Source organism: Neophocaena asiaeorientalis, unplaced genomic scaffold, assembly GCF_003031525.2.
Source record: "Neophocaena asiaeorientalis asiaeorientalis breed wild unplaced genomic scaffold, Neophocaena_asiaeorientalis_V1.1 scaffold212, whole genome shotgun sequence".
NCBI lineage: Eukaryota > Metazoa > Chordata > Mammalia > Artiodactyla > Phocoenidae > Neophocaena > Neophocaena asiaeorientalis.
Window position 1 is genome coordinate 5418447 of NW_020174046.1, and position 72089 is coordinate 5490535.

General features: G+C 37.8%; 1 long non-coding RNA gene and 1 pseudogene across 1 annotated transcript; one reads left to right on the forward strand and one right to left on the reverse strand.

Moving 5' to 3' along the window:
• The first annotated feature begins 2839 nt into the window (after nucleotides 1-2839).
• Nucleotides 2840-3617, forward strand: LOC112405521 (palmitoyltransferase ZDHHC7 pseudogene; annotated as a pseudogene).
• A 7886-nt stretch (nucleotides 3618-11503) lies between these two features.
• On the reverse strand, nucleotides 11504-44966 carry LOC112405526 (uncharacterized). The gene is made up of 3 exons (XR_003004351.1): nucleotides 44802-44966; nucleotides 12356-12534; nucleotides 11504-11728 (listed from the first exon to the last, which is right to left on the reverse strand). It is a non-coding gene; the product is annotated as an uncharacterized LOC112405526 (long non-coding RNA).
• Between the last annotated feature and the right edge of the window lie 27123 nt (nucleotides 44967-72089).

Genomic DNA, 72089 nt, shown 5'->3' on the forward strand with positions numbered 1-72089 from the left:
AAAAATAAATGTTGCTGTGAGCCATTACGTTTAGGGTAAATCCCTACACAACGATAAATATATAACACAATATTGTTATCCATAGAGCTATTGAAATATAGCTCTGAGTCTTAGGAGAATGTACTGAAATTAGAAAGTATATCAAGAAATACAGTCTGCCTTAAACTGAGTAGAAAATATACAGCAGAAACGAACACAACAATGTAAAGAAATTAAACTCCAATAAAGATGTTAAAAAAAATTAACAACAACCAAAAATTGAGTAGAAAAGAGGGTAAGCCAAATCCTTAGAAATAACCAATCTTTAAGAAAAAGAAGATCCATCAGTGGAAGAGAAACCCATAGTGAAGGTCAAAAGGGGCAGTTATAACACTGAGATGACGGACGCCAAGTGAGGAGAGAATTTCAAGAAGGAAGTTAATACCAAAGTTTAATTAATATTGAGGCAGAAGGAAGAGGAGTAATATTTGCTAAAAACTCATTATGAGACAGGCACTTACAGGTGTTTTGCAAGTACTAACTTATTTTGGTGCTTATAATATTAAAGCATATTTTTTTCCCATTTCACAGATACGAAAGATGCTCAGATGAGGGAGATGCCTTGCCCAAAGTCACACAGTGTGTGAAAGTGTCAAGATTCAAATATAGATCTCTCCAATTCCAATCTCTGGCTTTTTCCACGAATACACAATGACTCACTGACTTGTATAGAATAGCTTATGAAGCTGTAACATCACTGACTTGTATAGAATAGCTTATAAAGCTGTCACATATAACAAACCTACTTAGACTGATATAAAATCCCTCTGAGGTGGTTAGGAAGTTCCTCTCCAACCACTGGATGGTGCTCAGGCTTTACCATTTAACATTCCTGAAGGAACTATGTTCTCTCAGAACCCTGCCCGTGTTGGAAGGGCTACTCTTCCCCCCTACCTTTGTGACTCCTTCCAGATACCATTTAAACATTACCTCCTCCAGCAAGGTCAATGTCCTATCTCAGGTGGAGTTGGTGACTCGAAGTTCAGATGCATACCTCCATAGTAGCACTTACTATGCTCTGTTTTAGTTGTTGCTTTATGTCTCTATCTCTTCCATCACAGGCTGTGTCTATACTTCCTGTCATGATGTCTATACGCCTGACTTATAATAGACAATAGATATTTGTCAGATGTAGATTGAATGAATCAATGAATGAAAAAATTCCTGAAGACTGAATAAGATGAGAAAGGTAGAGGAATGACAAGCAGAAACAAGAGCATATATGAAACTCTGAAAGCATAAAAGAGCATGGGGTATACAGAAGAGAAAACATTGCCATATGGAAATTTAAGCTCACTTCATCACACATATACGAAATTCAGAACCATATGGTTATGGAATTCGCTAGGAGGAGCAGAAAAAGAGGTGGGAAAGCTAAGGGTTGTAACAGACAACTGCTGGCTGCTGTCTAGTAGCCAAACTGTAACAGAGAAGAACAAACCTGACTCCATATTAGATCTATTTCTTTAGCTCTAACCCTTGTGGTCTGTTGCCTATGCTTAGTCATGCTGGCTCTGCACCTTTTGTAAAAGATGTTGCCTCTAGCCTGAAATATACAGGATAGCCCATTCTCAAGGCTCTGACCTTCAAAGGTATAACTTTTTTTTTTTTTTTTTTTGCTGTACTGGGGCCTCTCACCGTTGTGGCCTCTCCCATTACGGAGAACAGGCTCCGGATGCGCAGGCTCAGCGGCCATGGCTCACGGGCCCAGCCACTGCGCGGCATGTGGGATCTTCCCAGACCAGGGCATGAACCCGCGTCCCCTGCATCGGCAGGCAGACTCTCAACCACTGTGCCACCAGGGAAGCCCAAAGGTATAACATTTTTCCATTTATATGGAGATAAAAATTTGCAGAACAGAAAATAACAATTGTCTTGTTGGAAGTTTATAGGAACATTGTGAACAGACCCACATGGACAACTAACTGTAGGAACAAAGGATTCCGACACCAAGACGTTTGCACAACGAGCCACACCCTCTCCTCTTTTAGTATAAAAGCAGCCTGAATTCTAACACAGGTAAGATGGTTCTTTGGGACACCGTCTTATCAGTATGCTGCCTTTCCAAATAAAGGCACTATACCTTGTCCCAATACCTCCTCTCTGGATTTATTGGCTTGTCACGTAGCAAGCCAGCACGAGCTTGATCTCCGTAACAATATCTCCTCTCCACCTTCCTAACAGAACTCTGAGTTCAGAAGTTCACCTGCATGTAACCATGTGCTTCAGGGACTGCTTATTCCCAGGCTTGGGAAGGAAGAGCGGGGGTTCATCTTGTCTAAGGCAGCCCTGACGGGTACATACCTCTTGCCCAGGTTGGTGTAGATATGCGTATGTGATGCAACATATCCAACCATGCGCTTATGCCCGGTAGAAACTTCCTTTGTATTGATTAGTCACCACCTACTAATCGGGGTGATCTCATTACCACATAATAATAATTGTCATTTATTGCGCATGTGCTGTGCTAAGCACGGTAACAAGCGCTTTAGACACCTCGTGTATAAACAAGCCCTAGGAGCAATCTCTTTGTTGGGGGAAGGGTTCAGGACTGACTTAATTTCTAGACAATGTATTTCAATTTGCATTAGCTAATCCATTTTGTTCACAAGAACAAATCACTCTTTGACCCCAGTGGGAAGAAAAAGATAAGGCCTATTTATTACACGTCAATGTCACAAGAGAGAAGATTCCTTAGACCAGATATTCTTCCCTGGGTAGATGCAGTATTGATTTTCACGAACCTACCTTGGAGAAAGTCCAGCTGCTGCAGGATGGTCATTTGAGTCACGCAGGAATGCTCAGGGTGGCTGGGCTCTGGCTCTCGAGTCTGCTAGGAGGCCGCCTTCTTCTGACTGGCTGGGCAGAACGGAGCCCCGCCCAGCCGAGCTGCGGGGTCCCACGCAGCGCTGGCCAGCAGCGCGGCCGCGTGATGCGTCCCTGCCTTGTCTGCTGCAGTCGCCGCCAGCGGCAGGCTGGGAGTTGAAACGCCAGGCGATTCCCCCCGCCCCACCACCAGGCCTCGTATCCTATCCCACAGGACAGTATGCACCTTAAGGTCCTAAAGAAAAGGCACAAAATGTTCAAGGAATGTTTAGAAATAATTTGAGAGGGTGCGTAGGGAAACCATGCCGTCATCAGGACACCAGCTCTGGGATGCTGAACATCATGCTCCCCTGAGTGACAATGACTGTTATGACTCTTCAGCCTCCTCTGCCTTCGAGGCTGACGTGGCAGACAGAGTCCAGTTCATCCACTTGGGCCGCGGCAGGATCTGCGCCTGTGTCACGTGGCTTCTGGTCACCTATGCGATCTTTCTGGTGACATTGGTCTTGCTGCTGCCTTCCAAAGACTTCTGGTACTACGTGGTCCACGGGATCATTTTTAACTGCCTGGCGGTGCTTGCCCTGTGGTGTCTCACCTGAGGACCGTGCTCACCCAGCCGGGGGCAGTACCCAAAGGAAATGCTACTAAAGAAGGCATGGAGGTTTGCAGCTGAAGCCTGGAGAAGGGATCTGTACAAGTGTCCCAAGTGCTGATGTATCAAGCCCGAGCACGCCCACCGCCGCAGTATTTAAACCCAGATCCACTCCATATACAATGACAAACCGGAAATAGAGAGGCTGAAGAGCGAGAAGCGCACGTGGGATCAGTGGCTGCGATAGAAAGGGATGAAGTCCGTCTTTGGGGGGCCCTGTCGAAGCTCTGGATGAACCCCTTCCGCTTTAGGCAACTGCAGACAAGACCCAGGAAAGGGGGCCCCCCGTTCTCAGTGTGAGGCCCTCTCATCATGCTGGAACTTGTTAACGGACTTTATTTGGGGTCGGAAAGGGTATCAACAGCTCATCTGTGACCAACAGGGCAAATGGAACCTACACAGACCAACTGCTCAGAGCAAGCAGAGTTTTATATATTTATGGTCACGGATGGCAGATTTTCCACACTAGTAACTGGGTGGCATTCTGATCAGTGTCACTGTCCAGTAATGAAGGTCTGTGGCCACACGAAGAAGCCAAATGTCATTATCTTCCAGCACAGTTAGGAGTTTTGTTAACGTGCTTCACATTTCCTAAGAAGGTGTGCGGGATATTACACTGTTTATTAAAAATCCTGTGTGCCGAGCTGCTTTTCTCAATCATGAAGAAAACAAACCAATCCAGTGAACAAGAATCCTGCAGCTGGTGGTTTCAGGGAGCTCCCACTGACCCTCTTGTTCACCAGTGACCCCCTCCGTCAAGCAGGAGCCTGTGGAGGCTTCCACAGCTCCCACACTTTTCACTGAGCAGCAGGGGGGCTGCAGCCACGCTCCCCTGCCAGGAAATGGTGGTCCCTGACCCTGTGGGCAGGTCTGCGCGTGTGTGTGTGTGCACGTGTGTTTTGAAGTGGGCAGTGTTGTTCAGGTGATGTAACAAGTAATGGGCGTGTGCAGCAAACAAGCTATGTTTCAGAAACCGACGTTTCAGGGAAGAGGGGAGAGTTGTGTGGAGTCCTCCTGCCCCGGGATTTACTATGAATGTATTGCATATTGGAGAATATCTCGATCCAAAAAACAATTATTCCTGTGCAGTAAAAAAAAAACCAAAAAAAACCCGATCTAAACACACACGCAAGGTATGGGTTATAAAAGACCCTCTTCTTGACCAGGGCCCAGCAGGCTCTTCTTCCAGATCTTGCCCACAGAAAGGTTAGCATCTCAAATGTCCTTCTCCCTGAAAGTTGTTTCATTTGAAAAAATGAGGGTTCATTGCTCATTGGCTTCACTACAGTCTAACCACCAGGACCTCCTTGCACTTTTCAACCTGCCAAGATTGTCCCCGCTTCAGTCCTCTGCATTCCATGTTCCCTCTGGCCAGATGGATCTTCCCCAAGATATCCCATGGCTCATTTCTTCATATCTTTCAATTTACTTAAATTTTATACTCTCAAAGTAACCTGATGTCTCTAAATAAATTAGCAGCCCTGTCACTCTATCACCTTAGCTGAATTACTTTTCATAATAGAACTTGTTGCTATGTGGCCTTGTACTATTATATTTTTACCCTGGGTCACCCCAACTGGAATGTAAATTCCCTGAGGCTGAGGGCCGGACTTTGTCATTTTGTTCCTGATTTGCCCAGAGCCCAGAAGAAGTGTGCCTGGCACAAAGTCAGCACTCAATAAATAGTGCTGAATAAGCAAATGAATCATATTTATTATAGAGGTAAAATGTATTAAACTAAAAAAATTAGACAGATTCTTAACTGATCAGTACATGTTTTAAACCACTGGATCGTGAATATTAGTATGTTCTGCGTTTTCTTTCTCAAGTGTGTCTATAGTGGGGGAGGAGAGAATGTTCTTAAATTTTTTAGGCTTATTGTAGAGATCAGGACCTTGAGAGTCACATTCTTCTTTAAGGCCCGTCTAGCACTCCTCCCACTCCCCCACTTGTTAGGCTGCCTCTGGCATTTCAAGGTTTACATGGCAGATAAGAAGAGGTTTGTAGTGCAAGAAATATCTTACTTAACTCTGGCATTGACCTGGCCTTGGTACTTTCTGGGCTTGGAGGGTGTTAAGACTACTTCTGTTTCTTAGGGAGTGGTTGTAGTTTCTTCAGACATCACTCCTTCGCTGCTGGGATCTCTCGCTGATGATACTTAGTGCAGGTAAAGTCTTCCCCTGATGCTACTCGCGAATCTCTGCCTTTCCAGCCTCTAGTTCCCTTGGTCCGCTCCTCACAGGATATCATCTAAATTAGGATCCCATCATCCCTCTAGGCAGCCCTTTTGAACCTTCTTTTTAATCACTCTCGCTCAGCCTTCAGAATAACTAGACAGCTATAGCTTCTCACTTTTAAGCTTTGTCAGACTTTGAACCAGCCTTCTCTGCTGGACAGACTCCGGGTAACACAAGTGAAGCAGTCTGAGTGTTCTCCTTGAAGCACTGTCCAAAGCTATACATGGGGAAAATGCAAAATATCTTCTAAATTTCTGAAAATTCCTGGAGTCTTACTTTCTATAGCTTCTTCAAGCCGCATTGTCTGTGCATCTGCCCTTGAACTGCACTCTAATTGACTCTGAGTTCTGCCAAGAAATCCACTTATACCAAAGCTTTCATGAACCATGTAAACCTTTTTCAGGAATTTGTAGGGGTAGCAGAGGCAATATTGAAATCATACCACTGACAGTAACCAAGTCAAACCACATCGTGCACACAACCTTTCTCTATCGTACAAAGCAATTCAGGCTTCTCAGACTCCTGCTCCCTAATTTGCCTACCCAAGATCAAGATTTTTCAACCTAACAAATACCATTTCTATAAGAAAGGATCTGTCCTCAAAAAAAAGCAGTCATGTTTATAAATATCAAAGTTTCTTTCTTGCATAAATGTATATGTATGTGAATGTACATGTCTATTTACATGAACAGAAAGCACGACATGATGGATTTCTTTACACTTTAATTTGAATAATATTAAAAATGCAAAATGTTGAAAGTTACAAGATCATCCCTGCTTTAAATATTATGTGCGTGCACACACATAGGAAATAGGAAGCAAATGTCAACCTCAGCTCCCACACTGTCTCAGATGGGACCACTTTAGCAGTTTGACGTATTGTCAAGTGTTCTAAGGCTAATGCAGACATTTGCATGCGTACGTGTAAAGATGTGTGCAGTTTTTATAGAAATATAATTGTGTGAAACACATTGACCTGTAGGCCGTTGTTTCTGTTAACAATATATCCCCAACATCTTTCTGAGCAGTACATACACCAGTCTATTTTTTTGGCTGCAGTACATTCCATTTCATGAATGCAGCGTAGTTGATGCAGACCATGCTCGCCACACCTCCTCACCCCCACAACCACATCTCCAGTCTTTTATAGCACCTAATCGGGGATAAGCACATCTTTTCCCAAATGTTTTGACTATGTTGTCTTTTATTCTCCACCTAAACTTTAGAATAATGTTTGAAAGGTCAAAGAAAAACAAACATCCCCCTGAAATTAACATTACGGGAAATGGAGATATCAATTTGAGGGTGAATTAGCATCTTAAAATGTTGTCTTTCCATCCAGAAACATGACATCCTTTTACATTCATTCATGTTCAAGTTGTTTGTTTGACTGACTTTATGGCCCTTGATAAAGCTTTGTGGTTTTTATCTTAAATGTCAGACACGAGCAACGATAAATGGGTGCTTAATATGCGTCCCAGGAAGTTTTGCAATTAAACTTATAAACGAATTTCTAGATAAAAAAAATTTAAAAGCTGCCTTTGTGTTCTTACTTCTTAAATAATTTCAGTTTTTAAAATTTTAATGGCTTCTGTGGGATGTCAACTTTTTTCATTGCCAATATTTCATTCAATAATGAAAATAATCTGAATCGTAGGAATGTATCTTTTTTTTCCCCTGGAAGGTTCAACAAAGCTATTAAAATTTTGAATGAAATGTGTCAGCTAACGTATATGTAGTTTATTCTCCTGAATCGATATCATGCAACAAACTTTGCTTGCCTGTGTTAGAAGTCCTAAACATTTCTTTTAAATTGAGTCTTCCTAACGAAGTATCCGTGAGGGGTCAATCAGGGCAATGATAAAAATTGGTCCTGTTATTTTAAAACACTTATCTGTGTTTTCTATTGTAGCAAACCATAAATGCTTGCTTGGAGGAAGAAGCTGGTCATTCACCTCCTTACTCTGGACTTACACTTGAAACTTTAAGTGTGTACACCATACACAAATGCTGAGAATTCTATTGTGTAATCTTAACATTTAAATGGTCTATCCGTCCATTTTGGTGGGAAAACAAAAACTACTCTACTTGTTTTAATAGAAAGGGATTTAATAGAGGGAATTGGATATTTAAAGTGCTGTTCATAAGGGCAAATAAAGGTCAGGGTGTGGCACTGCTGGTTTTAGGAAATCAGGAAGAGTGGAGATTCAGAAAAGTGTTGCCGAATCTCTCAGTTGCCTACAGCACTGAAGCAGTGATTAAAAGAAGCTCATCCAGAAGATGCTGCAAACCTTATGTCTACAGTCAGCTGAACATGTCACCTGTTACTGCCAGAAACAAAAAATGACTTCAGTCTGTCCTTCATATCTCTTGTGACTAATCCTCTTGTTGGAATTAAATTTAAACCATGTGGCTTGTGGCAAAGGAGTTTGGGAAATGCAGATATAGCGAGGATCTTAGAAGGGCAAGGATGGTACTCAATATTAAGAGACAATATCTCACCCCAATGTTCTAGCATCATTCCTAAGATTGTAGTGTCCCATTAGACACCTATAATACACATACTCATTTCAGGTTTGATCACTCTATAATTTTCGACTTGATCTGAACTCATCTGGATACCCTGATTCCCTACTTGCAAAATCCTAAGTTAATACTCCCTCAGCCAGCAACCCCTGTTGGCTGTACCCTCTCAGACTTAGAAAATGGTGTAAAAATCCCTTTCCAGAACTGGCCCAGCCGAGCTGATTTATATCCTCTCTACTTTCATTTCCTTCTACTACAACAGTGAGAGAATGAGTTATAAAACTTGGCTAGCACTTCCCCTAGCAACAAACCAAATTAATACCGCCTCATTTCTCTTGGGTCACATTTCTACTCAAGAAGATTAACGTGTTTTCAAGACTGGCTAGGTGGTTTTGAACAACCGAAACTGTCAGTTTTATGGAATCATTCTTGGAATTGATTTGAGTCTTGTTGAGAGTGCTATCTTTAAAGCCTTAATTTGATTATTCACAGAAGGACTTCATGCAGTTTTTGAAATATATTATCCGTCTCCATGTCAAAGAGCCTGGAAGTTTGTATAATCCTGGATAGGTTCCAGCAACATCGTTCTGAGTGACTATGAGAATCGAGATCCAAAATCTTTAGACAGCAAATTTCCATTTATATCCCCTAATTTTCAGCTCCAGAGTCCTATAAAATGATTTCATGTGAATTCTAAATATTTATTAATATCAAAATCTCCACTATGATAAAAAGAACTTTGTACCAAAATTATTTTTCTCTTCTCTCAAAAAGAAAGAGTCATGAACAATTCAGTCAAATTGTTAGCATGGAAAAATCCAGAAATGCAGACAGAAACTAACAGAAAAAAGTCACAAGTTAATGTCACTCTACGTTGAATAATTTAAAGAAAACTTTCAAATTAATCATCAATTATCTAGCTTTTAATTTTTTTAGACTAATAATTTTCTGAATTTGGTTGGTACACAGGAATATATTCTGCCTCTATAGGAATTTTGTGGTCATCACTATGGTTTCATTAAAATCTATACATGTTATACCAAACGTAAGGTAGATAGCTAGAGGGAAGCAGCCGCATAGCACAGGGAGATCAGCTCGGTGCTTTGTGACCACCTAGAGGGGTGGGATAGGGAGGGTGGGGGGGGGATGCAAGAGGGAAGAGATATGGGAACATATGTATATGTATAACTGATTCACTTTGTTATAAAGCAGAAACTAACACACCATTGTAAAGCAATTATACCCCAATAAAGATGTTAAAAAAAAGTTTTAAAAAATCTATACATGTTATAGGAGATGTTAATAATATCAAAATTATTCGCCATACAGTGATATGTAAAGCAGATTTCAAAATAATGTACTCTGACCCCATTTTTACTAAAAAGATGAATTGTATTCTTAGAAAACCATTAATTATCTATGGCCAGTGATACTATGATTGATTCTAATATTCCTGTGTGTTTTCAGCATTTTCCTATATAACTTTTGTTATTAAACATAGTTATTTTCAAATAAAAGAACCAGTCTTCATCTGGAAGTTTCCCCCAGAGGATCAACCAATCCTCTCCTCTTAAATTTACATATTACAAGTAATTTTTGACAAAAATACAGTCATATTTCTGTGGAAAAGGGTCTTCTTTCCAACAAATTATGCTGTAACAATTGTATATACATAGGCAAAAAAGTGAACTTTGATAAATTCACTCTATACAAAAATTAGCTCAAAGCGAATTTTAGATGTTAAATCTAAAATTATAAAACTTCTAGAAGACCACATTGGGAAAAAAATCTTTGTGACCTTGAGTTAGGTAAAGATTTCTTCGATATGATTGAAAAAACATAATCTGTTTTTTAAAATGAATTGATAAATTGGATTTCATCAAAATTTAAAGCTTCTGCTAGTTTATGACACTACTAAAGGAATGAAAAGCCAAGTTACAGATTGGAAGGGAATATTTGCAAATCATATATGATAGAGAACATATAAAGAACTCTCAAAATTCTAACAACAACTCAATAAAAAATTGGGCAAAATACTGAGTCGAATCTTCACAAAAAATCTTATGGATGGCAATTAAGCCCACAAAAAGATGTTCAGAATGATTAGTCATTAGAAAAATGCAAACTAAAATTATAATAGTATGCAATTACATATCTATTAGAATAACAAAGTTAAGAAATCTTATCATACCAAGTGTTGGCAAGTATGTGAAACAACTGGAACTCTCTAGCAATGTAAAATGAAGCAGCACTTTGGAAGAGAGTTTGGCAGCTTCTTAAAATGTTAAACGTATACTTATCATGTAACCCAGCCATTCCCTTGCTAGGTATTTCTTGAAGAGAAATGAAAACATATATCCATTAAATATATGTACATAAATATTCATAGAAGCTTTATTTGGAAAAGGCTCAAACTCTAAACAACCCACCTCTCCATCAATAGGTGAATGAATGAACAAACTGGTATATCCAATGCTGAATATAAAATGGATTACTATTTAGCAATAAAGTGGAATGAACTATTGATAGATGCAACAACGGGAATGATTCTCAAAATAATTCTGCTAAGTTAATGAAGCCAAACAAAAAGAGTCCATACTGTGTAATTCTATTTACACATGATCCTAGAAAATGCAAAGTCATTTATAGCAACAGAAAGCAGACAGGATTGCTTTGGGGTAGGCAAGCTGGGAGTGTGAAGAAGGAGGAATAAGCAAAGGTCCTCAGCAACTTTTGGGGGGAATGGTTGGTATGTTTATTATCTTGATTTTAGTGATACTTTACAGATACAGTTCCATATCATACCTATATAATTATATCATATACAGTTAACCCTTGAACAATACTGGTTCAAACTGGGTGGGTCCACTTATACATGGATTATTTTCAATAAACACAGTACTACATGGTCTGCAGTTGGTTGAATCCAAGGATGTGGAACCCCAGATATGCAGGAACCATTATACTGAGAGCTGACTAAAATTTATAGGTAGGATTTTTTCAACTGGGTGAAGGATTGATGCCCCAAACACTTGCATTGTTCAAAGGTCAACTGTATATATAAAAACTTATCAGATTGTATTCTTTACATATGTACATTTAATTTATTATATGTTAATTATATATATTATTATATATAATATAGCTATCAAAAAAAAAAAGGAATACATGCTGTTTTGGGTATCTATTACTATGTAAATAATTCCTCCAAATCTTAATGTCTTAAAATAACAAGCATCTCCGGGAATCACAGATCTGGAAATGGCCTACCTGGATGATTCTCTCTCATATCATGATGTTGCAATCAGGATGACAGGCAGGGCTGCAGTCATCTGAAGGTTGGGCTGCATCTGGGGGATGCTCTTTCAAGATGGTTCACTCACATGGCTGTTGGCAGGTGGCCTCAGTTCCTCTTCATATGGACCCCACCATAAAGCTGCCTTGTATCCTTTAAAATAAATCATTCAGATGAGTGCAAAAAGGAAGCCATGTTGCCTTTTAAGGCAGATCATCATTTTTGAGATATTCTACTGGTCACACAAACTAACCGTGATACAATGTGGGAGACAAATATACAAGGGCATGAATCCCAGGAAGTAGGGATCCCTGGGGGCCATCTTGGAGCCCGACCCTTACATATGTTCATTGTAGACTATGGCAGTATTTAAATTTGGAAGTGAAAACTCTTTGTATTCCCACAGCCAAAGTTAACATTTTCTGTTGATAAGTATTCCATAAAAAATATCATGCCTACTGTTTCACATTTTTTTCTTCACTTAATACACTATAGACATCCTTCCTTGTGAGTGTGAATTTGCTGAAAGTGACGTCTCATCTTTTTTGTCTTTTTTTAAACAACTTCATTAAGTTATAATTAACATAAAATGAAACACACATAAAGTAAAAACAAAACACAACCAGTTAACATGCCTATTTGAAAAATAATAAATTGACCTATCTCAATAATTAAATGTATGCACTTTGTTTATTAGCACCCCCTGCCTAATAAATTGGTATATGATAACAAGCATTTGAATCTAAGAGTTAAAAAAGTTTAGGTATATTTTAGACTTACCTTTTTCCCTCTAGTCACTTTAGACCTTCTTGGGCTTCTTTGTCTTGACGGAAAGTTCTGGAGATTATAGTTTGTGGCATTTGAGCTAGGCGAGAGATGAGGGATCATTGCAACTTCAAGGCAGGATGAAAGAACAGGAAGAATTCTGGGTCTCAAATTCCTTCCCACAATGCAGGTAGCTGGCAATTAGATATATTCATAGTAATCATTCCATTAATAGTACTTATTTAAGCTTTAGGATATTTATGGTAATAGAAAAGTTATAAGTTTTTAACAAATGAAGTCACGCAATACTATTATATAAGAAAAGAAAAAAAAACTTAACCTCAGTATTTTTTCTTGTACACAGTCTTCATAATGAATTAAGCAACAAACAACCTCTTTTTAAAAATAGACTGAATGGAGTATGAATTTGGCAAAGTGGCTTAATTTTCTTAGTACTTATTTTAGCTACAAAATGGGGTTTATAAAAAAGGCTTCAAGATTTAGATGAAATATTTAATATTTCTAAATTTAATATTTATAGTTCTATGGAAAATCTTTCACTCTCTTCTTTGCAGTTCAATTTATTATAACAAAGTTGCTTTTAGAAATTTTCTCTTGGAGACTTTAAAAATACATAGCTTCACCAAAATGGAGAATTAAAGAGAAATCAACTATAAGCTTGGTGAAGGGAGGCTTATCATTCTACCACCAAGATCTGACACACTGCAGGTGCCCAGGAAATAAGAGTCAAAGAACAAAGCTTAAGAGAGCTGGACATCAAGCATAGCTGCACAGCAAACCAGCTGTGTGCTAACTTAGGCAAATCATGCCTCATTTTCCTTGCTTAAAATGGAGTGTTTCTGATCAGTCCTATTAATTGGGACTTTTAATTGTAATAGAAATTCATATAAAAATAGTCCAGCTAAAAAAAAAAATTTAAGTGGCTGGGGGCAGAATTTAGTGACACAGAGTTCTTGCTTCTCTACATTCAGAAGATTTCTTGTACACCATCTTCCTTATCTGGGACTGGCTGAAAAATCTCAGAAATACCACTTCTTCTATCACATGTCTGTCCACAAATAGTCACTGCCTCTAAGGGCATGTAGTCTTCAGCTAGGCAAGGCCCTTAATGCTGGTGGGCCATGGAGTGAGGGAGAGTGATCACTCCATCCAAATCTCATGGAATGGATTTCCTTAGAAAAAGAGATTTTCTTACCAAAAAGGAGAAAGGGGAGCTTGACATATACAGCCTATCCATTACAAGTATCATGGAATAAATAGCCTTCCATATTTTAAAGATGATTAAATACCTGGTTCTGTTTTCAGGATTTAATGCCTCCTAAATTATCTTTATTAAGTAATCCTTCGCTGTTAGGACTGCATATCTTAAATGTGAAGGTCAATCTTGTCAAAATACCATGGGCAGCTATTAATCGTTTAGTGGCATGTTCTTTTCTAACTGAAAACAAAAACTTTGTGATATCTATATGCTTTTAGAGAAGCTTAAGGAAACTTGCTTTGCAGAATAATCTCTCTTGTCACAGACACAATCCCCCCAGACTGTGTTCCCAACTGGACTTCATTAAACTTTTACTGTTTCTTTGTTTAGCTCAAACTAACCACACTTGCACACTTAGGGCTGCTTCCAAGCGGTGTCTCTGGCAATAACACTCCTGTCTACACAGCCTGTTCTTAAATTGTGACCATATGAAAGAGGAAATTTAGCCCAGGAGACCAATGTTTATGTTTTCATAACACCAAAGTCAGCCTGTAATCACTTTTGAATTACCATGATATCTGCTTTGGTTAATTTGAATAAAGTTGCAATTTTTAAAGGCCTATAAGTTTTGAGTATGTAAGTACTGAACATTGTAAATGAGGTTTATAAAGTGTGATTGAAGTACATGCCTAGTTAAAAAAAAAAAAGTATAGCCAGAAAAGCAGAAGAAAAGCTTCAGTCAGGTCTTATTTTACCGAGAGAAATGTAATCCCTGGAACCCAATCTAAAAATCATTTCAGAAAGATTTTTGTCAGGGCTGTTTAGGCTAGAGAAGAAAACTTGGAGTGGCTTAATCACTGTCTTGAAGTGTATGAAGGGATTTTATGAAATTGAAATTTATTACTTTTTCCCTTTCCATGGTGAATTGAATGAAATAAAATAGCATTAAATTAAGTCAGAGGCAATTTAGGTTGGACATAATGAAGAACTTCTTGGCTACCAGAACTGTAACACAGCAGAATTCCTCCAAGGGAAACTGGGAACTATTTGTTCTTCATGGTCATCAAAAAAAAAAAAAAAAAAGCAAAGAAAGGAAGGAAACAAAATGATAAAAGACAGAAAAGGAAAAAAGAGATAGAGCTTTTCCCAGTTCTCTCAGCTGAAATTGTTGTATCTGCTCCACAAGTAATTGGTGTCACTTCTATTGTGTTGATTGTCACTCTCACCCTTTGTGTTATTCATTTGTCTTGGACAAGAGAGACTCTGCTTTAACTTTGACCACGAGATTTCTAAACTATTGCCAAGGAGAGGCTGAAAAGAGATTAAATGGAGCTTGGAGCTGTATATCCAGAGCTGCTGATCTCCTGCATGTGGTGGAACTTAATACCTCAGAATCCGGGACATGTGGTGAAGCCAGACAATTGTATAATTTGGGGACCACATGGCTGGATCGTGTCCTTCTGTGTGGAGTGAAAGTAATATCAGGACAGAAAATGAGGACATGGGGGAAGGATACACGTTCCTCCTTTTTCTGGGACTGGTGTCAGTATGGTGTGGATAACAAGGAATAAGCTTGATAGAACACTCCTGGTATTAGAGAGAGGATGGAAGGAACCAGGTTCATCAAGAGAGGAAGCGGCCCAGGAGACCCTGTCCGGATCTGGATATAATCTTTCCTTGCTGTTTTAAGACACTCCACTAGAAGCTGAATACTCCAGGTATATGCACAAGCATGACGGAAGCCTCAATGAAAACGAATATCTTAAGATGTGCATACTGACAAGAATCAAGATGATTCACTCCTGGGAACCCAGGAGGTTTAAGGGTTGAGGGCAGAAGGTGTGCTGGAAAGTGGGTTAAGACATGAGAGACTGAAAACAGGATTGGCTGACCCTTCATATGTGGGACAATCAGAGGGACTGTCCGCATTCAACTAAAGCAACAGCCCCCCTCATACTCCTGCCAGAGATGAGAGATTTATTCCCTGCAGAAATTGTACTAGGAACGTCCTGGCTTAGGGACACCAGGCAGTGAGATACAGTACACATGCCAAAGAGTGAGTCCTCTTCACTCATCCAGAACTAGCTGATAGGCTGCCCATCAAGGCAGAAGATTGAGAACTTTCTCTAGAATGAAAAGAAAACTACAGATTTGGGGATCCCTCAGTACTATAGCTGACCTGACAGACACACAACTTTACTGTGTCTCTTTTAAGTCAGTCAGAAACCAACAGACATTTGAGGAAAACTTCTAACTCTAACAAGAAGACTAAAATACACCACCATCCATATACAGTGTAAATAAAGACACAATGTCTCAAAATAAAAGAGACAATGCAGGAAGAAAAAAAAAAACTTTAAAAAACAAAAATTTTTATCCTTAGAAAAAAATAGAAAATATTAAATTCATGAAGTAAACATGATGCCATTTTTTAAAGAATAGTTAAACAATATGGAAAAATACATATATAGATGAAAGTTTAAAAAATTTTTAAAGAGTGACAAGATAAATTTAAAGAACCCACACAATAGGGCTAAAAGACAGAGATAAATAATAGGAGGAAACAAAGATAAATTATTCTGAATGTGGATTGAAGTTGCTAATCCAGAGTCATTTTCATTTCCAGTATCCTACCTTTTTTTAGTTGCCTTGGACTTTGGGAGTCCTAGGATAACGTGAAAGAAAAACAAATATAAATCAGACTGGCTGCATCTTGATTTTGTTTTTTGTTTTGTTTTTTGCGGTACGCGGGCCTCTCACTGTTGTGGCCTCTCCCGTTGCGGAGCACAGGCTCCAGACGCGCAGGCCCAGCGGCCATGGCTCACGGGCCCAGCCGCTCCGCGGCATGTGTGATCTTCCCGGACCGGGGCACGAACCCGTGTCCCCTGCATCGGCAGGCGGACTCTCAACCACTGCGCCACCAGGGAAGCCCTAGCTGCATCTTGAGATCACTCAGTCATAGGTGAGGTGGGCTGCTCAAAAGCTACCTTTGGCTTAAGATGTCTATGGGTCACAAGTAGCCCTTCCAGGGGGATGGGTTTCTCACATACACAGCCCCTTAAACAAAATGCAGGATACAGTAACTTGCCAGTGAAATCATTCATTCTCTGCCTTCCATCCAGTGCTTCTGAAGGCTTAGAGCCCTATGATACTCTCCCCTCTTAAGAAGCCAAACTGCATAGTCATCCTGACACTGAGGTGTTTTCCCTGACTATATTAGAAGCAGAGTTATATACATCCTAGGAAAAAAGATGAAAAGTGTTCTAAGACAAGGAGAGTAGGAGTTACACACTAGATGGCTCTGTTTAATAGATAAGGAAATTGTGGGTGGAAAGCTGTAACGTTTCTTATTTATGCAGTAGTTATACTTTTCTTATTTCTAAATGACAGAAGAATAACACCTCCCAGCAAAGAGTTCAGAACACCTGTCTGAGGAGCAAGCATAATCCTAGACTCCAAATCCGGCATCTTTCCGAAGAGCTAGACATACATGTTTTCAAAGGTCAAACATTTGAACTTTTCACTGTACTGATCATTGTCCCTCTGTTGATACATTCTTCTTTTAAATGCATTATTTGTTATTACAAATTAAATAGAGTCAAGCAAGTCTAAATTAAGACAATATAACTCATAAAGAGTACCTCTGTTTTCCTCATTTCTAACAGTTGGAGAAGACATCCACATATATAAGTGTAAGCTCTATTCTGCATATATAATCTGTATGCTAAATTGTTCTTTGGTTAGAAATACTAATTATGATTTCTCTAAAGAGGTTTTATTAAATGTATCTTTTCATCACTTAAGTTTCCAAAAAAAATAACATGATTTGACACAATAATTTTTGAATAAAGGCATTTAAAAAGTTTTAATTCTAAAAATGTTTTAATTTTTGTTGTGGAGGGAGGAAAGCCATTCAGAAATGTACATCAGAAGGGTAGTGGAGTCTTTCATTTTTCTTTTCATAAACTGTAATAGTGAGTCTGTACTGATTTATGGTATGAGACTTGCATAAACATAAGACTTTATTTTAATCAACTGAACATGGCCGCCAGAGTTAAATAAAATATTTTAAATATTGAGACACATACTATAAACATGATTTATAGAGTTTTATAATCTCAACATGCAGATCTTAAAAATCCAAGCCTAATCTTTATGCTATTAAACTCTGCAGTACACTCTCTTTGACTTGAGAGAAACTTGAGAAAATTTCTTAACTTGTTTTTTTTCCTCAGTTCATTTCTGTGCCTTATTTAACAACTCTTTTCAAAATCAGAAACTTGGCATTGTTCTTTGTATTTCTGAAAAGAATTCTCCCTCCCACCATTGTTCTCTGGTTAGAAATGCTGATTATGATTTCTGTAAAGAGGTTTTATTAAATGAATCTTTTCATAGCATTTAAAAGTTTCCAAAATAAAAATAACATGATTTGATACAGTCATTTTAAAATAAGGACATTTAAAAAGTTTTACTTATGGGACAGAGGAGGGCCATTTATTTTTTTTTAAAGATTATTAAACTCTTGTTGGGCCTGTTATTGTTTTCCACTTGGAGGCCATCAATCACGGTAAAGCCAGGTTCCCCTGAACCTGTCTTCTGACCATTAATCTTCCTGGTTTCTTATTTGCTTAGTCCACTTTGCAGACTGGAATAATTCCCCCTGCTTAGAGATCAGTACACAATTTATCATCAGCTAAAAACCTAGAACTATCTTCCCTAAGACTGCCCAGTTTTGTACGATCTTAACCACTGAGGTGCCAAAACCTCAAGTTCCTTGGCCAAATTACAGCCTATAGCTCTGTTTCAAAAGGATCATTTTGATCTTCTGACTGGAAATTTTAATGCTTTGAAGTATATTTGGTTGCACTCAACTATATGGTGGTACTCACACGAAACTAGAAATTACCTAAATGTCCAAAAATAGAGAAATGTTTACATAAAGTGTGTTACATTCAAATGTAATAAGCAGTTATTAGCCATTAAAATAATACTAAGGGTGAATATTAAACAACAGGGAGAATGTTTAGAATATGGAGTTACATTTTTAAATAATGAAAGTATTAAAACTGTATACAAAAGAATTCTATTTTTGTGGAAAGTAATAAGAATGTGTATGCATAGTACATATGACAGAAAAAAATGACAAGGGACTAAATACTAAAAACTGTTAAAGTGATGAAGGAAAATTCCCTATTCTTCTTCCTGTATGATATGTTTTCTAATGTTTTGCAAGGTATATATATTACTTTGTAATAACATTGAAAAACCATTTATAAACAAGAGGTCCTCTATATCTTCATCAGAGATTCGCTATTTGTTTGTTTTGTCTTAGGATAAAAATGGAGAGGTTCTTGTCTAAAGAGTGTGGTGAAGACCTGCCTAAAAACAGTAGGAATGAGAGGCAGACTCTTGCAGGGATGGCTTCAACCCACACAGATCCCTCTTTACTCTGAATTTCCAAGCTGGAAAGAGTTCAACCACACCAACTGGCAAGCATTCACTCTGGTGTTCTTTCTGTCGTCTGTTACAATTACCATCTCATTTTCAGCTGGGGAACCACTAACTTGTATTCCATCCAAATAGGGAAAAAAGAAAAAAAAGTATGATGGAACTAAGAAGAATAGCTCCAGTGCTATAGATTGGCTCAGCTATGCTCCAATATCTAGCTAGGTAGCACGGTTCCATCCCTGACGAGACACAAAGTATTTCCTCCCTGGTGTCAGTTATTCTGTCCCCTGTGTGCCTAATATGGCTTTACAATGCCACATGACAGTTTAGGGATTCAAGTGTGACCTCTCAAAATGTCACCAGTGTCCAGGTGTCCCAAGTTCAAAACTTCAGGGTCTCCTAGTGCCACACTCAGCTCATGTTAGAATCATCTCCATGCCTAATCTAGTGCCCCTTTATATCTGTTCATATCACTGCACTCAGGTGTTTGTAACCTCCTTTGAGGATGTGTCTGATGTACCCTCGTATTTCCAATGATGCTTTGCTTAGTATTTTGCTCATCATAGATGTTTAGTAGTTCTCTGTTAGAGGGAGGATAGATAGACAGACATGGATGATAGATACTGATTCGGTATAAGCTGGTATAAGCCATCTACTCCTGGGCTAAAAGAAGAGAATATTGTTTATTTGTATTTGAGGGTTTGAAGTCGCCCGATAAATGCTACTCCTTTCTCCAACACATGTTGGGACCCACTGAAGGAAGTTAGGAAAACAGAGATAAAGACATGTTAGAGAATGTGGATGGCCATAAAGGATATCTTAATAACGTGCTCCAGGGCTGGACAGCTAGGCAGCCGCCCCTAAGAGAAATCCAAAGGGGTCAATAAACCAGTTGTATTTGGAGAGGACTTTATGCTGAAGTCCTCTAAATCACTGATTCTCAAGCTTCACTTTGCTTAAGAACCACCTGGAGAGCTTCTTTAAAAATCAAACTGGCAGCTTCCTTCTGTCCAGTCATTCTGATAGAATGGTCTGGATAGAGCCTGTTACCTGTACATTTTGAGATAGGGCTCTATATTCTATCAGAACAGAATTGTCATTATAAGGTTCCAAACACCACAGCTGAACAAATAGTATTCTCTTTCTTCATAGGGTAAAGTTGCCTCTTCTAAGAGCGAGCGCATACATAAAATTCAATAAGCAATTTGTAAAAATAAAATAATCATTACTAGCTGGCAGAGATGAATATGTAGCCAGCCACTCAAGTTCATACTGCCTCTCAAAGGGCTTTATTTTTCCAAGTGGCAGAGCATACTACTTGGCTGGAAGAACAGCATCTACATCAGGACATCCTGGGAGCAGAGATGTGTGCTTTGGCTTGAGAAACAATGAACCACATCAGAAGATTTTCTATAATGTGGCCACAGTAAGAATACTGTAAGCCATATGAATCTGACTGGGCTTTTGTTTCTTTAGAGAATTGACTTTTCAACCTGAAAAATTAGCCATTTTATTTAAAAAACATTAGTTGTATAAAAGTAAAATCTTAATTTCTTCAAGCTTTCCAAGTGAAAAGGTGGATTTTTAAAACCACTTCTCCCCTTCTCCCTACATACATGGAAATACCATGAAAAAGAGCTGAGTGATGACAGGGACTAAGTGAGGGTGACTGATAAATTGTAGTGAAGAATTCTCGTCTCAGTTCCCAGGGGTCACATTTGGTGCTGGAGATGATGTAATCCTAAAGTTATTGCCACTTCCACTTGCCTGTTCCACTTGCCTGTTCATGAGGAAGAGTTACTGGGATGTGAAAACTGCTAATCAAAGCAAAAATTGTTCTTTGTTAAAAGCAAAATATTTTAAACAAAAGACAAAATATTTTAAACAAAAGATAAAGTCTTGCTATTATTAGAAACATATTTGAGCTGGCAAAAGCAGGAAGCTAACATTTATTGTGTCAAATTTCTACTTTGTGCAGACTTCAGTGGTTACGATCCATTGAAGAAAATGAGGAATTAAATATCCCAGGTATTCACAGGAGCATCAATTATACTGATTGCTGCAATGTAACAATTTACTGATTCTTTTTCTCATAGATGTTAGTCATGCCATAGTGGCTAACCTTTAAATTAGCTAGCAAATGTTTCTCTTCATAATTGTTCCCATTAAAGATAAAACGCTAGTTAATCTCAATAGCAGAGAAGAGCAATTAGAAAATTAAAGAATCTTTCTCTTCATGTTTCCATTTCAAAATCTGTTAGTTTAAGTAGTGTTTTATGCTTTGATCAAAGCTATTAGCAGATGGCTCTATTTTATGAAAGACAAGAGTACATCTAAAATGCCAACACATTTGTAAAATCCAATTCCAGGTTGCATTATTTAATGTCTATTAATAAGGTATACATTTGCAGTTAAGTACTTATTTCACCTGAACAAAAATGATTATTCATTTAGTCCTTTTCAAGGCTCTTTTGATTATAGTAGCAGAAACCCATCCCAACTAGCAGAAGCAAAAAAGAGGAGTTTTGGGGAGACAACTAGGTTGCGATTCCATAGGGTTCCTTTCTCTGCTACTATGTCTGCTTGGGTCATACAATGTTTCTCCTACCCCCCAAACTCCCTCTCAGTTCTACCAACCTCAAGATGTACCATTTCTGAGTTATTAATTCATGTTAATAGGAAAGAGAAGCTCACGAGTCCACCAAGAGTCAAGTATCTGCTCCACTGTCCAATCAGGACTTGTTTAAACAAGGCTATGCTTTCTCGGGAAAGAGAACTGGACACAGTGGCAGAGACTCGAGCTGTCATCAGAGCTGTTCCTAAATGGTACCTGCGACCATCGGCTACCAATTTAGCCTCATTGCTTCACCAAAATCTCATTTGCAGAATCAACAGGTTAGAATCGATTAGTTCTTTGTACTAGTCAAAGTGTAGCTGATTTACAAAATTATATCAGCTTCAGGTGTACAGCACAGTGATCCAGTATTTTTCAGATTATACTCCATTATAGGTTCTTACACAATAATGCCTACAATTCCCTGTGCTATACAGTATATTCTTGTTGCTAACCTACTTTATATATGGTAGTTTGCACCTGTTAGTCCCATACCCTTAATTTGTCCCTCCCCCCTTCCCTCTGCCCTTTGGTAACCACAAGTTTGTTCCTCTCACAGATATAGAAAATAGTTCATTTCTAAAAATCCCTTTAAATCTATATTTTAAGCACCAACAACAATCATTTTTCTTAAAATAATATCTTCCAGGTCAATGATAAAGAACATTACATCTGCATGTTACATGAAAGCAAACTCAATGGTTAGCTAAGAATTTAAAAATCTGAGAAGAAAACTGAAGGATAATCACAATCATAATGAATTTCTTTTTTGCTTTTTATTTTATTAAAACAAAATAATTATTTTTCTATCAAAGGAAAAATAATATTAGCTAGCATCTATTGCACCCTAACGATAACCAAGCAGTATACTGAACATTTAAATGCATTAATGAATTTAATTCTCAGATTTATATAAGTTTGGCATCATTACCTTCATTTGGAGATAAGTATTTTAAAATTGGATTAAATAACTGACTCAAAGTCAAACAGCCCTGAGGTAGCACATTTGAGAATCAGCTGTGATTCTGAAATGTTTGCCCCATGGTGCCCATCTACTGGACTTTCATTTGACATGAGTTTGCTTCTGCTAGTGTGGGATTCTGAGTGAGAGAGATGCAGATTTCATTCAAAACGAATTCTCTTATTCTGCTTTCATTATTTTGACCATCTACCACCCACTCATGGCTCTATGACCGTCACTACCATCCCAGGTCATACACAGAAGGAGAAGAAAATGAAAAGGAATGTGAAGGAATAGGATCCTTTCTGTTTGTGAGACACCAAGGGACAGGACCTTTAAAAAAGTCATCCAATGCATTTTATGTCTCACCTCCCCATCATCGTATTCCACACCCCTTTATAAAATTATAGACACCAGAATATTTTATTCCTACATGCTAATGAGCCATGTTAATTCAGCCATGATCCCAGAAGAGTCTCTGTAGTCAAAGGAAAAACAGCACAAAATCTTGATAATCCTCCGAATAGATAACCAGTCCTTGAATCAATGAGAGTTGACATAATGTTCATTGGATTTATCTTTAAATCATTATTAATGGAGGCAGGGAACATTTTTCAATTCAATATCCCAAGTGTATATCGAACACAAACTACTGATATATAATGCACGTTAAATGCATTTGTCTAGTCCCATCTTAGATTGTGTCATGGACTAAAATAGTGCTATCTCGTTTAACATATCTTAGAAGGCTGAGAACACAAATAAGCATGAGTCCCCAGAGAAGCAGACATTACGGCTGAAACAGAACAGGAAATAGACTTAAGGAGTGCAAGACTACAAGACTGGTCACCATCTTCATATACTTCATTTTCTTTACTATCAGTAAAATCTTTGTCATTGTCATTCATTCATTCCTTCATTCAAGAAATATATATTAACATATAACAGAAAATATGCTAGGTCCCTTAGAAGCCAGTAATAGAAACAAACAGAAGGAGTTGCTACCTTCGTGGAACTTAGATGCCATAATCTTCATTTCCTACCAAATCTGTGGAGATGCTTGAGTGATCTAAAACACAGGTAACATACAGCTCATCTTCAGGTATGTGTCTTTTTTGCCCTTGGTCTCCGTTGTACCTTCTGTGCCTGATTTTTTTTTTTATCCTGAGATCATTCAAGCTGCTCCAAGCCTCCTTTCCAAGAGAACATATTGAAAAGGGGAGAAGAGGGTCCAAAAAAGAAAAAGAGGGAAAGCAGAGCATTCCCATGCACTCTCTGCAACCCCCACCTCTGGGTTTAGAATGTTTCTTTTGCACTTTCTGTGATGGGAAGGAGATTAGTCTGAGTTACCCCAGGAGTTACGTCTGCATGTGGGAAGAGGGTGCTATCAGCTTGTCACCACATATAAGTGTCCAATTTTGGTGCTTCCTTTAGCTCTCAAGCAGTACACGTTTTGTTTGGTTTTTTCCTTCATATCTAGTCTTCAGAGTAAGCCTTCATTCCTGCGAGAGAATTTCAAGTTACTCTTCTTGAATGCAGCAATAACTGATGGATACAAACCACAAGTAAGGAAAATACTGTTTGTTCATCACTGCATCCTTAGTGCCTAGAAGAGTGCATGATACGCAGGAAGTAATAATCTTTCCTAAAGGAATAAATGAGTGGATCCAGGAATCATCTATAAACACCTACTGAAGCATCACTTCCTAACCTCCCACTTATGTGGGTAGCTCTGTCAAGTCCCTCAATTCCAATTGACTTTCTATCCCATCTCCATCCTTCTGTCTGGTTCCCAAGTCTATTTTAATTTTTTGTTCCAAGACCTGTAATGTACAAGTTAAACTACTAGCTGGATTCTTCTTCTGTATTGTATCTGTCTGGTTCCCAGTCTCTACTGACTGTCACCTTTGGTTTTTGTTGTTGTTTGTTGTCTTGTTCTGGTTTTTCTCTGTGAAATCTCTGTGCTTCCCTTTGATTTGTTGCTCTCTTATTTGGTTTCTCCTAGTGATACCCCCTTTTAAGCCATCAGTAATTAATTCTTTAAAGTTAAACCTACATACATATGTTATATGCATAGTACATTATCCCATAGATAAAATATAGAAAATCAAGTGAAAGAGATTGAGGTACAGAGAATGGTATTTGTTCACCATTGGAGTTTTGCAGATTGATTTGAATTTCTTCTCCAATCAAGAATCGTGGCAGGAGGCATCACTACAGACACTCATCTGGCAGCATGGATCCAAAAAACCCTAACTATGACCTACAGCTTGCTGTCTTCCAGACATACAGCCAGTTGTCATCCCTACCCAGTGGCCGTGCAGTTAGAAAAGGACATTATTGGGCATCTTCCAGAGGAGAGAAAATGTCTAATGCACCCTGATGGTGATGGGAAGTAGGCTTAAATGGAAAAGTGGGCTATCTTGCCTTGAATCAAAGTAGGAATATCTAAAATGGATTTGCTTCTACAAACTGCATGTGTGTTTCTTTCATTCACTCTCTTAGTGGTAAGGATTATGTCCCTCTGAACATAACCATCTGTAAATATCAAAATACTGAAAAAATAATTGATTCTAATAGGAGTTTTTAAAAAAGACTCTAAATGAGGTAGAGTCCAAGAAATCAAGTACTCTGCTGTTTTAAAAGTTTTCCACTGGCTTTCTTCCCAAAACCAAAAAATCTGAGTCAAACACATTAACCTATTTTATTGGTAAAGATCTCAGCATGTGACTCCACATGAATAGAATTTTTTGTTTTAAATATCATCACACCTGAGTAACATTAACAATAATTCTTTAATATTATCAAATATCCTGTCAATGTTTGCATTTTCTAAATTTTCCTTGCAAATGCTGTGCAACTTTGTCTATTCACAATTTGATTTATTTGAATCAAATTCCAGATAAGGTCCACATATTAAAATTATACTTTTACTTACCTTAAATCTCTTTTAGTTTATAGGTTCTCCCCCAACTTCATTCTAATGTCTTTTATAGAGAAAAGTGAATTAACTTGTTTTGTAAGATTTTTTTCAACCTTCTGTATTTTGCTAATTGCATTCCACTGGGGCCACATTAAATTTTAAGTTTCAGTTTTTTTTAGAGAAGAATTTCCCGAGTTAGATGTCTACATATACAGTTTTTAAATTATAATCCCCAAATCCATGTCCTCTAGAACCATCTTAGTGAAACATTTTCTTTAGAAATTATTTAATAAACCATTTCATTGATGAATTAAATACTTTCACGTAGCTTTAACATTTCCACTAGATCCTTTTTTTTCTCTTTAGAACATGCATAGGAGACGGCACTGTTTGTGTGAAATGGCTTTATTCCATACCCCAAATTTTCTTACTACTCTGCCTTTGCATTTCAACATAGCATTTGAAAGACATACCGTGGGTCGTGAATTAAAGTGCTTGAAATGTGATAAGTTCTTCCATTTATTGACAATATATTGCCTTGTCCCAAATGATCTCCTTTACCCCTCCTGTCCTAAACATAAAAGACTGAGCTTTGCCATTTTTCTTTGAGTACACCCTGACCGAATCCTCGTGGCTCCCCATCTGAAAGTACTCATGACTTTAATTAGACTTGAGCCTGTGTATTTAAAAGCAAAATTTAATCATATATTTAGAGAGTATTTTTATCCAAACCTCAAAATTATTGCTCCGGCTCATGAAATGTTCCTAAGGAAAAGGCAAATAAAGAGTCTGCCAAGACTTGGCTTTTGGATCTGCATGAGTTAGCTGTGGTAGGCCCGGAGACACCAAAATTCTTTATTCAGCAAGAGACCAATCTGGGTGGATGAAACACATGCTGGGCATGAAAATCTGATTTCAATTGTTGGTTGAAGCCACTTACTTATCTTAGCAGCACTTTAACTGGTGCTTTTGGACTCTAGATATTATAAAAATTTGACAACCTGAAAGTGAGTTAAGCCACACTAGGCGTGTTATTTAAATTTAAAGACGGTGTGTGATTCTCGTGTTAACTTTAATATCTTCTGAGTAAGGTCAGTAAACTCCTCCTGCAGGATCGTCTTCATCACCGTCTGTCTCTGCTTCACCCAATGCATCCCCTTCATGCTCCAGGCCAGGGCAGACGCCACACTGTTCTTCCCCATCTTATAATAGAATGACTCTTTCTTTGTATCAGGACTGGCACACTAATTGCAGAAAAGTGTCAGGTTCACTGCAGTTTCTTGGTCCTGAGAGAGTAATCCTTAAGGGTTTTCTGTTGTTTACAGTTTACAGCTCTTACTTTACAGATTGGTGTTGCACACACTATCAAATGTTCCTTTTGTGGGTGCCTGGGACTGTCCTAGGGGAGGAGATTTGAGGGGGGAAGTGGTAGGAGCAGAAGGAAATGCCAATCACTTTTGATTTCTGTAGGCAGAGGATAACTTCTTGGCTAAGCTCCAATTTAAGACTTAAGCTAAACTCTATTTCAAGATGCACTTGCATTGGTAAGGTAAATGAAATAAAACCCTAACGATAATTTAGGAGTATGGTATAGATATTATCTTAGCCTATCCAGAAACCATGTGCATTAATGACTTACGGTCACTATGGAGTCAGCCCCACATGCCAAATCTTTATAGACTTTGTATCAGCAACTAAATGGTCAGTATGAAGCCAGCCTCTAAAATAATAAGAAAAACTGGCAACTACCAATTCGGGTGAATTAGACTGATGTGAGAATGGTAACTTTTAGTAGGAGCTGGATCAAAGGGGCAGGAGCAGATGAGCAATTTAAATGTTATACAGGCTTCATTCGAGTTGATACCAAGACATCCACATGGAAATGCCAGTCTTGTTTGATCATAGGACAGGCGACTTGAGAATCTCAACTCTGTTCTTCAAAATTCTGGACGCTCTCAAATTTGGTCAAATGGAGAAGAATAAAACCAGCAGTCTATTAGTTGGTTTGTTTTCAATTCACAAGGTAAGGGGTAACATTTATCCAACATCCTGCTCTTTAAATACCTTGAATGCACCTGGCAGTTCTTCTTCTGAGCTGTCACAGCGCCTGAATGTTAAACCTCTTGTTGGATTTTATGACCAAGGAAGCATTGTAACAAGAGGGAGACAGCAGAATGGTCTGATTATTCTGGGCTCATGAAGGAAACCACCCATTGGCCACTTCTTGTTGCCCACTAAGCCAATGTACCTTGCTCACTTTGACTTTATTAGTCCACGCCAAGCTAGGAGAAACTCCTCTTGCTGGCCTATTGTCTATATAATATTCTTGATCTGTATGGACATTGAATTAGATTATTGGATTATGCAGAAATCAGAACTCTGAAGACATTACTGTTAGCCCCGTGTAATAAGAAATAAATGATGTTCAGCAAAAAAGATGGATGAAAGAAGATGATTACAATAGCAAGGAAAAGCAAAATGTGGATTCAGTGAACCCAAAAAGAAATATGAATATATCCAGTGGGGTTGAAACAACAGCCTGTAGTCATTATTTTCCTCTTTGCCTTGAAAGCTCAAATATGTGTTTTTCTCTGAGATTGCTCATATACCGTGCAATGGCTGAGGCGCTTTCATTTAAATCAAGAACTGGCAACCCGCTGATGGTATCAAGAACTGACATTCTTTTCTTTTCTTATTTATTTATTTTTTTTTTTGCCGTATGCGGGCCTCTCATTGTTGTGGCCTCTCCCGTTGCGGAGCACAGGCTCCGGACGCGCAGGCTCAGCGGCCATGGCTCACGGGCCTAGCCGCTCCACGGCATGTGGGATCTTCCCGGACCGGGGCACGAACCCGTGTCCCCTGCATCGGCAGGCGGACTCTCAACCACTGCGCCACCAGGGAAGCCCAAGAATTGACATTATTTTCATACAGACTTCAAAGATAAGAGTCACAGATAATGACAGCTGGAAGGCATTTGGGGTTCATGGAGTCAAGCTTCCTATATTACAATCACTTCTCCAGGGAGGATAGGTGACTTGCCCAGCTAATCGGTAAGGGAGTCAGGTCTCACAAACGGAAATCCAGACGTCCAGGCTAGTGCTTTCGTGGGGATATTTTCCAACACTCTTTTTTTTAAAATCCCTTATACATATGGGCGTGGGGGTGGGGGGAAGGAAAAAAGAAGTCAAAGCCTCATTGGAAAGAACAGAACACTGAAGGAAAACTGAAAAATATGTCGTGATGACCAGAAGCTCCAACAAAGTACATCTATGCCTTCCCCTTGATGTCTAGGTAGAATGATCCCAGGACGGGACGTGCAATAATGCATCTAATTTAAACAACTCCTGGGCACACCAGTGCCTCTAGCAAGCACTCCACAGCCTGCTTTATCCTGCCCGGTGTGCCACTTCCTATCTCTGCGTTATAGTGTGAGGTCACACAGGTTTGTTTGTTTTGCTTCATAATATGTCATTGCTTCAGTGAATTTGTTTGGGTACATTAATCCCTTTAAAATGTAGGAGAGAGAGGACAAACTCGGTTAGCCTTACTCTACCCAATTTCTTTAGCAAGACAGGGGCACAAGCAGCATCTCAGAGACCCATGCAAGGGCACTGAAAGGAAATAAGGTAGATTTTCCAACCATTCCTTTCTAAAATCCCTTCCCCACCCCCACCATATAAAAATCGCCTCAGTTCTTCTAGGGTCTCCAAAGTCTGTTCCAAATATTTTTACTTTCTCCATCTCCATCACTACTCTCATGGTCCAGACAATATCATCTCTCTCTGAGATCACCATTTAGTTTCCTAATTGATCTTGCATTTCGCCTCATCTTCTCACCATCTGTTTATCACAGAAAAGTCCAATTCCTCTCTTCTAAACACAAATTGAACCTCCTTCTTGGTTAAAAACTTCCAAAGGTTTCTCATTACAGTCAGAATAAAATTCAAACCTCTTAATCTAACTGGGAGAGGAGGTTGCAATACTTTAAAGTTGGAAGAAGAACTAATTAATAACAAGAAGAGAATATATTACTCATCTCCTTTGTTCTTGGTGTCTATCTTGGATAAAATGAAATTTATGAGTCTGGAAAATAGACCCTATCTTGTACGAAATATTATCTAGAATCATAAAAATGCCCATGTTTATTTCCCCTATTGTTATTCCACATTCTTTACTCAATTCTTGTTTAAGCACTGTCGATTCAGCTCTAAGATATAAATGGAAAGACCATATTTTACACTTGATTTTGGAAGACTAAAAGAAAAAGTTACCACCCCTGAGTTCGGCATAGTAAGAGCAGAAGTAACCTGCAAGATACTCAACCTCAAAAAAACCTTTATATCTAAGAGAATCAGAACATATGTTCTAACCACCATTAATGATTTTAGTGTAAATACTAGGAGCTTAGAAAACAGTTAACTGAAGAAGGAAGTATTTTGTTATTTGAGTGAATACTAAAAGCACTGACAGTTTAAAAGCATGGCAACAACTTCAGAGAGCCAGAGGAAACGAGAATAATCAGAGGTTTTGTGGGCCAATTTATATCTGAGTCAAGCCTAATAAACTTCACCTCAGTGGATATTCTCTACCAGTTAAAATGTGAGTCCTTAGGGGACCTGGCAAAAACAGTTCAGGCTGCTTCACCCTTCCTCCTATCAAGTGACTAGAGAACACAAGACTGAATATCCCCAGATAAGTTACTGAAAACCCAGTAGCTGTGGTCCATGTTTCCAGTTCCCTAAGGTCAACCCAATGGGAAAGTAGGCAGTCATCTTGAGATCCTTCTTATCTTTCTCACTCCTCACCTGTTCTTATGTATGAGAATAACCAGTAGCTTTTGGAAACCACACTTCCGCAGAGATTATGATTCAAAACTCTCTGGAACATTCTGATGTGCACTCCCAGCTAAGAGCCGCAACTCGGCAAAAATGGAGGAAGAGTGCGAGATTATACCTGTTTTAGCCAGTAGAGCTACTTCCAGGTCTTGAGATCCTACAGCCTCTGCTGCCCCCTGGTGGTAACTGCTAAACTTACTCCTCTCTAGAGTCATAGTTCTCCAATAAAACCAATACTGAGAACTAACTGTGTCAAAAGTATTATGTAAGGGGTTTGGCACAATGCCATATATTTCTTCATTCATATTTTAACATTCAAGAAAAATAGTTATTCTCCTTGAAAGACGACTCCAAATACCTAAGCAAAAACCTATCAACTACCATGAAAAATTTGATTACAAACGCAGAGTAAGAAAAACGAACCTGTTTCAACCTGTTATATTTATCAATATAACCATAGTTAAAGTAAAATGATTCACTTCATTTTTTAATAATTAATAGTATTTCTCTCTTTTTAAATCACATACTACTTAATTCCTTAAATCATTTAAGTAAAAATCTGTTTTGGTGCTTCTAACCAATCAAAAGTAAATGTACTAGGGTCTGAAACTGAACTAAGAAGGATGAAATCTAAGCCCTCTTTCAGTTGTCTAATCTTTTCATCAACTATTTCTTGTTGTTCATCAAAATGTTCACAAAAAAATGCATTATAAATGAATTGCAAAGTTTTATTTGCATCCCAGGAAAAATACCTCTAAATTGCTAGTCTCTACTTGTGAAATTTGAAGTCCATGGCGGAGATTCCAACCTATCTAATATTTCTTTCCCTTTGACTGGGAGTCTGCTAAAGAATCATTTTTGTCATTGTGTGTTTCATTTAAAGAAACATTTACTAATAAGATCATTTTCACTGTGTGGTCAGACATCTGTTCCCAATTGAATTTCTGGAAGCCAGGCAGAATTCCAAGCAACTCACAATTATTTGACAGTTTTCCATCTTTGTTTCCACTGGTAGAAACAGCCTTCTTAAATGTTCAACTCTTTCAAATAAATTAATAATGTCTCGAATTTATGTTCATGTCTAATCTAATGTTCTCAAACTAGGATAATTTTTAGTCAGAGAAAATTATCCAAAGCTGTTTTGTAGGACAAGGTGTTCTGTACATTATTTTTTATGTGGCTGCATATCATTATAAACATAGAAACCACATTTTAATGTATCTAAATCTGTTTTCCTTTGATGCTCATAAATTGAATATGCGTTCAAGACCATGTGGGTGTTTTTTCACTGTAATAAACTATAGCAAAATCTGAGGAGTTGTGATGTATAACCTTGGGCTATAAGGGGATACTTTTGACACATGAATGTCTCTAGAATGCTGGAAAATTCAATCTATTTTATTGCCTCTCTCAAAAGTTCTAAAAGTTTTGGAGAATTTTAAAACTGTTTGACATACTTCTTAGAAATCTAAAACCTGGGACTGCTAAGAATTAAAATGTCCAGAGCTTGTACAACATATAAAGACACTAAGAATAAATTAATTAGAGTTGGAAGCAAATAAATAAGACTGGCACTGACACAGAGTTTTTAAAAAGCAGCTCAGTTTCTGACCATTTTTGAGGTCAGTACAAGTTAGGATCAAGTTCCCCCCGGCACCAAATGGATTAACTGTTATTTTTTATTTTCTGAGTCCACACGTCAATGTATTTTCAAGACTGAATTTTCTTTGTTTAATGAATGACCTTATAGCTCCTCTGCCTGGAATGTTCCACCCTCTTACAGTCCCCCTCATCCCCCTTCTGCCACCACTTGATAAATCCCTAGTCATTTCTAAGAGTCAACTTGGGCACACTTCATCCGTGTATTGCTCCCTAATCTAAACCCAGTTGTTAGTGATTGAATTTTGTGTAACTTGATCACACTTGACTAGATGATGATAACTGTTCACTTTTCCATCATTCCAATTGGACTAACGAACAATTAGTTCATTAGTCCAATTGGTGACACATACTTTGTTTAATTTTTAAATCTCCACCTCCAGGAATTGTGCCTGACCTACCACCAGAGGTAAAGAAATGTTGGTTGAATGGATACAGAGAGTATACCATAGAGAAAGAGTCAATTTCCTCTACACATAGAATTAAGGATTATTTCTGTGAAGTTTGGGCATTGTTGCAATAGGAAAATATGCTTCTTGTCTGTTTTTACAAGTTTAATTCTGGGAACAATTTTGTTTATGTAAATATTTGCCTCTATTGTCAAATTCTAGCTGAAACAATTTTCCTTATCTATGGTCGATACACAAAATATAACTTTTGGTTATAAAGCAAAATTAAATTAAAATTAAAGCAAAGCAAATTAAATAGAGCTGAAGTTTTCTTTTCTTTTAATTTGTAACATGTTTAACCACAATTAATAGTTTCTGACCTATTGCTTTTACTGCACTTAATCCTCAGATCTTATCTCCTTAAACGTGTTTATTTACAGTAAGTGTGCAGACATTTACTAATTACTTAAGATTAATAGAAAAGACCAGCTTGGATAAATTAGTTCATTGCTGTCTCATCTGCAGCAAGTTTTGCCTTGCTCTACTGATTCTTTATTAGATTAAAAAGTCCTCAGTACCAAATCTTATAAAATTTGACTGATGGCTATTCTGTAATAATATCCATCCTCCAAAATTCCCACAAGACAGAGCACTGGAATCTAACATTCAGCTCTTGCTTGTCTGCCTAGAGGCTCACATTTATGAAAGAGAGTAAGGACATAAAGTAGAGTAAAATAAATTCCACTACAGCACAGGTTTTAAAATCTGACTATTCTACACACACCCTGATTCTCATCTTCCTTCTCACTTCTGGACATTCAAGAGACCTAAACCAAGATCAGGTGAAGAAAATGCAACCGGGGGAGACACGGGCTCATAGAATTTTTGTCAGAGGGCCATTCCTCTTCTATGAGTAGAAAAATATGTACTTTCTTTCTTTTTTTTTTTTTAACAGCACTGAGTTATCTTAAAGGCTACACCTCAGAGAGAAAATCCATTTTCCTGTGTAGGTGGATATTTGGATAGTTTTAATTTTTTGCCTTTATGAAGGGGGTGAGCGTATCAGTTTGCTGGGGCTGCCATAACAAAATACCTCAGACCGGGTGGCTTAAATCACAGAAGTTTATTTTCTCATAGTTCTGGAGGCTGTCCAAGATGGAGGTGTCGTCAGGTTTGGTTTCTCCTGAGGCCTCTCCCCTTGGCTTGCAGGTGGCCCCCTTCTCCCTGTGTCTACATCTGACCCTTCTCTGTGTGCACGCATCCCTGGGTGTCTCTCCTGTGTCCTAATCTCTTCTTACAACGACAAGATATTGGATTAGGACCCACCCTAATAGCTTAATTTTAGCTTAATTACCATTTTAAGGATGTATCTCCAAATACAGTCACATTCTGAGGTACTGGAATTGCGGAGAGGGGACACAGTTTAGTCCATAGTAGGAAGTATATACGTTTGTGTTCATGCCCAGAATATTCTGGGGTACTTTGAATGTTCTCGTACTTGCCTCCTTTTGCATGTGAGAAATATTCCTTTAGCTAGAGATCTAGAGTCAATTGCTGAACTGTCAGATACTCCCTTGTTCCTCCTCATTAATGTCTGAAATTGTCAGAATTTTCAGCATTTCCCAAGCAATGCAAATTCTTTATATGTTCTGTAAACTGATATAAATAATCAGCTACATCTGCTGCTAATATCTTCTTCCAACTTGGTTGCTTATGTTTCACTTCCACTATGTCTTAACAAGTAGGTGTTATTTTTGCATAAAAATTTATCAGGATTTTCCTTTATTTTATTTCTTCCCCTGGTGTTATTGGAGTCTTAATTTAAAAATTCTTCCCTGCTTCAAAATCTTAAAATATTCACCCTAAGTCTTCTCTTCTAATGCTTTAAAGTTTTGTCTTGCACAGTTGAGTCTTTAATACACCTGGAATTTATTTTAGTACATGACACGAGGTAGGAATCCAATTTTGTCTTTTTCCTAGAGGGATAAACAAAAGTTCGGGCCCCATTATTGTTTAGTCTATTCTTTTGCCAGTAGTTTACAGTAGCACGTGTCATATGTAATTTCTGTATATTCTTGGACTGTTTCTGGCCTCTCTTTTAGGGTCAGTTGGCAGCACGTCTCTTTCTGGGGCAACACAGTAGCTTTGTAATGAGTCTTGCAATGTTCCAGGGGATGTTCCCACAGTATTCTTCTTCGGGAAACTCCTGTCTTTCAGCTTTTCCTATTCCAAAGAAATGTTAGAATCTGCCTGTCGACATTTAAAAATAAAATCTGTTGGGATTTTGACTGCCATTTCCCTGAACCAGTAAAATGATTCTGTGGAGAAGAAACATGATATTGGATTTTCCTTTATGAGGACATGGAATACTTATCTGTTAAATCATCTTTATGAGTAAATAGTTATGGGGGGTTTTTGCACCAAAAATATATATATATAAATAAACAAGTTGTATTTATTTTAGATTTTTTAAAGATTTATTCTTGGTTACTCTACATTGTGATATTAATATAACTACACATTGAAAAATTTGTTCATTTTATATTTTCCTGATATTTACATATATATTTTTCCAATTGTTTTCAACTTTTTACGTCCTTATGCTTTATATGTGTTTTATATGGTTAAATTTGATTTATTTTAGCCAAAGTGGCAATGTCTGTCTTTTAATGAACAAATTTATTCTTCTTGCATTTAATGTGATTACTGATATAACAGAACTGATTTCTAGCGTATTTCACTGTGCTTTCTGGTTGATCCATTTTTGGATGCTTCTTGCATCTTATTTCTATTCTCTATGACTTATTTTTGCTTCTTTTGGTCTTTTATTTTTCTATACAATTCATAATTTACATAGCCTATTCCAATTTTTTAACTGATTACCATTACAATTTTGCCATGGGCACAAAACTATAAATCAGTTTCTTTACTCTCTTCTTGAAAAATTAAAAGAATTTAACTCTGACAGTGTCTCTCCTGGTGATAATGTCATCCTCTAATTTTGCTTTTCTTCTCAAAATTGACATATCATTATTATCATGTTATGAAGACAACGTTTGTTTGCCTGTAACTCTATGTGTGCGTGTTTGTGTAATCCTTTCTCATTCTGAATCATAACTGACCAGTGTGACTAATAAGATATAGCATAAGCAATGGAATGTGACCACCAAGGCTAGGTCCTAATGACATCTTAACTTTCACCTTGATGTCTTGAATCATTTGTTCTGAGAGAATCTGGCCACCGTGCTGTCAGGACAGCCAAGAACTATGACAGAGGTTTGGTACCAGTACCAACTTTAAAGCCATGTGAGTGAGTCACCTTGGAAGTGTATCCTCTAGCTACAGTTATTTTTTCATATGACTGCAACCCCAACTGGCACATGATGGCAACCTCATGACAGACCCCAGACTAGAACCACCTATCCAAGTCATTTCCAAATTCCTGATTCACAGAAGCTGTAAGAGATAAATAAGGATTATTGTTTTAAGCCACGAAGTTTGGGGCTTGTTACACAGCATTAGATATCTAATGTATTATCCTTATCAATTTCTTTTCTCACAATTATTTTTTGCATCTTCCTTGTAAGATTATTTTCTTTCTTCTTGAAGAAAATCTTTACATGTTTCTTTAGTGAAGCTGATTAGTGGTAAGTGAACTCAGACTTTCAGTATCTGAAAATGTATTTGTTTCAACCTATCCTCTTTTTTTGTGTGTGTGGTACACAGGCCTCTCACTGCTGTGGCCTCTCCCATTGCGGAGCACAGGCTTCGGACACGCAGGCTCAGCGGCCATGGCTCACAGGCCCAGCCACTCCGCAGCATGTGGGATCCTCCCGGACCGGGGCACGAACCTGTGTCCCCTGCATCGGCAGGCAGACTCTCAACCACTGCGCCACCAGGGAAACCCCCTCTTTTTTTTTTAAGACAAGTTTGCTGAATATTCAATTCTAGTTAACTGTTATTTTCTTCAAAAATTTTATTCTGCTATCATCTGGTTTTCAATTTTTTAAGAAGCCTTTGTAAGTAATTTGTTCTTTCTCTCTGGCTACCTTTTCCCTCAGGCTTTCTACAGATTTACTGAGTCTATATTTCTTTTTAAATTATCCTGCCTTGAGCAAGAGGTGCTCTCTGTGTCTTTGAGTCTGTACCTTTCATCAGCTCTGGCAAAATATCAGCCCCCTTCTTCATTCTATTTTTCCTTCTGGGACAGTGATGTATTATATTGTTAGACCGTCCCCTTTAATTATTATACTTCCATCTTCTTGTTCTTCTATGTTGTGACTTGGGTAATTTCCCTACCTCTATACTCCAGTTTTACTAATCCTTTCTTCACTTATGTCTGTGTGTTGTTGAATTCATCCATTAAGTTTTTTATTTCAACTATTATTTCCTTTAAAAAATTCTATTCGGTTTATTTCACATATGCTCGTTATTTTGGTTTCAAAGATTAACTTGAGGTGTTTACCCCTATGTTCTGTTTTCAGGAAGAGCAAAACTGACATTTCCTACTTTCATGTTTGGTATGAGTCACTAATGGAGGCATCTGGACTAACCAACAGTTTTCTTTTGGGAAAACTTTAAATCACATTGAACAAGTATAGAATCACAAAGATTTTCTACCTTTATTTACATTTTGGTAAGTTATATGATTCTAGAAATGTCTATTTTATTGGATACATTGGATTATTTCTTTAACCAACTTCTTCGTACACTTTTCTAACCTATTAAATGTTTTCTTTTAAATATCTGATATTGATTATTTTTGTCTTCTCTTTTTTCATTCTTAGTCAGTCTCACCAAAGATGTATCCATTTTATTAATCTTTTATATTTCTTTATTTATGGACTTATAATAGTTCTTGTATTCTACATTCTTTGGATTTAGTTTGCTGTTTTCTTTCTAAATTATTAAGATGGGGACTTAGATGATTGATTTTCAGTTTTTCACCTTCTTTAGTCTATGCATTTTTAAGGATGCACATTTCCCTCTAAGCACACTTTAACAGAAAACTGCAAGTTTTGAAAATGGTATTTTATTTTACATTTAATTAAAAATATTTTCTCTTTGCCACTGTGATTCCCTCCATGACCATGAGTAACTTAGAAGTATATTTCTCAGCTTTCAACATATGGGGATTTTCCAAACTGATTTTCTTCCAGATTTCTAGGTTAATTATACTGTGATTAGAGAATACGGCATGTATCATTTCAGTTCTTTGAAATTTGTTGAGATGTGCTTCGTGAGGCAGCATCTGATAAATGTTTTAACTGCCCCATGTGTCCTGGAGGACTGTATTGTACCGTTGTTGGGTGGAGTTGTGTGTGTCTATTAATGAGTATTTCAAATGTTTATTTTTTACTTAATTTTTCTCCATGTTCTGTTAATTATTGAATGGTTTGTGTTAAAAAATCATCCATCAGGGTTCCCTGGTGGCGCAGTGGTTGAGGGTCCGCCTGCCGATGCAGGGGACGTGGGTTCGTGCCCCAGTCTGGGAGGATCCCACATGCAGTGGAGCGGCTGGGCCCGTGAGCCATGGCTGCTGAGCCTGCGCGTCCGGAGCCTGTGTTCTGCAATGGGAGAGGCCACAGCAGTGAGAGGCCCGCATACAGCAAAAAAAAAAAAAAATCATCCATCATTTTGAATTTGTCTATTTCTCATTTTAGTTCTGTCAATGTTTGAGGTTCATTCAAATTATTGTTACATCTTCCTGAATTTTAGCATTATGAGTGTCTTCCTTTACTGCTAGTAATGCTTTCTGACAGCTATTTTCACCTTTCTTTTGGTTACTATTTGCATGACATATCTTTTTCTATTTTTCTTGGCTTCCCCCTTCACGTGGGTCTTGGACCAGGAATTCTTAGCTGCCTTTTTGGTTCTCTCATTCCTATAAGCTGGTACACATGCATACTTACACACACACACACACACACACACACACACACACACACATGCACACAGCCCTGCAGCTTTGCTTCTTATCCTCTCCAGGATAGTGGACCCAAATCACCTGGGAATTACCAGAAACAAAGCTATGGATTATTTTTCATGGTTCTATTTCCTTTTTCCTCAATCATTTTTGCACATATTTTACTTCTTAAACATTTTACACATAGTTACTTTATATCTTTTATCTAATAATTCCAATATATGAAGTATGTAGATCTAAATATTTTTGCTGCTTTTGTTGACTCACATATGGTAAATTGTTTTCTTGAATTTTACATAATTTTTAAATCTACATTTATATTTAATTAAGCTTATTTCACGGATTCCTAAAAAACTGTAATCAGAATGCTTTCTTCCAAAAAGAATACACATATTTCTCTCTAAAGCTACTTGAGACGCCTTTGTGGATACCACTTTATATTACAAATGTCAGAAAAACCTTCACTCCCGACTCCTAATATCTGATTCCTGATTCCATTGTTTGTTTGGGCATTTGACTCAAAAGCGAGTCCCACTTTCATGTGTATTTTTTCCCCACTGCTTACTCTTCTAGATTCTAAATTCCTCAAGCCGAGAAATATGTATATTAAACATACAAACACTTTATTATAATTTATGCACGATTTGCTTGCATCAAGTAGGTGGGTCCTTGAGAATCAGTCATGGGCAATATCACTTGGACCCTAACCCCTCCCCTCTCAGTCCTCAATCCTCAATTCCTCTGTCTCTCCGTATTATATCAAATAGGTCCATATTTCTAGGGAAATTCTCATTAAAAGAATTAATTCCAAAAAATTCTTAGGAATTTCCCAAAAAGTGCCCAGGAATTTTCACTTTGAAAACATTCAAGAGCCCACTTGTACTATCTCATGCAAAGACTTCAGGTTCTTCCTACTCCCATCAAATATACTTGATTGATTGTCCAACTTACAGTGGGAGGATTCATCATTAAAGTGTAGCTACGATTCCGGATTGGAAGGGTACAAGAAAAAGGGCAGTCCGGGAAGCTCAAGTATAAGTTCAATGCAGAAGCTATTTCATATTGCTAGGCTGCCTCTAGCAGGAGGATGGACTGTTTTAAAAGTCTGAGTGAATTGGTAAGATTTTAGGCTTGTCTTGAAAGGCAAGTTACTATGACCATCTGCTTTGAAATCTGTGTTAACACTAAAGGAAAGATTTGAGCTAAGATATTCTAGGAACCAAATTGTCCCAGTGAAGCAGCCTTGGTTTTTGGTAAGACACCCTGGGCAGTTTTCAGGAAAAAAAAAAGCTGGTTAAGATGACTTAACTAAAGAGGTCTCCTCCGTTAGTAACCTGCCTCACTGCAATGCCTATTTATGTCTTTCTTTGGAGTGGTTTGAACAGAATTCCAACCTAATAACATTTCTGTTTTCAAAGGACATTATCTATTCTAGACCTCATTTAGCATGAGGATAGAGAAACACAGATAAATGTCTTATCAGGCAAAAAAGTAATTTCATGTTCTTGCAGTTCTTTTCTCTGTCTATTCAAATGCTAGATGCCCTTTCATCTTCTACAAATGATTTTCTCTTAATCCGCAAAAAGTAGTTCATTCTTTCTAACATCATTATATTTTGAGTGAATTATCCCAGAACAATTAAGAGCTGTTCTCATGTGACACACTTATCTTTGGCTGTTTGTTTCAAAATTTGATTCAGCTGTGCCCTCCACTGTTTTCTCATTTTGTGAAATGTCTTTGTCAGTGTGGAGGAAAGAAAATAACACAGTAGGGGGCAGGGCAGAAGTCACTGTATTGTAAGACATTATTGCCTTTGGAAACAATGTTCTCTATTCTAGTTCAATGAGCTAATAACAATGCATTATTTTGTCAAAAGGCAGTTGTTACTATCACTGCAACAAAACATCCTGTAATACTAAGCTATTACTATGACACTTTCGGATAAATGAAGAAAAAGATTTTTTTCATCAAATCTTATTTTGTCATGTGTAACATTTTCATGCTTTCTTTTAGATATTGTATTTTATAAGAGCCAACCTATAAACAAAAGCGTGGACAGTCCTCAGTGTGCACACTTAACTCTATTGTTTGAACAAACTGTATGACTTTAGATAATATAATTTCTCTAATTCACAACTGCGGCATCTACAGAATGGAGATTTGTGGAGTTGACTAGGAATATAAGTAATGTGGCTAGCTCAGAGCTTCACACCAGGAGACACTGAAAATGAGGGAGGCATTATTACTACTATTAAACAATCTTAACCTACATTAAGGTTTTTGCCCCAGGATTCCATTAAACCAGGGCAATAAACAAACAAACAAAACCTTCAACCATGCTGGGTGCTATGTTTCACAGGTTTACCTATAATTAGAAGAGTAAAACTCTTCTTTTTATCTTGTCTTAATGGAAGCCTTGAGCAGCAAAGGTATATAGAGACTATTTTCTAAAGTCCATTGAGAAAACTATTTGCCCACTCAGACATTCTCTGATGCTTGTGACATGATGTATTACTGATATCCTTTTCTGACATCTTTTAGTTGCCTGCAATGGAGATAACACTAAAAGATAAATGTGAAGTCAGCTATCCAAGCGCAGAGAAAAAAGTCACATCTTTACATTATTAAGCAGAGCCCTAATCTGGGTTTGTTGTCACTGCTGAGTAACATAGCACAGAAAAATCTCCTGTTCACCCTAGTAAAATAAAGGCAGAGCAAATTCTGCATGTTAATTCATTAACACTTCCTTAATAAGTGCCTGCCATGCGTCAGAAACTGAATTAAACGCTGAAGACACAACTTTAAGATGTGGTGTCTTTCCCTAGCCCTCAGAGTTTAGCTGGGGAGACGTGCACATTAAGAGAAAATTAAAGATTTCCAGTCTGGACAAGAAAGAGGCTGTAGATTCATTTCTCCCAGCTTCTTTTTGCCAAGAGGCAAAAAGCTATAGCTATAAACCCTGGAAATAATGCAAGAGGCAACGGAAGGAGAACTCTGGATGGTGGAAAGAGGAAGACGAATTTGTTTGTGATCCTACAACTAAGGGAAAAACATAGTGGCAGGGGTCTTACAACCCTCCACCCAACAGAGAAAGGCTACTCAGCCCCTCGTGCCAGATCTCCCATCAGAGAAGAGAAGGGAGCCCAAATGAGCTCATTCCTCCCCTGGATTAAATAGTTCTAGGAACACCACCAGGCAAGCAGGGCAATGTATACAAGGGTGAGAGATCAAGACCCACTCTGGAAATCATCAGGCAAGGGACAGGATCTGCTTCCACATAGACAACCTGGGCAGCCAGGCGACACTGCCGGGGAAGCCACAGCAGGCAGCCTGGTCGGGAAGTCTCTTTGTCCCTGTAGACCTGAGACTCCCCTCCCCCACCAAGAGACTGGGTGAGTGGGCACCAGTGGCAAAAGGGATCCAGCTACATTAAGAGTCTGTCCCAGAAGAACGTTCTGTCCCTTGGGGAGAGGGGGAGATTCTCACCATCTAGAGGCACCAGGCAGCCCAGCTTTGGGGGACTCCTTTCTCCTCCTCAAGCACTGGAAGGGTCCAGTGGGAGCCCCAGTGACACCAGATGAACCAAGCAGACAAATTGGCACTCTAAAGGCTCTAAAAATTAAATTGTCCAAAAGAAAAAAGAACATAAGTGTGAGTGAGGATGTAGAGAAATTAGAGCCCTATACATTGCTGGTGGGAATGCAAAATGGTGCAGACACTGTGCAAACCAGTCTGGTGGCTCCTCAAAGGGTTAAATACGGAATTACAGCATTAAATATAGGAGTACCCAGCAATTCCACTCCTATATATACACCCAAAAGAATTGAAGTCAGGCGTTCAAACAAAAACTCATACACAAATATTCATAGCAGCACTGTTCACAACAGCCAATGGGTGGAAACAATCCAAATGTTCATCAACTGGCTATCCATCAACAGATAAACAAAATGTGGTGTATCCATAGATGGAAAATTATTTGGTCGTGAAAAAGAATAAAGACTCATACATGCCACAACATGGCTGAATGTTGAAAACATTATGCTAAGTGAAAGTACAAATCACGTGTTTGAATTCCATTTATGTAAAATCTCTAGAACAGGCAAGTCTATAGACACAAAAGTAGATTAATGCTTGCTAAGGACTGGGAGATGGGGAGACAGGGAGAGGATTTCTAAGGATACAGGTTTCTCATTGTGATGAAAATATTCTAAAATTGACTGTGGTGATGGTTGCATATCAGTAATTATATTAAAACCACTGAAGTGCACACTTAAAGAAACTGAATTGTCCTTGGGACCACAGTCTGCAAAGATAAGCCAGGAGCTGTGTGCTAATCCCAAGCAGGTGACTGTCTGCTAAAATAAAAGATTTAAATAGGACCTGGAGTCTCCTAACATAATTGTTGAAAGGTTGATACAATTAAAAGTACCTATCATACTGAGAAAAGATGATCAACCAATGCCAACACCAAGATGAATCAGATACTGGAATTATGGGACAAGCAGCCTTCAGGAAAACGTTTCAGTAAGAAATTACATATTCTCTTGAAACCAGTGAAAATCTTAGCTGATCTGTCACAAAGATATTTAAGAATATAGCAAATGCCCTTAACTCGCGGAAGTAAGGCAAGGAGGAGTGACTTTTCACCCTATGACTTTCTGTATGCTTTGAATTATTTTCAATGAGCATGATTTTTAATAATAAAATTAAAACTAAAATATCATAAAATTAACTAAATTCCATTTTGAAAAGTCAGAGAAACAGCTACCCCATGCCCCAGTACTGAAATGCCTTCCTTTTCTGGTAAGTAGCTAGTGTACTTTTTAATGGTTTTATACTGAAGTCATGAAACATTGAGTTGGTGGTTTTCCTTATAGAAAGATTTATGAGCCACAATTTCAAAAAAAGAAAAAAAAAAGTACATCACTTTCTAGGAGCAAGTAAGCTCTATGAAACTGGCTGAGTTGAATTCTGATGGTGCCTATGTACTGCACTGAATTACCGTGTTCAATGTTTGAGGGAATAGAGGGCTAAATACTTTTCTATTTTTATTTTTAAATAGTGTCTTTTTGCTCTTTACTATTTTTGTATGTCTAATTTATTAGAAATGCTGAATATTATGATTAGAGGAATATTTGTCCTCTGCATTCTATTGTGATTTAGGTAACAAACAAGTGTGGCAGCAACTTTTTTTTTTTTTTTTTGAGTTATCACCACATACAAGGCTATAGGTACACTACATTCAGCTTTAAGAAATTATCATGTTTTTTTAAAAACTACCACCACTTGGGAACAATTTTTATCTAGTTAATGATGTTGAACTCAGAATAGAAAACATGGCTAGAAGTGATCAGTATTTACCCTACTCTTTTTCCTGAAGAAGCTTCAAGCTGAGTTCCACACTTTTGACTTAATAAGTGGCATCAGCAGAAATCCTGGATATCAGCGCTCCTACAGAATAAAAGGACAATAGGAAGGGAACCCTCCATGTTTTTTATTTTGTTTTCTCATCTGTATTTGTTACCTTCGAACTTTCCAAAGATCTGACCAACCATGGTGTGATATTGTGATTTATAATAAGAAATACAAATTTGGTCTTCACCCCATTCCCGACACACAGCTCTTAAAACCCTCGAAATTTCCTGAGTGATGAGAGAGATAAAGTGTCATGTGTATGTTCATTAGGTGACTTTTGGAAAGTATCTAGGTCACCTAAGGCTGGGGGCTGGTTGTCAATGGAGCTAACAATGTGATTAGAGGGTTGAAACTTTCAGTCTCACCCACTGATTGAATTCAATCACCAATGGCCAATGTTTTAATCAATCATGCCTATGTAATGAAGCCTCCATAAAAACCCAGGACGGGATTTGAAGAGTTTTGGGGTTGGTGAACGCGCAGAGATGTGGGGAGAGCAGCGTGCAGAGAGCATGGAAGCCCTGCATTCCTCCCCACACCTTGCGCTACACATCTCCTTCCTCTGGCTGATCCTGAGTTATATCCTTTTATAACAAACTGGTGATCTAGTAGGTAAACCGTCTCCCTGAGTTCTGTGAGCCATGCTAGCAATTAATCAAATATTCATCAGAGGGGGGTTGTGGGAACCTCTGATCTATAGCTGGTCGGTCAGAAGCACAGTTGACAACCTGTACTTGTCACTGGTGTCTGAAAAAGGGGTTGTCCTGTGGATCTGATGCTATCCCCGGGTAGATGGCGTCATAATTAAGTTCAATTGTAGGACACCAAGCTGGTGTCAGAGAATTGCTAGGTGGTGCCGGGAAAAAAAAACCACACATTGGAACTGGGTACAAAACCACACGTAGTCATCAGAAGAGTCACTCACCTAAGCAGTTGTACCTGTAGTTACATGATTGAGAGCCAAGCTCCCATGTTTGGCAATTAGAGCACGTAGAAAGGCAATATCTATCCCTCTTATTTTATCAGGAAGCAACAGAGAAAATAATAATGCAAAATCTATTTTTCTACTAACCTGGAAGGCTGTGCAGAAAGCAGAGGACTAAGAAAATGTATGATGTACGCAATGCCAAAATAAGTGAGGTTGTTCATCGCCAGCGAGCTGCCACTCCTTGTCATAGGCATCCGTTCTTTCTTCACGGCGGCAGCAAGAGCCTCTGCTTGTGCCAAAAACATCCTAGCTATGACACGCACATGCAGATTTCAGCGTTCCTGTTAGAGCAAAGTATAAATGTAAAAATTAACCCCAAAAGGGACTTGTCACCATCAGGGAGCATGAATATTTCAATTTCTGGATCCATCAGTTACTGGGAAGACACATGGTGTCTTAGAATAAAAAAGTTATTCCGGAATAACTCTCTCAGTCTTAAGTGACAGAGGTAAGAAGAGTTGTCATTTTTGGAAAAACTTAGAAACCTATGGAAAACAATTTTTGTTAGGTTTATAAAATGATTCCAATAATACAGAAGTGTTGAAGGTTATACTGTCCCCTTGCCATCTCCCCTCCGGTTCAGTTGTTATTCCCCAGATTTAACTGTGTTAGGTTTCATGACTTCATGTCCGGAAAGATATATGTACTATTGCATGTAAATGATTCTTTCATTTACACAAACATCTGTGTTTTACAATTTTTTTAATTAACTGATATGTTGGTCAACTTTCCATTTAAATAGTTAAATCTACCATTTCTAATCACAATTGCAAAAATAGCACAATGTATGAATATTACTAATACTTCTCTTTTTGATGAACATTTTGTTGTTTCTGGATCTGAAAATCAGTGAACATCTTTGCATTTAAGTAAAACTGTTAGATAAATTCCTGTGAGTAGGATTCTGGATCACAAGAAATCTTGGTATTTTTAAATTGCCTTTCAACATGATTTGAGAGTACTTACTTATTCTAGCCAACACTGGCTATTATAAAACATTCTAGTGTTTCCAATAAGATAGGGGAAAATGGTGTCTTCTTGTTATTTAAATTTGCATGTATAGTTATGTGTTAATTTTAGCATTTTACCATATGGCTAACTATTCACTATTTGTTATTTTTTTCTGTGAAATGTTTCATTTTTATTCATTTTTCTATTGTGAGAACGCTTTGTGTAGTAAGAAAATATGGCATTTGTCTGGCATAGATTTTATACTTTGCATACATTTTCCATAGTTGTCATTTTTCTTGCAACATGAAATTTTTTTGTAATACCAAATTTATACTTTTTTATGTGGTCCAACTTATGACATTCCCTTCTCAATTTCTAAGTTAGAAAGAGTTTTTTCCATTCTAAAGTTTTTAAAAAGTAAGGTTATTTCTTCTGGTCTTTTTAGAATATCTCTTTTTAGTTTAAATGCTTGTATATCTGGTATTTATTTTAGACTAAAACTTCCAGTGGGGATTTAGCTTTAGTTTTTTGAGAAGAGCTATCCAAATGGCCCAATAGAACCTTCCGAATAATCTATCAGATGCTCAACAATTTTAAATATCCTCTTCACCAATATCTTGATTATGTTTATGTGTCTGTTTCTGAATTTCTTTCAATTTTCTTCATCTATTTATGAACTTATACCAAATTACTTTAGTGTAGCTTCATAGTACTTTTAAACCAATAAAAATGACTTTCTGCTAATTACTTTTCTTTATCAGACTATCCCAAGATGTTCTCACATGCTGATTATTTTACATGAATTTTTGCTAAGTTAAAAAAATCTGTTGTTAGTTTAATTGAGATATAACTGAGTTTATTGTTTAATTTTGGGGAAAATTGCCAATAGGAATTCTGTTTTTCTGTCTAAATACAGGGTATGACTTTCCTTTTATTTAAGGCTTACTTCATATCCTTTAGTGAAATATTAAAATTCTCTTCATATAATGTCTGGATATCTTTAATTTGTGTTTATTCTTAGATATCTTATCTCTGTTGTTTTGATGATGACAGTCTCTTCCCAAAATGCTGATAAAAGAAAAATGGAGAAGATATGATTTATGAACTTGAGAAGCTCAGAGTTGAACTAGGAGTTTACAAACAAGTAAAATTGGGAAAATAAACACATGCACCAAGTGATGCGAGGATTCAGAGGAGACAGTGTCCATCTTTGCAAAATAAGTTTCCTAATAAAATGCAACATTTGATCTAGATGCTTAAGAATGAGTGGAGTCTCTAAGTCAATCAAAGGTTAAAGGACTTTGCAAGTAGAAGGCAGGGGAAATGCAAAAACAGGGCAATGAGAGAAGAAGCCACTCCTAGTGAGATGCTCCTGCTGGAATGGCAGGATGGCTGGAGCTAGAGATGTGTGGAAGGGGATTAGAACTGAGCTCCCAGGGCCATGGTCTGGGCTATACATGCATAGTCAAGGGTCTTTCGTTTCAAGTTAAGGAATTGGAATAGATTAAATGTGTCCTATATTGCAAGAGGATTTAGGTAGCTGTGAAGAGGTTTATCCAAAACAAGGAGAGACAGGTGGCAGGGAACGCCAGCAAGGGGAAGAAAGGTCAGGTTTGGACAGAGAATTTGAGGTCTTGGAAGCACATTCCAGTGGTAGCAAAGCTCCTAACATAAAGATGATTCTCATCAAATATTGAATGAATTAAAGAAAAAATAAATGGAAAAGCATGAATGCTTTGAAGTCAGGTATTTCCAGAAGTGCATAATGTATAATAATTTAATCTCAAGGTTTAAACCACTCATTCTATAAAACCAACAGACTTCCAAGAAGCGTAGTATTTTGCCTAATAAGCATGACAATATTAAAGAACTAGAATCTGGAACAGAGCTCTGTTTGAAATACAGCAGTAATTAAGTAAATTCATTAATGTTTCAAAGCACTTGGGACAGTGTTTACACAAACTAAGTGCTGTATAACTGATATAACTGTTAAGTAAATACTGAATGCCCAGATGCACAGGCCCTGGATTAAAAACAGTAAAGTAGTCAATGTTTAAATCAGACCTCAGTTCCCTCTTTCTGAACTACTTACCTCTCTCTGGCTGTCCCCTGAGTTTGACTCATGCCATCTTTCTAAGTTCCAAACATCTCCATTAATCTGCCTTTTTTCCAAAATATCTCACAGAAAAGGATGTATTTACTGCAGGAGTGTGTTCAGGAACAGAGGAAGGAGGGAGCTTGTGTCACCTGACACATGAAGGAAAGCTCTGTGCAGCTGGACCATTGGGAACTACAGCAGGATGATGGGCAGAGACGGGCAGGGCTCAACTCAGGCCACTTTTAAGGAGTTCAGACTTTCTTAAGAGCAATGAGAAGTCAGTAAAGGGAATTAACAAGAGAATTATGTGCTTAGACTTTCATGTAAAAATGATCCTTTCAGTTCACAGCGGAGAAAGAGATCTGAAGGAATCGAGAGCAAATGAGGAGTAGCTATTCCTGTAGTCAAAGTAAGAGATGATGATGGTTTATACTATAGGAGGCTCTGTGGAAAGGGAGAAAATCATGAAGAGGAACTGGGGACCCATTCAGATGGAGAATTGAAGAGGGGGCAACCTCAAGAATGATGACTAAGTTTTGTGCCATGAGCAACTAGGTACCATTTCCCAAGATGGGAAACTTTGGAGGAATTTCATGGAAAACAACATGAGTTCAGTTGGTTATATGAATCCAGAGGTCAGTAAAGTCTGTCATAAAGAAATATGCTTGGGAGTTGTATCAGGCCCATCTCACACATCCTATTACATCCTTTCAACCCCACCTCTTACTCTAACCGAAGCTGCTACAACCACCACTGCTATCCCCTCTCATCCAAGTTCCAACCAGATACTTCCAGGTCTAATTCGATAATGCCTCTCCTCAGCCTTAGCCTTGTACCTCTTGAGGGCTGCCTGAGGCTCGTATATGAACCCCCTAGAATGTGAGGGAGCTAACTCCTGTGACGCCATCCTTGATCAATGGGAAATAGAAGCTGATGCATAAATACTTCTTTTTCTTCTCCCCTGGATGGGCAATTCTGAGCTGCATTTTATAAGGCTGCTCAGAAGACCTCAGAAGGATCCAGCACCAGTTGCCGCTGCAGAAGTGGTTAGTTTGATAATGCATCTTTCTGCTGGTTTTCCTCCTTCCCTGTCTTGCGCGCCCCATGCGTTTCTGCCACAGCCTGGAATAACTTTCAAATAAACTACAAACGTTTGCCTCCTTCTGCTTTTGGACGAACCTAGGTAAGATAGGAGTTATCAGCAGGTAAGTGGTAATTCAAGTGCCAAGAGTGGATGAGATCACAGAAAGAGAGAGAAAAGAGTGAGCAGTCTTCAAAATCTGATATTTACTGATTGGATAGAGCTAATAAAGAAAACTGAGCAGAGACTCCAAAGAGGAGGGAGAAACAGTGAAAGAAAAAGGGAGAGAGGGAGAGAGAGGAGAGGGATGTATCACGGAAGGCACAAGAAAGGAATATCAAAGTAGGGAGTGGTCAGTTTTGTCAAATATTTCTGAGATCAGGAAAAATAAAGACCAAATGTGTACCGTAGATTTGGCATTGTGGAGGCTAATAATGCTCATGATTGGGACCAGCCTTTTTTATTTTTTTAACAGAACACACGTTTAAAAGAACACATGGAACTGAAAAATGTCATGAAGAGCCTAGAGGTAAGACAGGAGGAAAGACACAGACCTACTAGAGAATGGACTTGAGGACACAGGGAGGGGGGAAGGGTAAGCTGAGACAAAGCGAGAGAGAGGCATGGACATATATACACTACCAAACGTAAGGTAGATAGCTAGTGGGAAGCAGCCGCATAGCACAGGGAGATCAGCTCTGTGCTTTGTGACCACCTAGAGGGGTGGGATAGGGAGGGTGGGAGGGGGGGAAACGCAAGAGGGAGGGGATATGGGAACATATGTATATGTATAACTGATTCACTTTGTTATAAAGCAGAAACTAACACACCATTGTAAAGCAATTATCCTCCAAAAAAGATGTTAAAAAAAAAAAAAAAAAGATTTTCTCAGACTGGAACTCTCGGTATTGATAAGCTGAATAAGCAAATAAGCAAGGGGGCTTTAAACACCCCTGGAGTCACATCGTGCTGGGGGCTCTCTCCTTGTGAGATGGGTTTTTTTCTGACGGCGTTTGGCACCACAGTGCTTAGTTCCGGTTGAGGGACACCTGAGAGGCTGGACTGATGAGTCTGCGGCTGATTTTGACATTTCCCAGCATACATTTGCTAACACCTGTTCCAAATTTAGGACAATGTTTAGATCAGTTGTCATCTTCAATCTTGTAAACATACGGCGGGCTTCTCATCTGCAAGAGATTAACCCGAAATTGAACCTGCAGTGCTGTCTTAAGGTAATGACTGTATACCAAAAGGAAACCCTCTTGTACTGTTGGTGAGAATGTAAATTGATACAGCCACTATGCAGAACAGTATGGAGCTTCCTTAAAAAACTAAAAGTAGAACTACCATACTACTCAGCAATCCCACTACTGGGCATATACCCTGAGAAAACCATAATTCAAAAAGAGTCATGTACCACAATGTTCATTACAGCTCTATTTACAATAGCCAAGACATGGAAGCAACCTAAGTGTCCATCAACAGATGAATGGATAAAGAAGATGTGGCACATATATACAATGGAATATTGCTCAGCCATAAAAAGAAACGAAACTGAGTTATTAAAGCATTTTGTGGGAATTTACCTGGTATTTTAACCACTCCCCAGCTGATGTGGGTTACTGATACCAAACACTTTCTGTTAGAGCAAAGGCAGCAGATTTGCTAGAATTCCTCCACGTGTGTTTTACAGCTAAGGTGACTTCAAATTCTAGCTTGACACCACCACAAAAATACCACCTTTTGTTTCCCAACAAAATCCTGCCTGATTATCATTTCTAACAGTTCATGGTAATTTTTCCCTGATTTCTACACAAAGCTGGCAGAGTACTTGGAGGAAACGCTCATAGAAGTGTAGACATATTTTGAAATATAAGATTTCTCAGTGTCTAAGGTAAAAGAAAGAGCTCAGTATTGTATTCTAAGACTATGGTTATAACTTTTGATGGAATATAATGCTAATAAAGAAAAATTTTGGACTAAGAGAAATCGTTTTGATATTTCACACGAACACATCAATGATGAACACGTCAACGCTTGAACTGAAATGCTTCAGTCCCACACAGACATGTTATTAGGATGATCAGGCATCCTTAATAAGAACAGCTAATACTGTGTGCCCAGCATGGTTTTAATGCTTTACTTATCCTGACTCTAAATTTTTAAAATAATTGTATGAAGTAGGTATCATTCTCTCTATTTCGTAAGTAGGGAGACTGAGATATAGGAAGTTTAAATAACTTGCCCAGGTGAGCAGAGCTAAAATGTAGCAGAGGTAGGATCCAAGTTCTAATGACCTTGCCTCAAATCCATATTCTAAACCCTGAGAGTAAGAGTGAAACATAAGGAAGCAAACAGACCACTTAATTCCTCCTTTATGTATGGGAGCTTTTCATATTCTTACATGTCCAAAGCTAACAGTCAAAAGTAAGAGAAGTTCAGAAACCAGTCTAAGGTAGCCCATCACTGAACACACAGAACGGAGGACCCAGTGAGACGACTGAATGATGGTTAATTTCAGCGGTTATCAAATCTACATGGCACTACATTCAACAGACTAGAAAAATCAAACTTTGTAACCTGAAATGCACCCTGCTCATGCCATTCTTCATCGGATTTCAAAGTCTCTAGCGAAAGGGAGAGTCTACGCAGACAAAAATTCAAAGAAGAGGAGGAATTACTAGTCGGAAAGAGTAATGTTTGCTTCTGCCCTTTCTGCACTGCTGCTGTAACAGTCCGGTCTGGACTCTGTCTGCTCTGAGCCACCACCCTTGGGGTGATGGGCAAAACCTCTTCATTGCATTTGGCTTTACTTCTTGCAATAATGTTAATGTGAGAAGGCTGTTTAAAGGTTGTCCTAAATTTAAAAGCAGTTTCTAACCATTAAAATTTGTCTATGCTGAAGTTTAAAAAACTTTTTATGCTCAAAAATTAACATATAATACCAGGAAGATTTAACTGAGCATAAAACTAGTTGCATCTCATTTCAGAAAAAAAAATTCATACTGAACATCTCTACTTATTTTCCTGTACTTTACAAGGCCAGAGATTTCTGATATAAAATATCATATTCTTCTGTGTCTTCAAAATCTGTTTCTTAGACATATTTTCCTTCGATGATGCTATGATCCTCAAAGTGATTTATACAAGAAATGTTCTTTTTTTTTTTTATGGTAGGCGGGCCTCTCACTGTTGTGGCCTCTCCCACTGCGGAGCACAGGCTCCAGATGCGCAGGCTCAGAGGCCATGGCTCACAGGCCCAGCCACTCAGTGGCATGTGGGATCTTCCCGGACCGGGGCACGAACCCATGTCCCCTGCATCGGCAGGTGGACTCTCAACCACTGCGCCACCAGGGAAGCCCAGAAACGTTCATTATGAAATATAACCATGGCTCCAAATCCCAACTAAACATGTATGCCAACATCTTATTTTATTTTATTCATGTATTTTATAAATTTTATTTATTTATTTATTTATTTATTTATTTATTTATTTATTTATTTATTTATTTATTTATGGCTGTGTTGGGTCTTTGTTGCTGCGCGGGGCTTTCTCTAGTTGCTGCGAGCGGGGGTTACTCTTCGTTGCGGTGCGTGGGCTTCTCATTGCGGTGGCTTCTCTTGTTGCCGAGCATGGGCTGTAGGCACGTGGGCTTCAGTAGTTGTGGCACGTGGGCTCAGTAGTTGTGGCGCACAGGCCTAGCTGCTCTGCGGCATGTGGGATCTTCCCGGACCAGGGCTCGAACCCGCCTCCCCTGCATTGGCAGGCGGATTCTCAACCACTGCGCCACCAGCGAAGTCCCAACATTTTACTTTAGACAACATTTTAAGCTTCAGCATTCTCACATGCAAAATAAAAATAACAGTACTCACTTTATAAAGGTAGTTAAGACCACGTCTGTGAAAGTCCCCATAGGATGACTGTCACATAATAAAGGCCTTAAAAACAGTGATTACATCTCAAATTCAGTTCTTCACACACCAATTCACTGGTTTCAATCAACTGTTTTGTCATTCAAAAGACGCTCATTCAGTGACCCCCATGGGTCATCAAGAGACTACAGGATTCTTAGAAATAATTGAAAGGGATGGTTCTTGGAATATTTAAGCACCACACCTCCACCAGGCAACAATGAAGAGGATTATCTGCTTCAGATGCTCTCCTTGGCATGAAATGCTGGTTTAATGTCACAGAGGGAGACGAGAAGTCCATTGGCAGGTTGGGAAATATATCCTTCCTCTTTTGAAAGTTTTGGACATTGGGATTGTTGATTCTTGCCTCTAAATACGCTGTGTGCTGGTTGGCCTCTTACAGAGCAGAACCCATCCCATGAGGGAACCTGGATAAATACACTCAGCCTCCTCAGGTCAAGGTGGCAGCTCTCCTAGGGCACCTGACTTATACGGTTCAGGGCTGGGCTGAAAGCTACCATCTCTGAGCATTCAGGATGCATTCCTTTCAGAATGTGCGGGACTTAAAAATGTTAAGATGGTTCTTTATTCTTTGGGATACATGGAAAAATAGTCCTGAGGATGTGGGCCATTCTGAATCTGTTGCATTACTTCCATTAGGTTGAACCTTTGGCATAGGGATGAGTTAGTTTATAAAAACAAAACCATGTATGAAACAAACTTTTCCATTTTCAACTGGTTTCTGGAGTAGTATAATCTAGAAATTGCATTTTATATTTCAGCTGAAAAGAAGCAAATAAAAAGCTTGTGTATGACTGTCTCCTATCAGAAAATCTCCTGTGTGGCTCAGAAATCTGCTGACATGAAAGGAAGGTCAAGTCAATTAAAGTATCATCTAGAAAGGAGAAGATTTTGTCAGATGCAGAGACCATTTCCTGGGACTTAGTTGTATCTTGGGAACGTCTATTTAACATTCCACATGTGTGTATGTGTGCATCAAAACGTAAGTATCAACAGCTTGCATGTGTCACCTTGATGGTCTTGAAATAAAGTTAAGAACAGAGCAAGATTAGAGCAAGGAAGAGCTGTACTACAATTTCTGAGCTTTGTGAAGTGGCTGGTTCTATCCCTTAACCATCTCAGAGGAGATGTGGTGAACACAGCAAGGTGGAGATTTTTAGGCAAGGGTTTCTAAGAATAAGGAGGAGAAAAGAGTAGTTTTAGGGGGGAAAATGTAGCTATGGAAAAGTTGACAGTCTAATGTTCATGTAGATGTCTTTTTGGAGGAATGAAGAGATTTTCCTAAAAAAATATATTCAGCTATTTGCAACTTTTATCTTTTTGAGTAAAAGTTTCCTGGAATGGTAAAGTTGTACTAGTGAAAATAGCTCAACAGAATGAAGAGATTTTCCTAAAAAAATATATACAGCTATTTGCAACTTTTATCTTTTTGAGTAAAAGTTTCCTGGAATGGTAAAGTTGTACTAGTGAAAATAGCTCAACAGTACAATTTTCTAAAGGTATATAGTAAGCTGTATGTGTGTAAATGGTTTTGGTTCTCAAATGGATCTAAATTTTAAGAATCCGAATTCAATTAGGATTAAGGATTCCAAAATTGGATTAATGATTGAGGCTTAAAGAAATTAAATAAGTTGTATAAATCCAATTAGTTTCAGAGCCAGTATTTTCACCCAATCTATCATGTTCTTTCTACTTCCACGTTGCCCCTTGTGTAGAAATTCTTGTTATAGTCATGTCACCACAAGGTAGAGTGAAATGTCTAGCTCATAATTGAATTAATCATGATAATTTGTATATATTCCAGTACAACTGCCTTTGTAAAATATCACACTTGGATAGTAGAGTACCCTGGTTAGTGTAATCATGATGTACTTATTTATAATAAATATCCCACCCAATTCCAGAAACTAATTCAAGGTGTCTCAGTTACTGCCTAACACCTTACGGAAAGGGCCTTGTGGTTAATTTAATTTGGATCACGGAGTCTAGTACAGCAACTTGTACATGCTAGGATAGATAAGATAAGGATATGATCAAATATTTTTGGCACGTAAACTACATTGAAGATAACTTCAATAATTTACTTCCTTAATAAATGAGTTTTAAGGATCTCTTTTTTGATTGAAGTATAATTGCTTTACAATGTTGTGCTAGTTTCTGCTGTACAGTGAAGTGAATCAGCTCTACGTATACATACATCCCCTCCCTCTTGGACCTCCCCACCCCCCCATCTAGGTCACCACAGAGCACTGAGCTGAACTCCCTCTGCTATAAAGCAGGTTTTTATGATGCTTTATTTCAGAATTCTGTCCTCCAGAATGCATCTACCCTCATTTAAATTAATTAACAAAAGAGAACATGAAATGCTGGAGGAATGAGTTTTACAAATACTCTTTCAATAGTCGTAGGAAATTACTGAGATTGAATTTCAAGACAGCATAAAGTTGGGAAGAAGGGGAAAACTTTATTTTGGAGAATATGATTTCTCATATCTGTGGCTTATTTTTTATTACTTCTTTTATGCAAGTTTTACCCTTTTCTACAGCTCTTCTTTGAAACTCATATTGTCCTCGCAGGAATGAGATTTCCTTCTTCTCAGGGTTCTCAAAATAGAAGCCTCTAAATCCATTTATATAAATACCCTAAACCTTAATTTCTAACTATTATTACATCTCTTTCCTATTACTTCTCTAATATAACCATTTATTCTAGATAAATCTGGTTTTCCCTCTATCTATTCTCTCACCTCTAACTTGCTTCTTTGAAAAAAAAGAATAAGAGATACTTTCTTGTTGATCTTATTTCTTCTCGAATCTATTAAAGAAAATTCTTAAGTTAAACTTTCAGCCTCTTTATTCAAGTACCTCCAGAAATGGTCCTAGAAATCACCTGAAGGAAGAGTAAGCAGAGTTCCCTCAGGATTTGCTTCCTTCCACAAATCCATCACCACTACCATCCTGCATGCCAGGGTCATGTTTACATTTTAAAAATGAATTCCACTTCTGCTTCAAAAGAGGAAGTAGACATAGTTTTCCCTATTCCTCCTGCTAAGTACAACTAAAAACCTTGGAAATATATGTAAAACAAGCATAAAGAGGCTCTCAAGGTTGGAGAAATGAAAACTTTGAGCCCAAGGAATAACATGGTGGTGAATTTCCAGAGTTTTCTTTTTGTCTCACATACCCCAGACTGGGTTCCAAAGAAGCCAGAATCCTGGAAACCCTCAGGCAGAGACAAAAACAAAACAAAACAAAGACACCAAAAGAGGCTGCTCTCTCTAGCTGAAGAACCAAGAGTAGGCAGCCTAGAAAGACAGAATACTTTTACATGATAATTGTTCTTCTTCAGGCAAATGCCACAGACAAATAAAAAGAAAGAAAAAGAAAAACAACTGTAAGCCAGGGGGAAATTAGGTTTCCACCCTCAACAAGCTGCAACAAGGCACCCTAACACCCTGCAGGGTGGTGGCAAAAAAGCCAAGTTGGGAGCTGTGACATTCTCACCAGGTAGTAACAAGGTAGCCCTACCCTGAGATGGTTCAGGGGCTGCACAATGGAGAGTCAGGACTTTCATCATCACTGCTCAGTGATAATGTGATAATGAGGGATTGTTATCAGTGATAATGAGGCAACACCCTCCTATGGTTTCAGAGAAGGCCACATGGGGAGCAGCTCTCCTCCAGTTCCCAGAGAGAATGGTACCAGCTGAGGACTGGTGAGGATGAGGATGAAAGCCTGGACCCCCAGCCCCACCTAGCAGTAATGAGAAGGCTCTTTCCTGCCCCTGCACTTGAGTCACAGCAGATGAGCAGTCAACTTGTACCTCCTCCACTTCTTGGCAGTAGTGAGGCAGCACTCTACAACTCCTGCTGGAGCAGTTTCAGATAAACTCTGCTAAAACACAGAACTGAAACAAGATGCGGAACCTCATAATTTAATGCCTTAAGTGTCCCAGTGTCAGTGGAAAATCATTCATCATACCAAGAACCATGAAAATCTCACTGTGAGTGAAAAAAGATAACAGACACCAACACCAAGATGGTATAGATATTAGAATTATCTGACAAGAATTTTAAAGCAGGCATCATAAAAATGTTTTAATGAGGAATTATAAACACACTTGAAACAGATGGAAAAATAGAAAGTATCAGGATGGGAAACAGAAAATATAAAGAAGAACCAAGTAGGAATTTTAGAACTGAAAAATACAATAACCTGAATTTTAAAATGAGTACATGAGCTCAACAGTAGAATAGAGGGGACAGAGGAAAAATAAATCACTGAACTTTAAGATAGAATATGAATTACCTAATCTGCAAAGCAGAGAGAAAATAAACTGAAAAAATAAAAAACACAAAAACTGAACAGAGCCTCAGGGAAGAGTGAGACTATAACAAAAGATCTAACCTTTGTTATTAGAATCCCAGAAGAAGCAGAGAAAGAAGACAGAGGTAAAAGTGCTCAAACTTTCTAAATGTGGCAAAAGACATAAACCTATAGATTCAAGAAGCTGAGTAATTCCCCAAAGTAAAAGTACAAAGAAATCCACACCAAGGCAAATCCTGGTCAAACTTCTGAAAAATAAAATGCAAACAAAAAGTCTTGAAAGTAGCAAGAGGGAAGTGATACACAGAGGAAAAACGATTGGAATGGAAGTGCATTTCTCTTTGGAAACCACAGAGGCCAAAAGAAGTTGCTTGATATTTCAAGAGGTGAAGTAAAAAAACTGTTGACAGAGAATTCTATATCCAGCAAAAGTATCCCTCAAAAAGAAAGGGGAAATCAAGCAGTCTCAGATGAAGATGCTAAAGAATTAGTCACTGGCAGACATACCATAGAACTACCATACAACCCAGCAATCCCACTACTGGGCATATACCCTGAGAAAACCATAATTCAAAAAGAGTCATGTACCACAATGTTCATTGCAGCTCTATTTACAATAGCCAGGACATGGAAGCAACCTAACTGTCCACCATCAGATGAATGGATAAAGAAGATGTGGCACATATATACAATGGAATATTACTCAGCCATAAAAAGAAACAAAATTGAGATATTTGTAGTGAGGTGGATGGACCTAGAGTCTGTCATACAGAGTGAAGTAAGTCAGAAAGAGAAAAACAAATACCATATGCTAACACATATATATGGAATCTAAGAAGAAAAAAAAAAAAGGTCATGAAGAACCTAGGGGTAAGACGGGAATAAAGACACAGACCTACTAGAGAATGGACTTGAGGATATGGGGAAGGGGAAGGGTAAGCTGGGACAAAGTGAGAGAGTGGCATGGACATACATACACTACCAAACGTAAAATGATAGGTAGTGGGAAGCAGCCGCATAGCACAGGGAGATCAGCTCCGTGCTTTGTGATCACCTAGAGGGGTGGGATAGGGAGGATGGGAGGGAGGGAGACACAAGAGGAAAGAGATATGGGAACATATGTATATGTATAACTGATTCACTTTGTTATAAAGCAGAAACTAACACACCATTGTCAAGCAATTATACTGCAATAAAGATGTTTAAAAAAAAAGAATGATTAAAGGAAGAACTCTAAGCAGAAAAGAAATGGAAAAAGAAGGAATCACCAAATAACAGAAGAAAAATGGAGAGAGAAAATATGGGTAAATTGACCTTCTTTTTCCTCTTGAGTTTTCTCAACCATATTTCACAGTTGAAACATAAATTATAACATAGTCTAATGTAGTTCTCAATGGATACAGAGGAAACAAATTTAAGACAACTCTATTATACAAGTTACACAAATTGATAAATGTGATAAAAATCATTTAGAAATAAATGTACGAAGACACAAGTGCATGTAAGACTGGGAAAATCTGAGTAAGGTTAAAATTAGATCAATTTCCTTTTGGTGACATTGAACAGTAAATTTTGCAAGATGCTATCATTGGGGGAACTGGATGAAGGATACCTGACATCTCTGTGTATTATCTATTGCAATGACCTATGAATCTACAATCATCCCCAAATAAAAGTTTTAATAAAAAATGCATTCCTGAAATGGAAATTTATAGGAACAAGCCCCTATAAACAAAGGCAGATATCTTCAAAAATAGAGAGAAATGTTAGCCAGAAAACACTGTTTAGCTCTATATAGTAACTGGTGTGCTGGAATAGACAATCAATCAATCAATCAGTCAATCAGTAAGTAAGTAAATAAGTCATCTAGGAAAGACAGGTAGTAACTTGGGAAGGATCTCATTATGTGGTCACAATTTGACTCACTTATCAGAGTTCATGGTAGGGTCCTGATGTTTGCAAGTTCAGAGTCTTCACTTAAATCAAAGCAACCCAAATTTATCCGTCTCTGCAGACTGGCATATTAATTCAACTCATAAGAGACTGATGTTTACATGAGCAGGAACATTTGGGTGCCCTTTCTTTGCTGACCCTCTCTCTTTAATCCCCCTCCTTTCTTCTGGATATTCCTCATCCGAGGCCCCCAATCAATTACCCCATCTTCATTTGGGAAACATATCTCCCTGGTCCCTGCTTGAATTCTTTGAGATAAATTCTTTCAATGGAATATTAATGGACCTCATTCATCCCTAAAGGCGAAAATTGAACAACAGTCCTGTGTTGGAACAAAAAATGGGTACTCTGATTTCACTTTAAACTGAACTATAATCTCAATTATAACTGAACTGTAAATGTAAAGTAAAGTGTTTATTTCTTCATTAAAAAATTGGTACACCTCACCCAAGTGAGCATGAATTTTTCACAAAGACCATACACTCAAGTCTTCTCTGAGGAAAGGAAAATTTCTCCCAGGAATTTGACTCTGCCCTTTATAAAACAGCAATCTCTGCATTATTCTTACTAAGAACATCTGTTTCCTTCCTGGGATTGACCTGTATTATAAAGTCCACAGCTCTAGCTCCCCCTTTGGCATCCAGTACAAGCTCAATAGGTACTTTATTTTTAATTTCACAGTAAGTGGAAGAGGAAATATAGAAGAAGAATGTGTCTTATTACATTAACCTCAGACATCCTTTATTACTTCATTGCTGAGCCTTACCTCAATTTTTTCTTTCCCTACCTAAGTACTTCCTTTATGTACTTTTCATAATTACAATTAATTAGTTAGTTATGCAATAATTATTTTAATTATACCATGCTTGATTCCATGCTGGACTCTAAGATCCTCGAGGGCAGGAACCATGTCTATCTTGCATGTCCGTCTGTTCCCCACACCTGTCACAGGCAAACAGTAGGAACTCAATAAATATTTGTCAAGTGGATGGATGGATAGAGAGGAAGATGGCAAGTGACTAAAGCTCTCTGTGCCTAGTGTTCTTATATGCAAAATGGAGATGTTATGAAGATTAAATGTGATACCATAATGCACATAGAAGTGTTCAGGGCCCTTCTTTCCTTCCTCTGTATCCATCCATCATCCAGCTATGTATTTAACCTGCATCATAGAACACAAAAGGATGATTAAGGTCTAGTGAAGGTTAAAAGTAACTAGACTCTGCATTTGTTATAACCTAAGATAAATATATAATTATAAACATTTCCCCAGCTACTAAACATTTCTGAAACCACTTCATTTGAAGAAGAATCTACTGTTTTAACAAGCTGTAATTAAGATACTTATTTTATATTGTTGAATATTTGTTATATATAATTGTTCAATATTATGATATCATAAGGGTAAAGTTAAGGCTTTTTGTCTTTATCTATGATTTTTTCCTTGAAAGAGACTCTTGTACTTTGAATTATGGGTCAAAGTATATGAACTATTTTTTTTACTTCGTCTAATAAAAGTATGTGGTTTTTATGAGTTTAAATATTATAGATGTGTATAAAGGTAGAAAGCCTTCTGTAATTTTTCATGCCACAGTTCCCAAAGCTAACCACTGTTGGTAATCTGGTATGCGTCCTTCTAGATTTTATGTGGGACTTTGCTTTCCATGTTATTTTGTACCTGATTCCTACTTAACACCAAAATACAAGGAAGAAGGCAAAAAGAACTTACTGCAAAAGTCTTGGTCGGGGTGAGGGGTATGGATATTTATCTATCTATAGATACATAGACAGATACATTTTATGTTCATGATAAAACTATATACTCTCTAGCTTTGAAAGCTGGTGCTCTGATTTTATTCTTTATACGGTTTCTTGGGGATTTTCTTAGCATAAACACTACGTTAACTTGGCTTTTCCTCATGGGAGATTATGAGTTCATGAAGCAAGAGAGAAATGGTCATTACTTTTTCTTGTTCAAAATATGAATATACAGGGCTTCCCTGATGACGCAGTGGTTGAGAGTCCGCCTGCCGATGCAGGGGTTCGTGCCCCGGTCCGGGAAGATCCCACATGCCGCGGAGCGGCTGGGCCCATGAGCCATGGCTGCTGAGCCTGCGCGTCTGGAGCCTGTGCTCCACAACGGGAGAGGCCACAACAGTGAGAGGCCTGCATATCGCAAAAAAAAAAAAAATTTCAATGTAAATTTTTATTAAATAAGGGATGATCTTAGCCAAAACATCTCTTCTGTCAATATCTATATTAATGATGCTGTGTGTTTATATTTTTCTCCTTACTTAATCTTTTCGCCTTAGTCATACATGATTAAAAGATTTGTCGAATTCTGTTTTCAGTCTAAAGAACCAGCACCGCACAGATCTGTTTTTGTGGTGGTGGTGGTTCTTACCTACTTCATTAAATTTTGCTTTTATCTTTACCTTTTTAACTTTACTAATTTCTTCTTTTGTCTCTTGTTATCTTTTCTAATTTCAGTTTTGTTCAATATTTCCTATTCATTAATATACATCTTAAAACCATAAAGTTTCCTCTGGGTTATAGATTTGGTAATGCCCTATAGGTTTTGACATATAACATTTTCATCCACATTGATTTTAAAATGTCTTTTATTTCACCTTTATTTCCACTTTAATTCAAGAGTTAAGAGTGTATTGTTTATTATTATTATTTCCAAGAGATAATATTTGAAGGACTCTCTTTTCACTACAACTTGTAGCATTTTTAACTATGAATTTATTGGATTTTCTGTTTCTCTAGTATGGGATCAGTTTTTTGTATATTTTCCATGAATATTTGAAAATCATGTATATTTCTTGGGTTTGGAGTCAATGTGTCTATATTAAAACTCATCTGCACCTTTTATATTTGTCAACTTCAGCTGTTAAATTCTGAAAAAGATACATTAAATCTCCCACTCTGGCTGTGGTTTGGTTGAATCTAAGAAAATGTATATCTAGATAGATAGATAAATAATATCAGTGGGTATGTACTTCAGTGATTATGCCCTGTGTTTATTGAGAACAAGCATCTTCATGTGACTTAAACCATTAGCTTCCACTTTTCTGAATCATCACTGTGATTTTTAGCATTATATTTGGCAAAGGACCTGGGTTCAAAATCTATCTTCTCTTTTGTCATTAGAACTTCAGACTCTTTGTTTAAGCTCTTTGAGCTTTAGTTTCCTCATTGGTAGAACCAAAATAATAATAGTCCTTCCTACCTTAATAGATTATTGTAAGGAGCAAATGAAAGTCAATAATGTAAAAGCTTTTTAAAAGTTGAATTTTTTCAAATATGAAATTATTTTTATTATTACTTTGTAAGTTTCAGACCTATGGCTGATATGTCTCTAAGACTGCCTTTGGGTGGCATAAATAGGTAAAATATAAAGTTTGAAAAAAATGTTTTAAATTTATTCTAAAGTATGAAGTATTTGCTATGCACCTGGACCAAAACTGTGAAAGCCATTTTTATATAACTTTTCACTAAAAAGTCACCGATAAATGGATGCTAACTCTTTAGCTTTCTTAAAAAGTTATTTCATTATTTTATTCACCAGAGCATTATGGAAGAAGAGATAAAATGCCACTCTTGGGTTTAGAAATCAATTCTGCTCCTTTACACAGCTAGAGCATTGAATGTGAATCCTCTTGAAAGTTTATTTTATCCCCTAAATTAACTTTGGTGCGTTTGTTTTAGAACATTATGCTCTTATATGTGAGTCAAGGGGCATATGGTCTCTTTATTGGAAAATAAAGAACAGATGTGTGGTTTAGATAAGTACACATAAACATGTGAAGGTCAATGGCAGGTGACTCAGCGTTTTCACCATATTGTGGAAGGGATATGAATAATTTCCTTAGAGGAAATGTAATCCTTGATACAGTGACATCAAAGAAACCATTATTTATTTTATTAGATAAGCATAAAAAGATCTAATAAAAAGACAGCTTTCTTCTTTGAGTTGTTAATAATTCTCTGGAAGCCTGGGAGATGAATTTAAGAAAATGTGCTGAAAGTCAATCCAAGTACTGAACACACAGATCAACAGAGAGCCACGTTCACTAAGAACAGCAACTTCTTAACTATACCTTACCTTTAATTTCTTTGAATATTCAGTTCACTTTGCATGAGAAGACTGTGGGTAACTTGGCTCGGTAGGGTTTTTACTTATCTTTAAATATTAAAACCCTTTATTGGAATCCCTTGAAATCAAAGCAAAGAATCTAACTTTGGATAGAAAAAAAATTAAACCATAAATTTTTGAAAACTTTTGACATCTCTTGTTGTAATTTTGCCTTTCTCTGCTAGAAATTTCCATTTTGGTCAATTCAACAGTTTTCTGGATAACAGAGCAAGTCTTAAATCTGAAAAGCTGCATTCATTTTGCCTTCAGAGTGGATCACTTTCATGTTCTCTCAATTGAGGCCAAATCCTTTCCGGCTCCACATTTTTTCCCACAGCTTTAGGAAGCTAGTTCAGACTCGAAACCCTTGAACTTAGACTCCAGAAACATTTTTCTTATTAGTTCCCCATGTACTAATTTCTAACTACACCAAATAATAATAATAATACAAAAGCAGCAAGTGTATCCTTAGATTCAACTATTCATTTACATCTCACTAATGTGTGCGTTTATTAATTAATTTAATAATCCATCACTTATCATGTCTATGCTAAGAACCCTGTTATGTGCCTGGAGAAATGGAGATAATATTGTTTAAAAGACCTGTTTGGGGGCCCTGGAGGATCTCGGATTATAGTGCAGAGAAGAGGTGTAAACAAACTACTACAAAATGATGCAACATGGAATGAAATGAATATCTTCCCAGGGATTAAGAGAGCACCAAAGAGGAAATGAAGATTTGTATCTGCTTTGGTCGCCATTATATTCCAGCACCTGGAAAGCTAAGACCTGTGGCACTTGGTGAATGTATGACAAAAGCATGGACGAATAGATGGATACGTAGATGGATGGAAGGGTCAAGGATGGCTTCTTAGAAGAAAAATCAATTCATTTGTGGATTGAAGACTATAAAGGTATACATGGAAGAGATACTTCCACGTGGATGGCATGGTGTAGAGAAATAAAATAGCTTTAGCTTGTTCAGGGCACAGGCAAGTAGATGAGCATGATGGAGAAGAGTGTTTAGCGAAATGACAGGGAACGAGATTACAGATGTTAAAAGAAACTAGAACATGAAGAACATGAAAGGCTTTTCATACATCACCAAGAAATGTGGTCTTGGTGAGTAATAAAAAAATACTAAACATTTTAAGTAAGAAATTGACGTGATCTGATTTGCCAGGTCATAAGAGGGACAGAGCTACAGGGAAGCAAAGCATTTGAGAGTTGTAGCCGCAGAGTGGTTGAAATTACCACTCTGGAATTCAGATTGATAAAATATATACTTTCTCCTTTTAGAATTACTCAGGGATTCCAATAACCTTGAGAGGAAGGATAGCATAGTGGCTAAGATCAATCATACTGGACCCAGACTGCATAGGCTTAAACCCTAGCTCTGCCACGTGCCAGCTGTGTGACCTTAGATGGGTTGCTGAGCCTCTCTGGGCATCAGTTTCTTCAACGGAAAATGAGGATGACAATAGTAGTGCTTGTGTTGTAAAGCTGATCGTTATGAGGATTAAAGAAGTCAGTCTGTAAAGTGCTTGGGAAAGTGGCAATAGAGTTTGTTAAATTTGTAAATTAAAACCTTATATATTGATTCACAGCTATTTTGTCTACAATATGCATATACGTTTTAATTTTGTTTTCATTTCTGTAAGACTACACATATATGTTCATTATTTTCTGTGTATTGAAAGTTTTATCTAATTTTTCCCCTAAGCTAATTCTAAGATGGGTTGTGGGATAAACTAACAGTAGAACTTACAAATATTCAGATGCTCAAGATCATATTAAATCCGGCCTTCCACACTAAGCATGTAAAAAGATCCAGAGAGAATTTGTGAGAATGATCTTGAAGAAAGTGTTATTGGTATGCAGTGAGCCACTCACCACCACCCAGGAGAAGAAATGGGGTGAGTGACCTCCTTCACCTCAACTTCCTCAGGACCAATCAGAGAGCTTCCACTGTTTTCCCAGCAGTTGAGGGATTTCACTCACTTCTTGAGTTTGAATCCTTCCTGAGAATTGCAAAAGGCAGAAGACAGGCTGGCCACTTCTTCCAGGGGCAGAAGTGAGAAAAGGGGTTTTGCGTAACGCTCACAAAACGTACCATAGCGAAGTAAGTATGACTGCTCCCCAGGGTCAGGACAGGGGCCACAGTTAAGGAAGGGTCTCATGGAGGCACGCTGGGGAACAGGCCTCTGCAGAGGGAAGCTCAAGTTTCCTGGGTACTGTGGAAGGAGAGGAAATGAGAAGCCAGAGGAGTGTCCCTTATCTGCATCTAGGGAATTGCCACTAAAAGATCTCCAGCAACAGGGAAAGATACCATCTCTAAGTCAAAAAGTGTGTTTGAACCTAGAACTGACTCAGACCTAGCATGAAGACAGCTTATGAGAGCAAGCACTTTCTCATCCCCCTACATCCCTTCACTCCCCACTTTCCAATCTCAGGGCCATTGGACCAGAAATCAGGGTTAGTGAGTTGGGGAAGAGAATCAAAGCAGGAGGTAGTCCATGTCCCCCGACCCACTCCAGCAGAAGCTGGAAGCATTATTGGACATTTTAAGTACCAAAATGAGACAATTTTGTGACTTAAAGTGATCTTAATCTTTGGCATGTGTTCTACAAAGTCCTGTAACTGCTTTTTTTGGTTCATAGGCAGGGGGAAATCTAGCTCACTGAGCACCAAGACGCCAGTGAGAAAAGGAAATAAATGTGCTCTGTGAATTGCATCCTACAAATTGTACTTGTTCTGGGTACTGGTTATAACTTTTTAATTCTGCCTTCTGTCTTACCCATTTTGCACATTTTACTCCAGACGAAATAACTCACTCTATCCGCCACTCAGTAATTTTATTTCCAGCCCTTTCCTCATGCCTCCTCTTCCAACTGACATGAAAGCACTCATCACATTCAGGACTTCCAACAAATCCCCCTTCTTCTTGTGATGCCAACAAACCCTTTGATCAGTGCTTCTCAACCTTCCATCTTGGATGAATTTCAGAGAGTCTTTGAATCCCTGAAAATTTCCTCCAGTATTTGGATGAATGTGTGCATGTACATTTTTTTTTTGGTGGCAGAATTTATAGCTTATACCAGATTCTCAAAAGAGGACTAGGAGAAAAAAGTAAAGAAAAATCTGTCTTTATTCCTTCCTCTCCTAGAGCTGAAATAAATTAAAAATATGCCGGTCCACGTCTGCACAAAATTATGAAGGAGGTGAAGCTTTCTTCTCTGAACTTACTATCCCTAGGGCTCTTTGGTCTTTCCTTCCACCTTTTGACCCTCTAGTGATAGACAACAGTAGTATCAGGCATTTATTCCTTAAGTTACTGATTTCCCCAGAAATTCTCATTTAAGCACTTCGCCTCATAAATCAATTTCAAGATGTGGTAAACTTGGGGGGAAACTTCCTTGGTGACTAGTGGAGATTTCTTAACCCCTTTAAACTGCATTGTGTAGACTGTGCCTAAGGCAATCTATAGAATATATTTGTTTTCAGGTGTTATTATAAATATACACATACATTAAGGTTTTTAAAAGTATGCATGTTCTTCATTTCTTCAAGAGTCATACGTGGTGTTTATTACAGAGGAGCTGAGTAAATGCTTGACTATGAGGATGCTGATTGGTTTCTAGAAACTGAACATAATGAGTGCCAGTGGTTGTCTGATTTTCAATGATGATGTCTCTGTCCATTTCTCTCTCTCTCTAGGCTCTTTTTTGAGTTGTTATTCCGCAACTTTCATTCATTTGCTTCTTCCTTCAGCCCTTATTTATGATTTTCTTTTTCAGAGTTGGAGCAGTTATCCTGGGTCGTATTTGATTGTGAGTCAAAATGATAACAATTCAAGTTGCTTCTATCTCCAATTTATGACTATTTCCCACCACTGGCAAATAAAAGAGGCGATTTCCCCCTCGTTTAATAAACAACAGCTAAATTGATTAGGTTTAATTCATAATTTTACATAAATGCCAATAAATATCTAGTAACAAGAGGGAGAGTGTCTGGAGGGAAGATAGATGACAAATATAAGTGGTTATTTATAGATTTCTAGATGTTTTTCTCTCTACGTCCTACTCATAGAGTGTAAAATTATCCTGTGGAGACAGTCCACTTTCCAGAAGCACAGCTCCTCCTCCCATGGAGAAAAATGTCTCTTCTGCTCCAGTGAAGATTCCTTTCAAACCCACAAATAGACCTCTCACACTGATAAGGTCTGGAGAAAATGAAGAAAGGAAAGAAACTTAAGGTGGAAGTAGAGAAAAAAGCTCTCTTTGAAGTATAATCAAATGTTGAGCCCCAAATTTAACGAGCAGAAAGTGTCCTTTGATCTGTCAAATCAATGTTTAAAAAAAGACAATTTGAGTAAGTGCAGTAATTAGTATCTTATCACTAGCCAGGTGATAGAATTGACAGGATTGGTTCTGGACATAGGCTGAGCAAACAAAGGCGGTAAAATTAAGGTTTTCAAGCTGACTTGATGTTGCATAGGACTTGTAAACTTAAGAAGTACATCTACTGAGGTGTGTGGCATGGAGATGGTTAGGCTCTGTGTTTGTTCCTGAGCCCCTCAAATACCTTTCACGTGGCTCTTGGGAGCAGCCCTTAGCACCAACCCTGGCTCCTCCCTGCCTGGCCTCTAGGCTGACAATCTTTTTAATACTTTCTGGATGCTTGAGATTTGGGCTGTATTTTTTAGTGTCCAAATGGTATTTTTGTATATGGTGTGGTTAAGATTCGAGGTTGACTTTCTCCCGTAAGGATACCTAGTCGTTCAACCATATTTGTTAAAAAGAGACGCTTCTCTTTTTTTCTGAAAAGAATACACGTTTTGCTTTTAGTAACAATAACACATGTCCTTTGCACAGAATTCAAAATTATAGAGTGAATGTTTCCCTAAAATCTCTCTTGTAAGAGACAACCACACCACTACCAATGTTTATCACATATTTTATAAGATTGCCTTATTTATATATTGATTTATTTAATGGGCATATTTATATTCATGCACACACACACAAATACAAGAAAATATAGCCAAGTGGTTAAAAGTATGGACTCTAGAGACAAACTGCCTGGGTTCAGATCTCATCCGTAAACTTTTAAGTAACTTAGCCTATCTGAGCTTCTCTTTTCCTAACTGTAATTGAGAAAATACTTCATATGGTTGCTTTCAGTATCAATTTAGAAAGGCACCTAGGAAAATGCCTAATGCATATTAGGCAATGTGTTAATATTAGTCATTATTATACTATAAAATGTAACTTCTTTGTCACGTATCAGTAATTCATAGATCTCTTCCCATAACATTTTCGAGAGGTTTTTTTTTTTTTTAAAAAAAATACCTATTCTGTTCTATTTGATTCTTTATTCTATCCCATCCTATTCTATTCTGTTTAACAAGCTTATTCCACATTCTATTGAATTTCCATATTTAGAATTTAGATACAGCATTAAGACCAACACCATATTGTTTTAATTACTGTGCCTTTTTTTTTTTACCATGTTTTAATACTGTGAAGGTCATATTTATCCATGCATTCGTGAAACTAGGAATTACTGTGCGCTTACTTTCTGCTTAGATTTCCTTTACATTGCAGATGCACTGATGAGCAAAGGAAAAAATAATTTTAAGGTTCCTGATTGTTTTTATGGATATATTTTTCCATCAGACATTTTAAAACAATTTACAACTGTACACAGTAGAAATTATATTAAAAGTAGATTACTTTGAAGGTGTATTGACATCTTTACACTACTGCTCAGGAACATTCTGTCTCTCTGCTTTCCGTCTCTACTTTCAGATTTGTTTCCATGAAGTTATCCACTGTGTACCCATTTAAAAAAAATTTTTTTTATTGCCGTAAAATTGCTTTACACTCTTGTGTTAGTTTCTGCTGTACAATGAAGCGAATCAGCTGTATGTATACCTATATCCCCCTCCCTCTCGGACCTGCCTCCCACCCCCCCCAATCCCACCCATCTAGGTCATCACAGAGCACCAAGCTGAGCTCCCTATGCTATACAGCAGGTTCTCACTAGCTATCCATTTTACACATATCCACTGTGTATCCTTAATTCTTTTTACTCTTCTCCACATTGCTAGTTATATAATTTTTCTTTATCATAATGTTTTATATTTCTGTTCAGTTTTGTTTCTGCTTTGGTCACACTTGTCAGTGATTCCTCTATTTTCAAGGAGGCTGTGACATTTTTACAACAGCTGTGTTTTAAAGTTTAGGCAACCTAACATATTACTCCTTCCCTTTGAAACTATTTTCATCATTTCTCTTTTTAGTGATTACTTCTCCAGTCAAGGATTGGGTAAATATTCACCAATATTTTCTTCAGGTATGAAAATAAATTTTAAAAGTTTATTATGAAAGATATATACCAGGATTAAGTTTCTAAATATTTCAACTACATGTTATTTGAAAGAAACACCTAAAACAAAATGCTTCATAAGTTTAAAAATAAAAGGGATAAAAAAGGTATGTTTAAAAAAAGTTTGTAGTAATAACAACAAAAGACAATTTGATGCAAAATGAAATCCATTACATACGACAAAAAGAATAATTTTATGTCAATAAAAGCTTACAGGGCACAATAACAGTAAAATTATTGTAAACTTGGATGCAACAAATAACATTGCATTTGTGGGAAAAACTATAACAATTATAAAAGAAATGGGTAAAAGCACAATACAGGCAAATGATTTCAGCATGGCATTCTCAGTATATGAGAAATCATGGGAAAAAATTATAAATAATTTATCAAAAATCCTATATTTAATCATAAAAGAATCGTAAGAAATTCTAAAAAGTACAATTTTTTTCCGACTAAGTTCTAACTACCGTACAAAAATACCTAGAAATTAATAGCAAATGTTTAAATTTAAAACAAATCAACTGAAGATTCAAAAACCCTCCTAAAAACTAGTGAGTCAAAGAGGAAATTCAAGTGATAATTACATAATATTTGGAAATGAGAATACTTTACATGAAAATATAAAAGGTAGAGACAAACTCACAAAGAGTTAAATTCTTACGCTGGAAAATTTCATAATTTAAAGGAAGAAAAAGGGAATAACTGCAAAAGACTGTAATGGACTAGGCAATCTTCAGAATGCCTGCCATGCCCATGGCCCCTTGTGAGGTGAACTACTGGCTCACAAGCCCTTCACAGTATACGGTGGTACCCTGTACTATATATCCTCCCTCCAGATAGGGCCAACTGGCCCATGGGTCAACTTGTGATCCAAGAGTTACTCATCCTTAGTCCAGACAGTGACCAGAAGAAATCTACTGTGAAGAGATGAGCGGGTCAATGAAATGAAACTTCTTCAGGTACCTGAGCAGCCCAAGATGCAATACACCTCTGCCAGGATACCTCCTGGTAGATACGGTCTCTCAGTGGCTAAGAGAAAAGTTGACGATCCTATGTGTTGGGATGTGGGTAGAGACGGATTGGGTACAAAGGTTCTCCCAGAGCTGATTGGCTCAGAAAAATTGAAATTGAGCAATTATGGGGTAGCTGTTTGCTTTTCACCTCCGTGTTTCTCCTAATCGCCATTTCCAATAATTAGCAGCAGGCCATGAGGGGCCAAAGTCCTTTCCTATCTCAGTAGTGACCATTCAGGTGTTTCTTATTGAGAGAGCAAAATACATGCTATATTATCTAAGAATCTCAATATATGCCTCTCAAGGATATACTATAAATGCAAGTTCTTCTGGCCCATGAAAGGAAAAAGACCTCACATGTGATCTTCCTTTAACATAAGGTGCTATTGCCAGTTTCTGCTTTCATCCGCCTTCAGCAGTGTTTAATGAAGTTTGGAAGAAAGCATACCACACTAATCTACTGCAATATAAAAAATGCATTTAGTTACTCATTCATTCTCTGTTTCATTTATTCATTTGCTTGTTTATTTTCAAAAGCGTATATAATACAAAAGGAATGAAGTTAATTTTTTGGCAAAAGGAATAAATGCACAAAAACTGAATAAAACTAGAGGTGAGGTAGACATTAGAAAATATGTACTGTACAGTCCTGCACAATTGCTAAAGGTAAGCTGAAAATTTATCTCTTTGTTCCACCAGCCAGCCAAAGAGGGAAATAAAGTCAGTTATAAAATGTGTAATGTTTTCAAAATTCAAATCAACTTCTTATTGAGGATAATCTGTGTTTTTTCCTTATATCGACTTGTTTTCTTATCATGTATGAAAACATCTTCCTAGTAAGCTCCCCCTAGCTACAGGTGCAAACACTGTACGATGTTAGTGAACAACAGGTTGTAAAATGATGAGAATTTTATTCTTAAGACTTACTTCAGTTTGTGCTAATGGCATAACATGAAAGAGCAGTTCAATAGAAATAATTCTAAAAGGGGCAGAAAACAGAACGCGTTTTAACGTCTCAGTAAAATCACGTATGTTTACAAGATTTCAATTTCTCCAGTTTAAGTTGGGAATAAGTATTGTATCGACTCACTTCAGTTGTACTGATGGCTTCAACATATAAAGGGTAATTAATTGGCTAATGTAATCAAATTGCAGGTGGGGTCTTCCTCTCTTCCCACCAAGTTTATCTCAGCCTCTCTCTGCACGCTGATTTCATTATCAGAGAGCACTCTATGTCACACTGTGGAGACATGGCCATGGCCATCAGCAACTCTAGACTTACTTGGTAACCACTTATTGACCTGTCCACCATGCACACACTTGATATTAAAAATAAAACTCCAAGGAAGGACTTTGACTTGGGTCACATGACCAACCCTTAACAATTGCTAAACCAGAGAGTCAGAGGCATAAAAAATATTGGATTATTTGCAACAGATGTCTAGGGATGGAAAAAGAAAGCAGTCCTCCAAAGGGAGAGATGG